At 46.6% G+C, this 72,089-nt stretch overlaps 1 protein-coding gene across 1 annotated transcript; it reads left to right on the forward strand.

The window, feature by feature from the left end:
* Nucleotides 1–7,429: 7,429 nt before the first annotated feature.
* On the forward strand, nt 7,430–59,269 carry LOC129326995 (zinc finger protein 91-like). The gene is made up of 4 exons (XM_054975358.1): nt 7,430–7,501; nt 10,622–10,751; nt 22,428–24,331; nt 57,603–59,269. Exons 2-4 carry the CDS (start codon nt 10,631–10,633, stop codon nt 59,055–59,057), a joined length of 3,480 nt encoding a protein of 1,159 aa, XP_054831333.1. The 5' UTR covers nt 7,430–7,501; nt 10,622–10,630; the 3' UTR covers nt 59,058–59,269.
* The last annotated feature ends 12,820 nt before the right edge of the window (nt 59,270–72,089 follow it).

Here is a 72,089-nt window from a genome sequence, read left to right on the forward strand (position 1 = left end):
GGAGGCTGGCTCAGCTGGGAACTGTTACTTTGTACCTCATGCTTTGCTCTTCATTGGTAACAATGCTCTTGTACCATCCTGGATCTCCTATTCAGGACAGTGGACTATAATGGGTCATTTCTACAGTAAAGTTTCCTTATTCAAACAATGGACTCTTGTTTGCTTGTAGAGGAGAACCTGTAGGAAGGATATTATTTAGCCACAGTCTGACACATGCTTCATCTGGTTGTGGGCTGGACCTGTGATTAGGGGTGTGCAATTCGGTATTCTGATTAGGTTAAAGTTACTGAATTAGGGCCATTTTGGTTTTTTTCAGTATTACTGAAACTTTTTTTGAATACCAAAAAATTTCGGTAATACTGAAAGAGAGATTGCCGAAACGATTCGGCCATTGTTTTCAATGAGAAAACCTCCCGGCTTTCCGGGCATCTGGGGCACCATTTTCTGTCCGAATCACACCAATCTTGGTGAGACTTTCACCTAACTCTCCTCTAACTACCCCCCAAGTTTCAGAAAGATTGAACTTTGGGGGCCATGTTATGCCCCCCCAAAACAAGGTGCCCCCATCCTACATTTTCTGTGGTTCTCTATGGAGAAAAATAAGTCATCTTTCTAGGTGGCTTGGGGTGGTATTTTGCAAGCAAAATGCCCCCAACCTTCAGGGGCCCATCTCCTATCTGTTCTCCCACCCTCCACCAAGGCCCAAGGTGATCCCACTTTAGGGGGGCATTTTATGCACCCCAAAGGTGGTTCTCCTGCCACACCACTTTGTCTTTCTACTGTGGGGAAGACTTCCACACCACAGAAACACCTGGGATTGGGGCTGCCAATGGCCACAGCCACAGTCCACCTGCACCCAAACTGCCAAATACCACACACACACACACCCAAAACCTAACCTCCCCTTTCCTGTGGCCAGCCACTTCCTATTGATTCCTGTTATGGGAAAATCTCCCACAGCAGGAACCCACGGAATGTGGCATCTATGGCCACAGGCACAGTCCCCCTTTTAAATCCACCCCCCCACAACCCCACACTGACCCAAAGAAACCCTCCCCAACATTCCCACACCGGCCACTACCCCAGGAGCAGGCTGGCTAGCCATCCCCCATTGTTTCCTGTGATGGGAACTTTTAAACTCTCTTTCCCAGGGCAATTATGCACAGCCCAGGGGTGCCACAATGGTGGGCACACTCCTGAGTGCGAGCTTGTCCCTGTGAAAGAGCACCTGAACCATAGACACCCTCCCCCAAATTCCACCCCCCCGCCACCTACAGAGATGGCTGGCCAGCCAGCCCCATTGTTCCCTATGATGGGAACCAACTGCACAACAAAGAATAAAACACAAACACACACTGAATAAAGTTTAAAAAAATATTTTCTAACTTTCAAAGTACAAGTAGGCAAAGCATTGTGACACATTACACCAGCAGTCCCCCACTCAGAAAAATAACACAACTCACTTAACATCAGAAAATCACAAAAACACAATTCCTGTCAAAAACACTTTATTTCTTTAACGGCTTTAGTTTACACAGTAGGAGGGCACAACAGGGCATGAAAGCAGTCTTCTTCACAAAATAGCACAACTCATTTCACCGTTTTTGACAGCAATTGTGTTTGGGTGATTCTCTGAAGTGAGTTGTGTTATTTTCTCCCGGTAAGCTAGGAGAAGGTTTTCTCATTGAAAACAATGGCCAAATCAAGCTGAAACATGAATACCAAAACAGTTTCCTGATTCAGTTAAAACCAAATTAGGTTTACTGAAACAGGCAGGCCTTGCACACCTCTACGTGTGATGATGGAGCTGCCACAGCTGCTCCCACCCATAGACAACCTCCCAAAATGTGGCAGAATGGGCTGGGTCCCTTGCCACATGTCTGTTTCCCTTGCAGGCTGGTTGCTACTCATCAAGGAGACCAAAGAGCATGGCTGTTCCAGCCCCCAGTGATCCCCCTCAAGTGGCATTCATGTCCAGCCCAGGGAGCCATTCCCCAAGGCAGCCCACACATCAACCTTGCTGCTATGAGGACAGGATGAGGAATGGATTTTACAGCTCTAGCTGCTGTGCAACCTGCCACTGCTCCTTGTCTAGCCAACGGACATTGCGAAACAAGCACTGACAAAAAAGAGGGGAACGGGGGGAACCCACAGGAAACAAAATGCCAATATATAATTTCTCAGTATATTTCAAAGTGCAATGTGCTCAACTTTTCCTATTTTTTGCAATACAGTAATTTAAACAGAGTCATACAGATTACAGACAACAGTCTTACAATAAGGTGCAAAGATACCCAGATTCACTAACAATTCAGACTCAATAAAGAAAGGTCCTTGTTTCCTATGTCAATTTCTTTTTCCATTCGATTCCTCTGCTGGTAGACTCACACTGGTGGCATGTTCACAGTATCTCACGACATTAGATGTAAACAAAAGTCCCTTGACATGCTGTCTCCCTGCACAAGATATGAGCAGAAGCCCATCCGCACGCTGATCTGAAGCCAGCTATAGTCAGATTTCGCATCTGCTTCCTCACTAAGGTGCTCGCTATGCAAAACATGTTTTTGTTAACTAAATGCAGAGACATTTACACCTTCTCCCTATCATTATGCAATCCACATACTTACAAGAGGAACCCAATTCATTTACTCATTGATACCAGATTCTTGTGCCAATTCATTCTTTCACGCACCGAATGTGAGGGGCGTTTCTCCCGGGCGTCAATTAAATACTCTAGTTTCTGCAGGTCTTAAAGGCAAACAGTTAAACTGCTACAAGTAACAATTCAAGCATAACTTCCTCCACATAAACAGTTCTATCCAAAACAATGCCCCTGCACTTTGTGGTATATTGGTTGTACATCAAGACCTCTAAAGACACGGATATTGGAACATATTTCCCATATCCGCAATAATGTCTTAGAGGCACCCCTGTCCCAACACTTCAGGGAAAAGGACCACATAGCAAAATCCTTTAAATTCATCATTTTAGAAGTAGTGAATGTTAGGAATAGAGACTCTTTGCAGAATAGACTCCTTCAAAGGGAAGCCTCCTGGATTTATAAGTTGGAGACAGTTAAACCAAAAGGTTTAAACAATGAACTATGCTTGAATTGTTACTTGTAGCAGTTTAACTTTTCACATGATGCAAAGAGAGATGGGTGATTGGAGTTGCCATGTCCAGGGCTGGATTCTCCCCCACTCACCCCCATCCTGAGACAAGGCAGTCCCACTCCATCCCCTCAGGGCCTCCCCCCTCCTGGCCTCTCCTCAAAGATGGGGCACTCAGGACAATCTGTTTGCTTTCTTCTCTAGGTGTGGAGGGAAGTGGCTGGGGGGGGGTCACTTCCAGTCCCCCCAGAGATTAGGAGCCAAAAGGGCAGGGTCCCCTCAGGGTCAGCAGAAGGACTGGGGAGAGGATTGCCAACTTCCAGGTGGTGGCTGGAGATCTCCCAGAAATACAACTGATCTCCAGGCCTCTGAGATCAATTCCCCTAGAGAAAATGGCTGCTGTGGAAAATTTATACCTTTTTGAGGTCCCTTCCTTCCTCAGACCCAAACATATCAGGCTTCACGTCCACAATCTCCAGGAATTTCCCAACCTGGAGCTGGCAACCCTAGCAGAGACTGGAGGTAGGGTTGCCAGGTCCAAGATGGGAAATTCCTGGAGATTTGGGGGGTGGAGCCTGGAGAAGGCAGGGTTTGGGGAGGGGGAGAGGCCTCAGTGAGGTATAATGCCATAGGGTTCACCCTCAGATCTATCAGGTTCGGTTGATGTTTAAGCCTAAGAGACTCCATTTTAATCTTGTCAGTGTATTAAGTGTTTCTTTTGCAGGTGAGACGCCTGTTGCTGGAAGCTTGCTGATAGAAGAGGAATGTTATGTCTACAGTTATCTGCCTTTCCGACACTCTTGAGAAACTTTCACTTTCTCACCCTCAGGCCGTTTGTTTTGAGAACTGTGGGGGAGGATGGGGCCTGCAGGGAATAGCATATTCTGTACCTCATCCTTTGCTTGGCATTCGTAACAATTTCTTAATGCAGCTAAGATCCACGTATCTTGGAATGTGTATGCTATTGGTTGTTTATCTTTAGTAAAGCCTTTTGAAATCAAAGGACTTTTGTCTTATTGCAAGAGGCAGGCTAAGTTGCATCTTTTAGTAAGCCACAGTCTGACAAGAGCAGCCATTTTCTCCAGGGGAACTGGTCCCTGTTGCCTGGAGACCAGTTGTGATTCTGGGAGATCTACAGCTACCATCTGGAGGCTGGCAACCCTAAGGAGGGGAGGAGAGAGACCAGGCCCCGTCTGGCACGGTGGATTCCCACAAGCAGAGATAGAGGGCAGAAACTCCCTGTCTGCAGGGATGAGTTTTCCTATAATACATTGTGGGGTTGCCAAGTCCAGGGCTGGATTTCCGCCCCCCTCCGCCCCCCTGAGGCAGGCAATCTCACTCCAGCCCCTCAGGGCTTCCCCCCTCCTGGCCAAGGACGGGACAGCCCAGAGGATCTGGGAATCCCCCAGAGGGCAGGAGGAAGAGGGGTGTCTGGCAGGGCCACGGACTCCTCAGTGCCCAGGGATGGATTTCTTCAGGAGGCTGGGAGGAATCCTGGCCGGGAGGGGAGGGGGAGGGAGGGATGAAGAAGCGGGACGGGCGGGGTGGGGGAGATGTGAGGCCAAAGCCTCCAGAGCCTTCCCCATGAAACCCCAGATCCTGAATTGCTGCCTGTGCCAAAAAGTGATTTTCCTCCATCTTTCTTTCTCTCCCTCCCAGGCGGACAGAAAACACCACTGATGCTGTTACACAGAACTGTGAACTTTTGCACCGAACCAATTTGAAACGAAACAATGAGACTGAACAAGGGCTGGAAAAGTTGATTTATATATTGCAGTATAGAGAACACGACCTCCATGTTTTCACATACCCTTGACCACCATACACACTGATTGGTTTTGTTCACTTTACACAATTATTCTTGTGAGATTTCTGCAAGCATTGTGTAGCCTATCATATTGCTAAATTGCATCTTTTGCCTTGTTTGGTTTAACACCAACCCCTTTTCCAACACCATGGCCGAATCCACATGCACTCACCATCCGCTTACCTTGCGCAGTCATGGCAGTTGGGTCCATTCCGCTACCATGCTGTGCATCATCACATTCACCCTCCCAGTGCGTCTTCGTGGCGCAATCAGTTCTCCACACGCCACTGAGTAAAGCGTTATAGTGGGCGGTTCCCTCTTCCGTCATCAGGGTTGACGGCTCATGTTGCTTCCCTTTTTTGAAAAAGAAAAAGTTAATTTTGCGCTATACCGATATTCTGACTTTTAAGAAATGACAAGGAGCCCTCCCCCTCAACTTTGATTGTCCCATTTTTTGCTCGTCACAGACCACTTTCTAACAACTGGCTGGTTGTTATGGCGGGCAAATTTGAAAACAATTTTTCACATTAAAACATTCTCCAGAAACCCTTGTGATTAGAAATTGTTATTACACATTACTTTAAACAAACCAACTCATTTGTGTTATACTGTATATAAATTGCCTTTATCAAACTGATTAGAAATTGTTGTTATCACATATTACTTTAAACAAACCAACTCATTTGTGTTATACTGTATATAAATTGCCTTTATCAAACTGATTAGAAATTGTTGTTATTACATATTACTTTAAACAAACCAACTTATTTGTGTTATACTGTATATAAATTGCCTTCATCAAACTTATATAAATTGCCTTTATGTTAAACTGTATTGGGTCCCCATTTTTTTCATATGCATCATAATTGTTGATTTATAGATTGTATATATTTTGATTGCCAATTTATTACATTTCTGATTGAGTAGTATACTTTTTAAACTGTGTTGCTACCTTCCCTGTTTGTTCTGTTTGTACCTTAAGTGGGAAGGGGAGCCCCTTGCTTTCCTTTTCCTCTTCAAGCATACAAATCAGGACAGACCCCAGAGGGGGACAGACTCTCAAAGGAGGGGAGATTGTAAAGTCTGTACAGTTGGAAGACGCCTGCTTAGCCCTTATTTCTTGGGCTTTTTGGTACACAAGCCACAAAGGATGAGGGACTCTCTCTTAACCAAGTAGCAATGGGTATTTCGAGAGTCTCAAAAGTTTATATGAATACTTGTCTGGATTGGAGTTTGGATGAATACTTGTTAGAGATGCTTTAGGCTGATCCGGCACTGGCCAGGGGGTTGGACTACATGGTCAGTATGGCCCCTTCCAACTCTGTGATTCTATATCCTGAATATCTTTAAGGTGCCACTGAACTTAAATCTAGCTAGCCTATTCTAGTTAAATATCATTCAGGCTAACTACAGAGCTTAGAGGAGTGCGTGTTTTCACCTTTTGTTTGTACCCTTGCTCAGCCTGATGCTGGAACAGACCACCTTTAGTTATTTTTGTTGATAGTCTTCCTTATCCGTTGAAGGCTGTAAGCCAGACCACACCTATTCGTCTTGCTGTATCAAGAGTGGCTGCCCTGTTCTGTCCCCTTCTATACAGCAAGACTTCTACCCTCCACAGCCCCCCCCTTTGCTCACCTACCCATCCTCTCCCAAGGTGCTGTCTCAGGGAGTCCCTCTGATAGTCTCGTGCTCAGGGCCCCATAAACATGGACTGCCCCCCACCCACCTGAGGGAAGCTGCACCCAAAGCCATCTGGACCAGGCAAGAATGCCAGTCAGCCGATGGCCTCAGTCTGCAGAATAAAAGTGGGAAGGAGAGCGAGGGAGGGCAATTGTAAGACCTTGGAGGGAAGCCAGACCGGGCCAGATGAAACGGGCCTGGGTCCGGGGGAAGTTCTCCATCCCCAAACCCCACTGGAGCTGATGGGGCAGCACAAGAGGCCCCTCCAGCCAGGCCACAGCTGGGCACTGTGGGGACCCATCAACTCTCTCCGGGGCCAAAGGAAGCTTTTCATTCATGGCTGATTGCAATGCCACCCTTTAAATCTACTGTACTGCCCGATGTATGTCTGGCGGGGGGCGGGGGGGGGTCCTGACAGCTCCCACAGGTGGATGATCCAAACAGTGTTTCTCAGTATGCTTCTTCAGGGGATCTAACAGGGTAAAATTAAAATGAATAAAGTACATTACTAGAAATAACACCGAAGCATTCAAATCAGTAAAGCAGCATTGCTGTTTTAAAGATTATTTAAGGTCAGTGTACAGACAGACATTCACATCATTTCCCAAGCCCAATTCTGAGCAGGGCACAGAAGACCCTCCACAATGCAGACGTCCCGCCCAGCGAGCCGGGAAACCTCCCTTTCCCACCCCCTTGGGCTTCTTTGTCTCATTTGGGCTCCGCCTGCGCAGGAACTACAACGCCCAGAAGGCCACGCGCGCACAGAGAGGCCAGCCTGCCTTTCTCCGGCGTCGAGGGGGCGGCGGATGCGCTTTGGGGGGAAATGGAGGGCCAGGGCGGCTGGCTTCTTTCTCAGCTTACCCGGGCGGTGGGAGACTTCGGCTTCTGCGCGTCTGCGGAGGAGGTGAGCTCAGGGAGGCATGCACGGATCTGGGGCAAGGAGAGGGAAAACACGTGTGAACGGGATGGAGGAGGAAGAGGGGCTGTGGGGGCTGAGCCCTGGCTGCAGTTCTAGGAGGGAAGCAGGGGGGGGGTGATGCAGGTCAGTAAATGAGGCACCCTCGAGGCTGGGGAAGCAATGAGGAAATTGCTTTGGAAAGGAAACATTCCAGGTATGGGATGCACTATAAGGAATGTCCGGATTGCCTGTTGGAAATAATGGGAGAGGCTTAAAGGCCCGTTGGAGATAATGAGAGCAGTGACTGCCAGTTTTCCCGCATAGAAAAGAAACAAGGTCCCAGGAATGAAAATCAAGTCACTTAAAAGCACCAGTACTAGGTATAGAACCAAAACAAGATGTAGTTTTTTCTAATCAGTAATCTTCATATTTACAATCAAAATGAAATACAACAAATGTAACAACATGAAATACAGTCAATATTTCCAACAATCTATATCACAAGTGGTCTATTAATTTTTGAAAGAAAAAATGACTCCTCCAATGAAAGAATGGAAAGAAACTGTCCTCTCTTGTATAAAGGTGCTTTCTGATTTCTTTCTGTTTTCTTCTCTTTCAGGCTTCCGAGGGGCTCCCCTGCATTGCCCTCCTTCCACGAGTCTCAGGAGAGAGAGGCAGAAAAGTTCAAAATTAATTGTTCCAAAAATGCATTAGTGTAAAGCTGCTTTCTCTTCTCTTATAGGTAAGTTATGAAGAATATGGGAAGCTCCCAAGGGGCTCCACAAACTTGCTCTACAAGCGGCCAGCAACAAATAATCAAAAAAGTATCTCTCGTGCATAAATTCAGCGCACTCATTCCATTTGTCTATTTGACAAATTGAATTTATGACTTTTTTGACTATGTGCAAGTTCATTGCTCCGGTGGAGGACTTTCTGGCCCCTGAAGAAATGAGTATTGTATGAAACAAGCAGATTATTTGTTGCTGGCCGCTTGTAGGGCAAGTCTTTGTTGCCCCTTGGGAGCTTCCCATATTCTTCACAACCTACCTGTAAGAGAAGAAAAGAGAAAGCAGCTTTACACTAATGCATTTTTGGAACAATTAATTTTGAACTTTTCTGCCTCTCTCTCCTGAGACTCGTGGAAGGAGGGCAATGCAGGGGAGCCCCTCGGAAGCCTGAAAGAGAAGAAAACAGAAAGAAAACAGAAAGCACCTTTATACAAGAGAGGACAGTTTCTTTCCATTCTTTCATTGGAGGATTCATTTTTTCTTTCAAAAATTAATAGACCACTTGTGATATAGATTGTTGGAAATATTGACTGTATTTCATGTTGTTACATTTGTTGTATTTCATTTTGATTGTAAATATGAAGATTACTGATTAGAAAAAACTACATCTTGTTTTGGTTCTGTACCTAGTACTGGTGCTTTTAAGTGACTTGATTTTCATTCCTGGGACCTTGTCTCTTTTCTGCTGTTTCCTTCCCAAGGAATACCTCTTGTTTGTTTATAGTTTTCTTGCATAGTCTTCATTGTAATACATTTCAGTACAAAAAATGTTGAAAATAACATGATTTTCCATAAATGTCTCTAGGCCTAGATTGCCTATTCTGGGACAGGAGTGGCAGATCACAGGGTGGGGTGATGGTTCCTAGCAATAAACTCTGTGCTCTGGGGCTGGAATGAAAGCCCCCGTAGTGGAATGAGAATTTCTGGGAACAGACTCAGGGGCTGGGCAGGGTGGGTGAGTGGCTCTCTCCCTTTTGCAATGCAGGAGCCCCCTTGTCTGAGCGCCTGTCCACCTTTGGCTCTCTGCAGTTCTAAACCTTTTGCTAGAATTAATGTTAAAGAGAAAATGGCCCGGGTGGCATCTGTGTGGGAAAGGTGCGTGTTTTCGCCCTCTTCACCGTGTTCCAGGCTGCCAGCCTGGGCGGATCCTATTCTTAAGCGCTGCAGGGGCCCCTGGCCTGATCCAAGGGGGTTCCTTGTCTGTTCTCCCAGTCCCTGTGGTTCCCGGCACTTGAACAATTTTAGGGGGCTCTCTGGACCTGCATGGTGCACAAGCTGAACCAAAAGAGGTGTTTGGCCAGATTTGGTGGTAGAGAATTCTCAGTCCATTTTATGCCTTCCTTTGGAATATGGTACCAGTGAGCATTACTCTCCAGAAGACCTCTGAATTGGCACCTGGTCTGAAGGTTTGTTTTGGAAAGGAAGGGATATTTTCTACTCTGTCTTTCCCCCCCTACATCCGCCTTCCTGGCTTTTAGGGACCGCTGCAAAATAGCAGAGGGACGTTTTGGGGAGAAGGTGGGCCAGGGGGATTCCATTCCCTTGTTTTTGGCCGTGCAGCTCCCACAGGGATCCTGAAATGGGTGGCCAATTTTAACTTGCCTAGTCTTCAATTTCTTGTTATAAATGGACCCCTCCCCCAAGTTAGTAATTTTTCTTCAATATATTTATCTTCCCTTTAAACTCTTTCTTTCATTTGAGAGCCAAAATCTGTCCAAATGATTCTGTGGCTTCCTTGTTGCTCAGTTGTCAAACATTCCATAATGCACAAAAGGTCTCAGATTTCTGCAGCAGGTTTGTGCATAGCTGTCGGTGCCCTGGATCTCTCACCTGCCGAGTCCCAAAAATCACGGCTGGGGTCAGGCCATGGGTGTGTTGAGTGGGTGGGAATGAAAGAAAAGATATAATGACCTTAATTAGGCTAGTTTATGTTGACAGAATTGGATGCAAGCTTTTAAGTAACACAGTAAACCTCTACAAACAGAAATACATCAAGTAGATACAGTCTGTGCAAATACATTTTCCATGTATTTCTGGGACAAAATGTGCAAGAAAGTTCAGTAGATAGTTGCACAATCAGTTCAGTTTTTTAAATATTTAATTGGATTCAATCAACAGAAGCCCAGTTCTGGGCAACGTCCTGTGGTTGTATTTCTTGGAGGCTTTCAGTATCTTACATCTCAGAGGCTGAAAAACAGGATAATGCCATTTTTCTTGCCACCTGTTTGATGTCTGGTATTCATTGGCTCAAAGGGCTGGCTGGTGGGATTCTGCTTTCTTTCTTGAACATTCGGGAATGGGAATCGATGATCAAGGGGGCAACATTTTCCTCTTTTAGAGCTCCCAGATGTCCTTTGAGGAGGTGGCCGTGTTCTTCACGGAGGAGGAATGGGCTCTCCTGGATCCAGGCCAAAGAAAACTCTACTGGGAAGTGATGCAGGAAAACTACGAGACCCTGGCGTCTCTGGGTAAGGAGCCTTTCTCTTTTATCCTAACTACAGAATAGAAGGGAGGGGAGGGGGCTGCATCCTCCTTTAGCCCTCTTTGATTTCAGGGCTCAACGTTCATTGGCCACAGAGGAAAGATTGGAACTCCCACCCCTGGGGATATTACAGTCCGTGAAAAAGAAAACATTCAATACATTCATGCTGAAATCTGTTGATGAAGAGGGCTCTGATCAGGAGAGGTGGACGATATCGAATTAGGTTCATGATAGGAAATCCATGCAGCTCGTATTTCCTTCTCTGGTCTTTGTATTTTGACATGGATTGGCTCTGCGGGAGTCCTCTCCTTGTGTGATTGAAGCTGATGGGAGGAGAGAGGAACTGGTCTTCCTAAGGAGGGGCCCCTGTTCCACGGTAGAGCTCCTGCTTTGCTTGTTGAAACTCACTGGTTCGACTTATGCCAATTGGAAAGGGGTTTAGAGAGAAGGGCCTTTGGCTGCACGGCTGGGAAAGGCCCTTGGCTCAGGCCCTCCGCAGGCACCCCCCCCCCTTGGTTGGAGTGGAATCTGTGAGTCTTCTGTTGCATCATAAAGTTGAGGAGCAAGGAAATGGGTGCCGGGCAACATATGCTGCCACCAGGTTCCAAGTGATGAACGGGAATTTTTGAGTCAGAACTGCTTCCCCTTGTAACGTTTCTCCTGTTCCTTATCCAGCTGAGAGCAGGGGGTGCCAAGCCAACCTTGGGCCAGCCCCATATTCACAGTATTTCAACTGCAGATTGATGAAACACACCCAAATACATTGGAAACCTCAGAATATAACAGCAAAGGAGCCAGTTTGGTGTAGCGGTTAAGAGTGCAGGACTCTAATCTGGAGAACCGGGTTGGATTCCCCACGGCTCCACTTGAAGCCAGATGGGTGACCTTGGGCCAGTCACAGCTCTTTCAGAGCTCTCTCAGCCTCACCCACCCCACAGGGTGTGGATAATAATAACATGCTTTGTAAACCGCTCTGAGTGGGTGTTCAGTCATCCTGGATATAAATCGAAGGTAGTGATGATGATGCTGGTGCAGTCTGACATGGCTACCCATTGGCTCGCTGTGCTCCTGTGTTTTCTTTTGAGTTCTGCTTGCCAAAGATGAGCAACTGTCCCTTCCATGCAGGGTGTACTTCGTTTCTGCCCCCTCCGCCTCCCCACCGGGGACCCAAAGCAGCTGGCGTGGCTCTCTTCTCCATTTTATCCTCGCGTCTCCTCTGAGAGGTATGCTGGGCTGAGAGATGGTGGCTGGTCCGAGGTCACCCAGGGAGCATCCATGGAAGCGTCCCAGGGATACAAAGCAGGTCTCTGAGGTAATACTTAGACGTTCTAATCGCTGCCCTGCCCTGGCTCTGAGAGCTCCGGGAAGGGGCGGTTGAATCCCCTTTGTCTTATTTTCAAGCCTCCGTGTCTGGGCTTCCTTCTCACAGGCCATCTCCAGGAACCCCCTCCCCATTTCTTCCTCTTTCCCACTTACTATAGAGGGGCGCCATCTCACCTCTCGCTTTGCTTGCCAGCTCCAGTAGCCATATTATTTTGGTCGGGGTATGCTCATTTGAGACATTTAACAGTATTTTGAATACTGAGTGAGCAGTTCTGACCGAGGTTGCCATCCTCCAGGAGGGGGCTGGAGATTTCCCTAAACTAGCAGTTATCTCCATAGTAAACAGACCACTTCCCCTGGAGAAAATGGCTGCTTTAGAGGGAGGACTCTTATGGCCTTATGCCCCACCCTCTCTAGGCTCCACCCCCAAATCTCCAGGAATTTCCCAAAATGGAGTTGGCAGCCCCAGCTCTGCCTCCTGACAAAAGAGTCCCATGAATACTGGATGAAGCAAAAACCTCAGAGATCATCTTTTCCTGGCAAACTGTAGGCAAAACTAAAGATTTATATAACCCCTGTGAGGTAGGTTAGGCGGAATATACATGCCTGACCCAAGGTCAACCGTCCACTTTTAGTGGCAAATGGAGAATCGTTTGTGGACCTCCTAGATTCTGGAGAGGTCCTCTAACCACTCAACTTCACTGCCTATGTTAGCTCAGGGACATTCTTAAACCTTCTTTGTTTACCAAAGGAGGGGATAGTGTTCCGTTTTCTTTCTCTGGGCTGCCAACGGGTGTGTGTGTGTGTGAATTTTGAGACCCTTACCTTTATTTATTGACGAGTTATGCCTGCCATAGTCAACTGTAGCTTCTGCTGGAAATTCAGGGTGGGGGGAGGTGCTGGAAATTAGCTGGGCCTCAGTGGCCCAATTACCTTCGTTTGGAGCATAGCAAGTCCCATCTCCATCCTGAAGCAAGAGGCCAATTTTGAGGCCCCTCTCTTTATTTTTGGGTGAGCATTGCCTGCCCCGGACGGCCATTGCATCTGAAGCAAAAAGCCAAGGGGGCGGAGGTTTGGGGGGATTGGGTGCTCCGGGATGTTGCGATTCCTTTTGTGTTTTGCCCTGTGTTTGATCTTCAATCATCCCTGATCCAGGCTGGGTAAAGAAGGGGGGCATTGCGGCTTGCTCTGTGCTTGATCCCAGCTGGTTGAAGGGGGGAGGTCATTGCCACTTGCTCCACTCCCGATCCCAACTGGGTGATGGTGGGAGCAGGCATTGCCACTTGCTCCACTCATGATCCCAGCTGGTTGAAGTTGGAAGGGTGGACATTGCTGTCTGCTCCGCCCTGGTCCCAGCCGGGTGAAGGCGGGTGGTGAGCATGGCCACCTCCTCCACTCCTGATTCCAACTGAGTGAAGGCAAAAGGTGGGCACTGCCACCTGCTCTAGTCCAGATCCCAGGTGGGTGAAGGCAGGTTACGGGAATTCCCACCTTCTCCATGCCTGATATTTGCTGGATGAAGCGGGGAGCAGGCATTGGCTCTTGCTCTTTGCTTTATACCCAGCTGGATGTGCGGGCATTGCCACCTGCTCCTGTTCTGATCCAAACTGGGTGAAGGGGGGCTGGGCATTACCACCTACTCTGCACCTGATCTCAGTTGGGTTAAGGCAGGCTGTGGGCATTGCCACCTGCTCTGTTCCTGATCCCAGCTGGGTGAAGGAGGGGGGTGAGCATTGCCTCCTGCTCCCTTCCTGAACCTGGCCTGCACTGCCTGCTGCCCTGAGCTCTCTGGAGTTCAGGCTGCCCTGCCTGGGCCTCCCTCTGCAGCAGCGCCCTCTGGTGGGGCACCAGTATAGGAAGTGAGTTGTCTGGAACAGGCTTACTCTTTTATATAATAAGATGTTTATACACATTGCTTCTATTTATTGGGGAGGGAGGAATAATCCCCAAATTATTTTTTTCAGATTTTTTTAAAATAATGTTTTCAGATTATTTATTTGTGCAAAAAAGAAACAAAAAAGAAAGCAAAAAAGAAACAACAAGGCAAAACCAAACACCAGTCCTACCCAGTGCCAGAAAATCTATACATAAGCGTTTATAAAAGATCCCCAGATACCTAAAAATAATTCCCCATGCATTGTCTATATGTGATATTTTCAAATGTTGATAAGTCTATAAGTTCTAACACAAAATTAATATGAGTAATGACTTCCTCCCAGAAGGACCAAATAACCAGACTTGTGCAGAGCATATGATCTAGCTCACTAGATTGTTGTTTCTCCACAGTCTGGCACAGAGGGTGGCGCTTGTAGACCGGGTGTCACCACATTACCCTCTCCTATGTGGTGTCCTTCAGTAGGTGAGCCTCTCCCCTATGCTGTTTTATATCTATATGCACCCCCTCACCCAGATGGTGGTTATTACTGTTTGATCTGGTGTCTTAAATCTGCTCTATTGTATGTTTATATTGTTTATATTGGATGTTATTATTCTGTAGTTTTACATTGTGAACCCACCTGGGACTCTTTATCAGAGGGCAGGCTAAAAAACCCAAATAATTGCACCTGAGGAGCATGTGGCAATGTGGAGCATGTGGCAATGCGGAGCAAGTGGCCCCTGCATTCACCCAGCTGGTATCAGGACCAGAGCAGGTGGCAGTGCCCACCCCGCTTCAACCAGCTTTGATCAAGAATGGAGCAGGTGGCAACACCCACCTCCTACCTTCACCCGGGCAGAATCAGGCACAGGGGAGGAGGCAATGACCTCTCCCCGCTACACCCAGCTGGGATCAGGTATGGAGAAGGTCACAGTGCCCACCCTCCTTAACCCAGCTGGGATCAGGCTCAAAAGAAGCAGAAACGCCCACAACATTCACCAGGCCAAAATCAGGCATGGAGCAGGAGGCAATGCCTGCCACCCCTCACCTGGCCGGGATCAGGCTTGGAGCAGGTAGCAATGCTTACCCCATGCATTCAGCTGCCTGGGATAAGGTGCAGAGCAGGAGGCAATGCCCACCTTCTCTTTTCATGGCTGCAAACAGGTGCGGAGCAGGTGAAAATACCTGCCCCTCGTCACCCATTTGGGATCGGTCACAGAGCAGGAGAAAATGCCCACTGCCACTTCACCCAGCCAGGATCAAGAGCAGAGTAGGTGGCCATGCCCACCCCCCATCACCCAGTCAGGATCAGGAGAGGAGCAGCTGGCAAGGTTTGCCCCCCTTCTCCCAGCCATGATCAGGTGCGGATTAGGAGGTAATGCCGGCCCCTCCTTCACCCAGCTGGAATCAGGAATGGAGCAGATGGCAATGCCCACTCCCAGTTACACCCAGCTATGTTCAGCTATGTTCAGGTGCAGAGCAGTCGGCAGTTCCTGTCCCTTCACCCACCCTGGATCAGAAGTGGAGCAGGTGGCAATGCCATGTCCCCCCACCCTGGAGGATCAGGCAAGCAGCCCATTGTATTTTTTCCCACAACCAGCTTTGTTGCTAGTCCTACTACATAATTGAGTAAGCGTATTTCAGACAACTCACTTTATACCCTGGTGCACTGCTGTGGAGGAAAGCCCTGGCGAGGCACAATGTCCCTCCAGAAAATGTGCTGTGACAGGAAGGCCAGGCAAGGATCAGAATGGGAACAGGTGGCAATACCAGCTGCCCGCTTTCACCCAGCTGGTATTAGCAGCGGAACAGGTGGCAATGCTCACGCCCACCTTAACCCAGCGAATATTAGGAGTATAGCAGGTGGCAATGTCCACCCCTGCCTTAATCCAGCTGATATTAGGAGCGGAGCACGTGCCAATGCCCGTCCAATGCCTTAACTCAGCTGGTATTAGGAGCGGGGCAGGTAGCAATACCTGCTTCCCTTCAGCCATCTGGGATCAGGAGCAGAACAGATGGCAATGCCTGCCCCTCCATCTTCACCCAGCTGGTATTAGGAGAAGAGCAGGTGGCAATGCCCACCCCACTTCAGCCAGGTGGGATCAGGAGCAGAGGGGGTGGCAATGCCCGCCCCTGCCTTATCCAGCTGGTATTAGGAGCGAGGTAGGTGGCAATGTTCTCCCCCTTCAACCATCTGGAATCAGGAGCAGAGCAGGAGGCAATGTCCATGCCCCCACCTTACTCAGCTGGTATTAGAAGTGGAGCAGGTGGCAATACCCACCCCCAGCAATTCCTATCCCCTGCCTTAATCTAGCTATTATTAGGAGCAGAGCAGGTGGCAATGCCCACCCCTGCCTTAACCCACCTGGTGTTAGGAGTGGGGTAGGTGGCAATGCCCACTGCCCTTTCAGCCAGCTGGGATCAGAAGTGGCAATGCTTGCCCCCACCTTATCCTACTGGTATTAGAACTTGAGGATGTGGCAATGCCCACCCCCGGCAATTCCCACCCCCACCTTAACCCAACTGGTATTAGGAGTGGGGCAGATGGCAATACTCACCTCTCTTCAGCCAGCTGGGATCAATAACAGAGCAGGTGGCAATGCCCACCCCCACCTTATCTAGCTCACATTAGAAGTGGAGCAAGTGGCAGTGCCCACCCCCGGCAATTCCCACCCCCACCTTAACCCAACTGATATTAGGAGTGGGGCAGATGGCAATACTCACCTCTCTTCAGCCAGCTGGGATCAATAACAGAGCAGGTGGCAATGCCCACCCCCACCTTATCTAGCTCACATTAGAAGTGGAGCAAGTGGCAGTGCCCACCCCCGGCAATTCCCACCCCCACCTAACCCAGCTGGTATTAGGAGAGGAGCAGATGGGAATGCCCAACCCCCTTTTAACCCAGCTGGTATTAGGAGTGGAGCAGGTGGCAATGCCCTTCCCTGCCATAATGCAGCTGGTATTAGGAACAGAGAAGGTGGCAAAGCCCACCCCACCTTCATCCAGCTGAGATCAGGAACAGCAGATGGCAATGCCTGCTCCACTTCACCTGTCTGGAATCAGGAGGGGAGCAGGTGGCAATGCCCACTCCCACCATCACGCAGTTGGGATCAGGAGTGGAGCACGTGGCAATGCTCACTCCTTGCCTGCATTTGGCTGGGATCAGGTCAGAGCATGAGGCAGTGCCCTTCTTCCCTTCACCCAGCCAGGATAAGGAGCGAGCGGACTTATGAGAATAAGTCACTGAGCAGGCGGCAATGCCCATCCCATTTTGACCCTGCCGGAATCAGGCACCAAGTCGGCCGCAATGTCCATCCCTCTTCAACCTGCCAGTATCAGGAGCAGAGCAAGTGGCAATGCCCGCACCCCCTTCACCCATCGGGTATTAGGACCGGAGTAGGTGTCAATAACTACCCCTCGCCTTAACACAGGTGGAATTTGGAGCGAAAAGTAGAACGAGTGAATAACACACAAGTAGGAAATAAGGCTTAATCACTAAAAGTTATCACAACAATATAATAGAGTAAAAAACTCACCAGTACCAATCAAGGAATCAAATGTATCATCATCAAAATGTCATGCACCAACAAATAATTCCATGCAGCTAGAAGTGTCCACATGGGGAACAATACAACAACCAATAAAGGAAGATATTCAACAGGTCGTTATCTTTAAAGTCAATAAATAACATCAATAGAGACAGTAATTAGTATTCTTCTTTTCAGAGGAAGTGTTCACGGTGAGTTGCAACACTCAGTTACAATAAGATATTCAACAGGCGAGAACAGCATTTGAGATTCATTGTGATTGTACTGACTTTGACTATTTGGATGGACTTGAGCACAGACGTACTGAATGATTATTGTTGGGGTGGATATACTTTTCCCCTGAGGAGGTTATGAATATGAAACTGCGGTACTAAGCCGGCACTGCACATCAGGCATCGTGGATCTATACAGCTGCAACCCACCGTCAACACTTCATCTGAAAAGAGAAGAACATTTATTACTGAGATATTTATTGACTTTTCTCATACTTACCTGTTGAATATCTTTAAACATTTGGATCCATTCCAAATTTCACAATCAAAAGCTCCAATGCAAAATAGTCTGGAGAAGGCACGGCGTTCAGCCAGGTGTTTATGTCCTTCTTGGAGTTTTGATCCAAAAGCAAAGCCCAAATCCAAATGTCAGTATTCCAGTGGCTCTGTGTGGGGCGCTTGCCAACAATTCCTGCTCAACAAACTGCTAGCTCGGGTTTGTTTCGCATGAGAGAGCTTCCTCAGGAGCAAAGGCTGAAACAATACATAAACATCTATAGTGCTGCGTTTCCCCAATGTACTCTCATTTCCATCTCCATAGAACATGTGTTACTTACAATTTTAAATTATTTTTGACATTCTTACAAATCTTGTAGGTCTCTTTTCTACCAGTTTCTCCCATCAAATATCGGGCACCTCAATCGCAGGCAGGTGGAGTCAAGAGACAGCGTTCAAAGATCAATTTAAAGGCACTACTCGTCCTGCTGTCCTTTGTTTTTTAAAGTGACATCCCACCGTGTGGTATTCTTTGCAGCTCACTATCCAAATCGTTTCCACTGCGACTATGCTAATCATCCCCTTGCCACTTTAAATCACAACGCGGTGCCAAAGGTTACAACTATTCCACATTCAATTACATATTACTTATGCACTCAAATTGTTGTCTACTTAGTACAAATAAATACAGTGGCTTATACCAATGAATATGGACATCACGTTCTCAGAACTTCTAACTGATCACGGAGAAGAGTTCATTAAACATTCTATTGTCCTGTTGAAACAATAAACGAAGTACATTCCAATCCTAACCTATTCCTCCAAAAAACATGATAAATCCCAATCCTGATCAAGTCCCTCCAGCGCTAACAATTGTAACTTGTAAATCCACCGGGCTTCCCGTCTCCAAAGATGATGATGTTGTATTCTGCCGTCTTTGTCCCTAACCACCTCTATTACTGTGTATCTTAGATCTCTTTCTGTATGGTTCTTACGAACAAAATGGGAAGTGAGGGGAGCTTCCTCTACCCTCTGTCTAATTTTGGATTGATGTTCCTGTGTCCTAATCCTCACTGCACGGGTGGTACTGCCAATGTATATTTTACCACACGGGCATTCTATAAGACATACCACACCTGGAATGCTGCAGGTGGAAAACGTCTTCAACTGAAGATGTCCATTGGATTGCTTAAGTATCACCACATTACCTGTGATTGCCAACCTGCAAACACTGCAGTGGCCGCAGTTGTGATGACCTCTGGGGAGTTCTCTCTCCTGGTTCTGTGGCTGCATGTCTGAATGTACCAGTTTATCACGAAGGCTATACATGTGTCTATAACCTACCCTGGGTGGGTTGTGACAACATGGTAAATGGGCAACTAAGTGCCCATGCTGTTTAATAATCCATTTAATGATTTTGGCACTCTCGCTGATTTTTGCTTCTTCCAGTTAGGGTTTTAGGAGCAGAGCAGGTGGCAATGCACACTGCCCCTTCAGCCAGCTGGGATCAGGAGTGGAGCAGGTGGCAATGCCCACCCTCACCTTAACCAAGCTGGTATTGGGAGCGGAGCAGCTGGCAATGCCCACCCCCACCTTAACCCAGCTGATATTAGAAGTGGAGATGGTGGCAATTCGCACCCCCTGCTATAACCCAGTTGGTATTAGGAGCAGAGCAGGTGGCAACACCTACCAGCTGAGATCAGGTGCAGAGCAGGTGGCAATGCCCCCCTTCACCCAGCTGGTATTCAAAGCAAAGCAGGTGGCAATTCCCACCTTCACCTTAACCCAACTGGTATAAGAAGCAGAGCAAGTGGCAATGCCTGCCTCCCCTTCATCCAGCTGGGATCACGAGAAGATGGAGATGCCCACCCCTGCTTTAACCCAGCTGGGATAGGAGTGCAGGACGTGGAAATGCCCGCATCCACCTGAACTCAGCTCGTATTAGCAGTGGAGCAGGTGGCAATTCCCTCCCTGACCATAACCCAGGTGGTATTAGGAGTGGAGCAAGTGAAAATGCCTGATCCAATCACCCAGATTGGATCAGGAGCAGAGCAGATGGTAGTGCCTGCCCCCTTCACCTTTCTGGAATCAGGAGCAGATCGGGTGGCAGTGCCCACCCCGGCCATCACCCAGTTGGAATCAGGAGTGGCAAAAACACCCAACTACCACAAGGAGGCAGTATAATTATCTAAAAATACTTACATAAATTTTTATGTATATTTCAGGCTTTTAGAAATTTTTAGAAATTTTAAAGTGCAAAGTGCAGCATATGAATCATACAAAATCTACAAGGTCATAAACCACAATACATATTCAGTCAATTCAGTCAATGGACAAGAACAAGTCATTCAAATTATAAACACTCCGACTGCTGAGAGACACTTATTGTTTTCCATATGTCTTTCTCAGAGAGTAGACCATTCTCCAGATGGGAAAGGAGCTGTGATCAATCTTCAGCAACAGCCTACGGGTCTTACACCAGCTGATTTTCAATTCCCGTTTCACACAACAAGCTTCTTCACGGGCATGATAGTACAAACTATAATAAAGATACAATACAAATATGTAATGGTTGGAAATTATTAATATAAATGTAACAACACCGTGTCCTATCCATTTACTCACTGGTCTCTCACAAGCCTTAATCATAACACCCAGTTGGTAAGATCTGACGGAGCAATGCCGTGTGACTCACCAAACACTAAACTCTTATATAACCAGCCAATTAAAGGGACAGTGAACTCTTGTGTATCCAGCCAATTAAAGGGACAGTAACCACAAATAAATCATAGCGAATGCAGCTACAATCTAATTACAAAGTCTGTCATTTGTAAGTTATCCAATATTTAAGTACACCATCTTATCAGGAAATAATATATCCGGACCATATACAAATGACAAAAAGGTACTTAAAAGGAGCAAGTTATTTACAGAATACAAATTGATTTTACAAAAAACAAGAAAATTCCATTTCATGATTCAACCCATAGGGGAGCAGGCAGCTAAATTCATAAATACATTCTGTTTCCAACTGTAATAATTTACGTGAACAATCCTGTTGGGGTTTCAATTCCAAAGAGTACAGGACAGATACTTTGATATCTCTAGCCCCATGCTGATGTTCCAAAAAATGGGCTACAAGTGGTGCCTCTGTTACTGCATTTCTGATGCGCGAAATGTGTTCCTGCACTCTGATTTTCAAAGGTCTTTTGGTGCTGCCTATGCACACTAAAGGGCATCCACATTGGATAATATACACCACATTAGGTGTCCTACAGGTGGAAAATTTGTCAGCAAATTTCTTATGTATCCTAGGCGCCCCAGTTGTGTTAGCATTGGGATCAGGAGTGGAGCAGCTGGCAATGCCCACCTGGCTGGGTAGGAGGCAATGCCCTTCTTCCCTTCTCCCAGCCAGGATAAGGCACGGAGCAAGTGGCGATGCCCACCTCTTTCAATCTTTCAGAATAAGTCACTGTGGAGACAGCCATGCACACCACCGCCTTAAGCCAGCTGGTATTAGGAGTGGAGGAGGTGGCCATGCCCACCCCCCACCTTAACATAGCTGGTATTAGGAGCGGACCAGATGGCAATGCCCACCCCCACTTCCACCAGCTGGGATCAGGAGCAGAGCAGGTGGCAATGCCTGCTGCTGTAACCCAGCTGGGATCAGGAGTGAAGCAGGGGGTAATGCCCTCCCCACACCTTCACCTGGCTGGGTTCAGGTGCAGACCAGGAGGCAATGCTCTTCTCTTCACTCAGCCGGGAGAAGGAGCAGAGCAGGTTGCAATGCTCACTCCCTTCAACCTACCAAAATAAGGCACTGAGCTGATGGCCAAACCCACCCCCTTCACCCATCTGTAATCAGGCATGGAGCAGAAGGCAATGCCTGTTTCCCCTTCACCCGCCTGCAGTCAGGAGCAGACCAGTTGGCAATGCCCACCCCCCTTTACCCGGCCTGTCTCAGGCATGGAGCAAATAGCAAAGCCCATCACCCTCTCACGTGACCGAGATCAGGCATGGCGCGGGAAGCAATGCCCATTTCCACTTCACCCAGGTGGGGTCAGAAGCTGAGCAGGTGGCAATGCCCGCCCCCCCTTTTCCTGGCCTGTATTAGACATGCAGCAGGTAGGAACCCCCCCTTCAAGTAAAAGAAATCACGCGTGAAGCAGGAACCCCCCCCCCTTTCACCAGCCAAGATCAGTGATGGAGGAGGAAGGAATGCCTGCCTATCTGCCCTCCCATTTCTAGAGCCCGTTGTATTTTTCCCCACAATGTGCTTTGTTGCTAGTGATTACATGTTCCTGTAATTATTTCAGGCCCCCAGTTCTCAGTGTAAAAAGTACTATACACATTTTACTTGCTAAAAGATATTTTTACCTTTTTTATGTCCTGCTTTTAAAAATTTGATTTCTGTCTCTGTTTTGCAGTTGCAGATGTGAGGGAGATGGCAAGTGAGAAGGAACGAGGAAAGGCAGTTGTGGAACAAAATGAAGATCTGGAGGGAGAAGCAAAACCGGGGGATCAAGTGGTACTAAAGAAGCAGCAGAGAAGCAAAAAGGAATCAGAACAGAAGCAGAGGAAGAAATTGCTTGCCCATTGCTTGAGCAGGAAGACAGCTGAGATCCCAGGCCATGATGAAATGCAGAAGAGAAAGAAAAGTCATAAAGGTCCCAGGAAAGCCAAAACATTGAGATGCAAACTCAGACTTAAAATATGTCAGAACATTTCAACATGCTGGAAAACATATAAACACTTGGAATGTGGAAAGACTTTTTTTCAGAATAGTAAGCTGACTAAAATTCAGAGGATGCCCTCAAGCGAGAAGCGATACAAATGTTTGGAGTGTGGGAAGAGCTTTTCTTCCAAGAGCCTCCTAACTAGACACCAAAAGGTTCACACAGGGGAGAAGCCATATAAATGCTTGGATTGTGGGAAGAGCTTCTCTCAAACTGGCCACCTAACTAAACATAGAAAGGTTCACACAGAGGAGAAGCCATATAAATGCTTGGAGTGTGGGCAGCGCTTCTCTCGGAATACCTACCTGACTAGCCATCAAAAGGTTCACACAGGAGGGAAGCCATATAAATGCTTGGAGTGTGGGAAGAGCTTCTCTTTCAATAGCCTCCTAACTAGACACCAAAAGGTTCACACAGGGGAGAAGCCATATAAATGCTTGGAGTGTGGGAAGGGCTTCTCTAGGAATTATGACCTCAGTAGCCATCAAAAGGTTCACACAGGGGAGAAGCCATATAAATGCTTGGACTGTGGGAAGAGTTTCTCTCGGAATTACATCCTAACTATCCATCAAAACGTTCACACAGGGGAGAAGCCATATAAATGCTTGGAGTGTGGGAAGGGCTTCTCTGAGAAAGGTACCCTAAACAGCCATCAAAAAGTTCACACAGGGGAGAAGCCGTATAAGTGTTTGGAGTGTAGAAAGAGCTTCTCTGAGAAGAGCAGCCTAACTAGACATCAAAAGTTTCACAGCGGGGAGAAGCCATATAAATGTTTGGAGTGTGGGCAGCTCTTCTCTCAGAATTGCCACCTGACTAGCCATCAAAAGGTTCATACAGGGGGGAAGCCATATAAATGCTTGGAGTGTGGGAAGAGCTTCTCTTTCAATAGCCGCTTAACTAGGCACCAAATGAATCACACAGGGGAGAAGCCATATAAATGTTTGGAGTGTGGGAAGGGCTTCTCTGAGAAAGGTACTCTAATGAGCCATCAAAAGGTTCACACAGGGGAGAAGCCATATGAATGCTTGGAATGTGGGAAGTGTTTCTCTCAGAAAGGTTCCCTAACTGTCCATCAAAAGGTTCACACAGGGGAGAAGCCATATAAATGCTTGGAGTGTGGGAAGAGCTTCTCTCAGAAAGGCTCCCTAACTAGCCATCAAAACATTCACATGGAGGAGAAGCCATATAAATGCTGGGAGTGTGGAAAGAGCTTCTCTCAGAAAGGCTCCCTAACTAGCCATGAAAAACTTCACACAGGGGAGAAGCCATATAAATGTTTGGAGTGTGGAAAGAGCTTCTCTATCAATAGCTCCCTAACTACCCATCAAAAGCTTCACACGGGGGAGAAGCCATATAAATGCTTGGAGTGTGGGAAGAGCTTCTCTCAGAAAGCTTCCCTAACTAGCCATCATAAGGTTCACACAGGCGAGAAACCATATAAATGCTTGGAGTGTGGGAAGAGCTTCTCACGTAGTGGTGACCTCACTAAACATTATGTGATTCACACAGGGGAGAAGTCATATAAATGCTTGGAATGTGGGAAGAGCTTCTCTCATAGTAGTGGCCTCGCTAAACATCACAGGATTCACACAGTAGTAGCCATATAAATGCTTGGAGTGTGGGAAGAACTTCTCTTAGACTAACCACCTAACTAGGCATGAAAAGGTTCACACAGGGGAGAACCCATATAAATACTTAGAACATGGGAAGAGCTTCAATGATAGTAGAAACCTTACCATACAACTCAATAAGCACACTGGGGAATAACCATCCCATCATCATTTAGTTTTGCCTTGTCTGTTCAATGAAGTATTTGATGGTAGCTTTCCCTGACAAGGATCATATATCTTTCTAATTCCCTCCTTATTCTCCCCTCCATCCTTTCTCTTAACTTCAAACAAACTTACATACTACCCCCGGTGAGCAAAACATGCATATTTTTCTCTCTCCTCCCTTAAGGCACCTCATGTTCAGTCTCCCCATAGTATGTGTAGTTTTACAACCCCACACCATAAACAGTCCCCTTAGTTTGTTCTAATCTAAAACTCCATTGCGGGCTAATTTCTTCCCATCTTCACCGCTTGAAACAAGTCAATTCCTTCATGTTGTTCTATGTTCCAAATTTCAATTCCCAAAGCAATATGTCACAAGCAAAAAATGAAAGGACATCTCTTGCAATCGGCAAAAAGATTATTTCAACCGCAGCTTGATTGAAGGTGTATCTCCTTCAGTACACAAAGTGTTCACACGAGGGTTGACAGATGGCCAGTTCTGAATCAGTTTGGCATTTGTGCTTGCTGTTTGTGAATAAATTGAGCAAAGGCTGACAATATAGAAGTTCAGTATTATTATTAATTGAGAAGAGAATACTTCTATTTATGTGCACAGAGAACAATAATCAACTTGGGGTTATTTTCCTGAACTAAGGATCTCTGATTGCCAAACCTGACCTCATATCCTGGATGGAGAAAGGTGAAGAGCTGTTCATTGTGTTGTGTAAAGAAGAGGAGGGACCGAAAGATATTTTTCAGCCATTTCACCACGGCTGTCGGGCGGTGATCTACGATTTCTACTGCATCCTGCGGGTACTTGGATAGTGAGATATAGAGTTGGGTATCGTCTGCATATCAATAACATCCAACTCCATAGCTGTGCATGAGTTCCTCTAAATGTTTTACGTAGAGGTTGAATAACATGGGAGATAGGATTGCGCCTTGCGGGAACCCCACAAGATAGTTCCCGTTCTGGAGATAGCTGATCTCCGACAGCAACCCTTTGAGTCAGTTCCATGAGAAACGATTTAAACCAGGCCAGAGCACATCCTTTGATGCCCACTTCTGTTTCTAAACCCCTTAACAGGATGGCATGATCTACTGTGTCAAAGGCTGCAGATTGATCCAGGAGGAGCAATATTCAGACAGAGATCATCCACTAATGCTACTAGTGCTGTCTCTGTCCCATGCCCTGGTCTGAAACCTGACTGGAAAGGGTCCAGAGTGCTAGAATTATCCAAGAAGGTCTGGAGAGACGATGAAACCGCAAGCGACTAACAGACTAACAGTATCTGGACGATAGAGAGGGGAAAATCAGAGAAGGGAGAATGGCAGCGCAAGGGAAGGACACATTGCCAGCTGTGTTAGTTGATAGCACATAATCCAGTGCACAAAGCAGAAAGTGGGCTAAGCTTCCAGGGAGAACCTGCCAGCCTGTCTTTGTAGCTGGAAGGGCAACATTATAAGAAGCGACAGAAAAGGAAATCAAGACTCAATCAAAGAAGCAACATCCTCCAGTTTGCAAGATCTTAGTAAATCAGTTAACAATAGGCTGTTTGGAAGTCTTTCATTCATAGGGTTGACACAGGTTGGAGACAACATGAGGGCACATGACACATACACAGAAGGACTGTAAAGAGGGACATCCAGCACTGAAATTATTTAAGCGCAAGGTAGTCTCTCACCTCCTATATGGAGCTGAAGTGTGGGGTTGGAAGGAAGATATTCTAACCAGTCTTGAGGTAATCCAAAACCAATTCTTGAGACGGATTTTGGCTTTACCCAAAGGCACTCCTGCTACTCTGATGAGGGCCGAAACAGGACTCCCCTCCCTTAGAGTCCAGGTACACCTTGCAGTTGTAAATACTGGAAAAGGATCAATTTTTCCAGTTATGACTCCTTAAGCTGCCAATCAGTAAATTACTTACTGTCCAAAGACCCCACACACCCTAGCTTTCTATCCACCATTGGCAAAAGGTATACTATCCCGGATGACCTGTTAAGGGTCTCAGCCAACAACCTCCCACTTAAGGAGTGGATCTACAAGTCAGATGCAGTGATGGATTGGCTATCAACATTAAAAACTAAGGCAGCTCCTTGGTATAAACTAATCAAATTTGACCACTTAAGATCTCCCTACCTAGCCAGTATTTCTCATTGTAACCTCAGAGTGTCTTTCACTGCTCTGCTCTTCCAGATGATGCAGACAGCTCTTTTGGCAGGGCGTTATTCTCACATCCCTATGGAACATCACACCTGCATTTGTGGGTTACCTGCAGTGGAGAACCTTTCCCACTACCTACTTTATTGTCCATTATATTGTGTATAGTCCATTATATAGTGTACCCAGAGCTAAATTATTGGCCAGAATCCTATCAGTCACAAACACATTCTGCAGTGGAGAAGATTGTTTTTGTTATCTGATATTGATAATCTTGTGTCTTATACTCAGTTTGCACTCGCAGCCAAAAAGATAAGATCTAAGGTGGTACTGAATGAGGCTGTTTCGTGATTCCTGGGATAGTTTGGCATACTGTAATGTTTTAATTCATTTTAATTAACCACTACAAACTGTGATAATGGATTTAACTGTTTATTAGTCGATGTTTGGTAAATTGTGACGGCCTATGGCTATAAACTCTTTGGAACTTTGGTAAAGAGGAACACTTCCAAGAAATTGAGCCTTATGCTGGACTTCATCACTTCAGGCCTGTGTGGTGCCACCTGGGAGTGGATTAAACTCAGCAGAATTGACTTCTAAATAAATTTGCTTCGGGTTGGGCAGTAAATCACAAATGTTTTCATGACCACATGCTATTGTAGTGAAGAAATTCAGAACAATTTTAAAAGGGGGGTTTAGACAAAAAATTAGAGGAATAGGGAAGCATTCTCATCCCTTTTATCTCTGTGCTAATAAAACACAAAACTGAATGCGATCTTTGCACTAAGAGCGGGCCCTTTGAAAGGCTCTATACAGGCTTCATTGTTCAGTCTTTAGAACAGGGGGAGGGAACCCTGGACACGTGCCTAAGAGCAGCACACCAGAGCATTTGGCCTATGTCAGCTGGCTGTCTGGGCTTTTTTGCACACTCACCTTGTTCCTGACTTGCTTAGCACTCGATCCACAAACAGTGGAAGATCGCCATGCACCAGTCTTTGCCCCCTCCTGGGATGCAATATTAGCACCTTGTCCGGAAATGTGGTTGTGTTATTCTGAGAGCACATTTTATCCACCCACAACAGCACCAGGGCTCATTTCGAGGGGGACCGTACAGGAACGCAATTCTGGCAGTTCCCTGAAGAGGTCACATGACAGGTGGCCCCGCCCATCTGACCCTCAGCCATCTTGAGCCCGTTTTGGCCTGGATTGGGGCCGAAACAGCCCGGATCAGGCCTTTGACGGGTAGTGGATCACTCTCCAGAACAGCAGCAGCCCGATCCTGACCATTTTGGGCCCCTTTTCAGCCCCTTTTTGCCATTTTGGGCCCAATTTCGCATCTGAATGGCCAGGATTGGGTTCCTAAACAGCCAGGATAGGTGATGTCAGGGGTGTGTGTGGCATATACAAATCAGTCGTGCTACTGACACACTTCTGGTGATGTCAGAGGGCATGGCATATGCTAATGAGTTATGCTAATGAGTTCCTCCAGCTCCTTTTCTATGAAATGACCACCTGAACAGCACTAATTATAAAATGATCACATGATTATAAAGAAGTACCTTTTTCTGTAGTTGTTCATTTTTCTGAACATTTCAGCTTCTAAATCTGTGACTTCCTTTTTAGTAAGCAATATTTTGCCCTGATTTGTTGCTGAGTTTTGCTGATCGTGATAAAACAATACTGAATTATTGATGTTACATCAGCGCTATAGGACAGGCTAATTTTTCAACCGGTGCATGTTTTAGAGTTCTTCTCAGTAACCTAAAAATTAAAGACATTTTACTCAATGGGGCTTACTCCCAGGAAAGTGTTCTTAATATTGCATTCCACCAAGCTGGACAATAACATATTTGACTGTTGAAATCTGAATTAAGTACAAACAAGAACAATTTTTAATAGAGGAATACAAGAAAGAGGTCCAGGAGTCCTCACAGGAGAAGGGAGTTTCCTTCCTCTCTCCACCTCTTGCTGTCTCCTCTGCTCCGGATCTCTTTGCCGGATCTCCCACATCACCCCCTTCTGATTTTCCGTACTTTCACCTTTTCCAGCCCTTTCCTGTCAGAAACCCTTTTCAAATGCCCTGGATTGAACTACAGACTTTTGACAGGCAAAACAGGAGCTCTGCCACTGGCCAAGGGCCTCTCCTTGGCTCTTCTCTTATCCCCAGTCCTGCCTCTGCTCTCCTCCCATCCACATTAGTCACACAAGCCAAACACTGCGGGAGAGGCACTGCATATCAGAATAGAAAAGCTGAAGAATACGGGAGCAGCTGCAGAGTTCTTTTCTCTATAATTTTTCTGTAATTCTTCTGCTTGTAAAAGGAGGGGGGTGACTTTCCTTGCTGGGGGCAAATATTTGGGGGGGATCTCTTGAGAACATCTAGACTGATCCGCTGAGTACCCTTCCAGCTTGGTCCTACCAACATTAGAAAGTAACAGGTCCAAAACCCTGGAAAATTCCTTATAGCAAATTCTGCAGTACTCAGGCAACCTGGCACATTGGACCAATAAGAAGAAAATGGAGCAAGGGGCATTAGAGTCGCTTATTTGATCTCATGTTTCAGAGTATGCTTTGTCAGGGGATATAAGAGGATAAAATTAAAATGAATCAAATGTATTAATTCAAATAACTCACAATGCATTCAAATTATTAAGGGGACATTGCTGTTTCAAAGATTATTTAAGGTCAGTTTACGGTCAGACATTCAAAACACTCTTCAAGCCCAATTCTGAGCATGGCATAGAAGACCCCACACAGGGCAATTGCCCACCCCGCCCTCCAGCAGCGCAAGGCGGCGACCCCAGGGGTTGAGATCTTAAGCTCTCTCAGCCACTTTAATTCGGGGCCGCAAGGGCACCTGGGAAATGTAGTTCCCGGGGGGAGGACCAAAAGAAGGACAAGACCAGGAGAGTCGGACAGAAAAACCCTCCCCCCCCCCGCCTGCCCTCCTTTCCCAAGCTGGTCTCTCCTGCATGGAGCCCTCCTAGGAGGCTTCTCGACCCACCGAGGCAGGAGAGCCGGGAAACCTCCCCTTCCCTCCCCATTGGGCTTCTTTATGGCGTTTGGGCTCTGGGAGAAACTACAACGCCCAGAAGGCCCCGCGCGCACAGAGAGGCCCGCCCGCCTTTCCCAGGCCTCGAGGAGGGCTGCAGAGGAGCTTTGGCGGCAATGGAGGTTCAACGCGGCTGGCTTCTCTCTCGGCCTCTCCAGGCGGAGGGAGACTTCGGCTTCTTCGTGCCTGCAGGGGAGGTGGGTTCAGGGCGGCGTGCACGGATCTGGGGCGAGGGGCGGGGGGAAAGCACGTGTGAACGGGATGGAGGGGGAAGAGGAGAGGGGGCTGAACCCTGGCTGCAGTTGCCCCTCTCCTAAATGGCCTTTACCACGAGGGAAGGCTTAACCAGGTCAGTAAGTGAGGCAGACTCGGGTCCGGGGAAGCAAGAATGAAATTGCCTTGGAAAGGAAACGTCCCAGGTATTACAGATTTCCAGGGCACAAATGAACGTCGGCCCAACAAGTGGGGGGGGGGAGGGGGGAGGCGGCGGGTGCTGCCCCTCTTGGCAATGCAGGAGCCTCTTGACTGACCCCCCCCCTCTGCCTTTGGCTCTCTGCAATTTTAAACTTTTAACAGAATGAACAAGTTAAAGAGGAAACGGCCCAGGTGGCATCTGTGTGAGGAGGGGTGTGTGTGTTTTTGCACACGTGGGTGTGTTCCATGCTTGCGACCTGGGTGGATTTTGTCCTTAACAGCTCCATGGGCCCCTGGTCTGATCCAAAGGGGGCCCTTGTCTGTTCTCCCCGCACATTTTAAGGGGCTCCCTTGGCCTGCACCGTGCACAAGCGAAACCAAAAGAGGTGTTTGGCCAGATTTGGCGGTAAGAATTTTCAGCACGTTCCGTGCCTTCCTCTGGAGTGTGATTCCCATGAGCGTTGCCGTTGGTCCGCAATATATTTAACTGGACTCAACCAACAGAAGCCCAGTTCTGGGCAACATTCTGAGTTTGTATTTCTTGGAGACTTTCACTGTCTCAGTATATGCCAGAGGCTGAAAAAAAAAGAATAATTCCATTTTTCTTGCCATCTGTTTGATGTTTGGTATTCACTAGGGGTGTGCAAGGAAAAAACTTTCGGCTTTCTTGTTTCGGGATTACCCGAAACAAGATTCTCTACCGGCATTAGCCGAAAGCCGAAACAAGAATCTCTTTCGGGATTCGGGATTCGGCATTATTTCGGCATTCTTTCGGGATTCTTTCGGGTTTTTTTGCTGGGAAAATGCCTCCGTCTTTCAGGACGCCTGGAGGAGGCATTTTCCCACCAAATAAGCCCAAAATTGGTGGGGACCTTCCTCTAACCCTTCTCTAACAACTACCCAAGTTTCAGACAGATTGGACTTTGGGGGGCCATGTTATGGCCCCCCAAAGCAGGTCCCCCCATCCTCCCCATAAGAAAGCAAAGGAGCAGCATATTGTTAGCATGCTGCTGCTGATCTCTCTTCATTATTTCCTATGGGGAAAAAATGAAGAGGCAGGCTTCCTTTGCCAGGGGTGGCATTTTGCATGCAAAATGCCCCCCAGCCCTCAGGGGCCCTTCTCCCACCCCTCCTCCCACCCCCCACCAAGGCTCAGCCTGCTCCCACTTGGGGGGGCCATTTCATGGCCTCCCCAAGTAGGTGCTCTCAGCCCCTAAAGTCCACCCCTCACAGCCCCACACAAACCCAGTTCCCCCACCCCAGCTGCCACACACAGACCCAAATCCCCCCAGTAGCCCCTCACAGACCCAAATCCACCCCCACCTGCCCCACACCCACCATAACCCCAGGAACAGGCTGGCCTGCCCTCCCCTTTTGGGAACCCCTAAACTCTCTTTCCCAGGGCAGTTCTGCACAGACAAGGGGTGCCACAATGGTGGCAGTGCCAAATCGTCCCTGGGAAAGAGCACCTGCCCTGGCACACAGACAACCACCCCCCTGACCCCCCCACCACCCGCAGAGAAGGCTGGCCAGCCTGCCCCATTGTTCCCTATGCTGGGAACCAACCTCCCATCAAAGAAGGGAACACAGACACACAATCATTAAGTTTAAAAAACCTTTATTTTCTCATTTTCAAATTACAAGTGGTCAACAAATCACAACATATTACACTTATTGTCCCTCATAGCACAACACAACACAATTAACTACACATCAGAGAATCTTAAACACAATTTTTTTTTTGAAATGGACAAACAGTAAAGTTTTGAACATTACAACAGGTCACATAGTGAGCGGGCACAACAGGGCATGGAAACAGAAGATGATCATAATAACTACCAGCCTAATACAACTCTCCCTCCATAACATGACTTAATGGGGGGGAACCACAGCAACAAAATCCCCCCCCCAACCCTCTGGGGCCCTTCTCCCACCCTTCCTCCCATCCCCCCACCAAGGCTCAGCCTGCTCCCACTTGGGGGGGCCATTTCATGGCCTCCCCAAGTGGGTGCTCTGCTCTCATCTCTACCACCGACAGCTGGGAGAGGCTTGTCTTGCCAGGGGTGGCATTTTGCATGCCAAATGCCACCCTCACCCTCAGGTGCCCTTCTCCCACCCTTCCCCCCTACCCCCCACCACATGCATTCCTTGACAATCAAGAAATCTGGAGTTAAATATAATGTGCATGTAAGTCCCTCAAAGACAGAAGCAATATGGAGGTAATGACCCATTTGATTTCCACAACCTCAGACACAATTAGGGATCCGTTTCCCCTTGGTGGGGGATCCCCCACTCTCACCTATCACCCCGAAGGGGGAAAGTCAGTGAATGAGCCTTCAAGGTACGCTCCAGGGGCTGCTGCCGTGATGTCACTGATGTCATCTGGCTGCCCTGAGAGTATGCCTGTGCTTTGCAGTGGGCTGATTTGGGCCCTACAGGCCAAAGCAGGATCCCTTGTGGCCCAAATCTGCCTGCTGTGAATTGTGCGTGCTCCCCAGCCTTGTGTGATGATCACATCACCTCCTAGAACAAACATCATCATGCCAGAGCATTGCCATTAAATGATCATGCGTGTGTGAACAGACCCTAAGTATCCTGTAGGCTTCAGTGATGGTATAGTAATGTTTTCACTCACATTATAGAGAGAGAGAGAGACAGAGAAGGGGGGGAGGCACTGAAGCTAGATTATTTCTTCTATTTTACTGTCCCCTTCCAAAGCCAGGGTGGCATTGGCACAATGCCCCCCTCCCCCCGGCCAGAGCCTTAGTACCAGTATGCATTGACAGGCCCATGCATCATAGTCCTTTTTGAGACCCAGCCAAGTTGTGCCTTTTGGAGAAAAATGTTCAAGTTGCTGGTGGGGGTATGAACAGTTTTTAGATATCCACTGTAGTGCAATGGCTAGAGAGTTGGTCTAGAATCTGGCAGACTCTGATTCTGTGCCTTGTAGGCTTGATGGATGTTCTTGGCTCAGCCTAAGTAAACAATTGTGTTGTGTTTTCCAGAGGCAGTCTACGTGATTTTGGGGCCCTGGACAAATGTTCTGGACGGGGCCCCAGAACCAGTGCCGCCCCACCACTGGCTCCTTGCCAAGGCCAAGCAATTTGGTCACCTAGGCCCCAGATAGAGTGGGCAGGAGTGCGTTGTTTCCTTCCTCCCCCCCCTCCACCCCCTCCAACAACTAAGAAGGCCATCGGTGGAGTCACTCCAATGTGAGGCATGGAGCAGCTGTCTATTGTTAGCCTGGTTGTGATGAGGGTGAAACAAATCAAGGGAGAACAGCAATGTGTAAACCACTCTAGGTTCCCATGGGGGAGAAAACCGGGGCATAAGATAAACCTTTAATTTGGTGGGGAGGGGGTATATACATTTTATGTGTATGTGTCTGTATGTTTTATGCATTCAAATCACTTGTGGTGTACTTTAGAATTATATTGAGCTCCACAGTATCCCAAAAACCTTGTCCATGTATTGCAAACCGCAGTCAATCTACCACATCTAGGGTATTCTTCTTTTCCCTACTGCCTTCAATTTTTCTTAGCATTATTGTCTTTTCTAGTGAACCTTGTCTTCTCATGATGTGACATAAGCACTATCATCAATTGATATCTTCAAGGGAGAAAGCAGGCCTGATTTGGTCTGGATCCCACTTACATGTCTTTTTCGGAGTCCATGGTACATGTAAATTGAAACTTTCTTCCCACTTCACAGTGTGAATGCTTTTTCCTCCTATGAGCTTAGTCTAAATTTTACTGTACTGATACTGCTCATTTGGCCAAAAGGCCTGCCCTTGATCAATGCCACATTAAATACTTCATAATAAAAAAATGTTTTTAGAACCATTTAAAAGTGTCCTTAAGTGCCATACGCTGATTTAAAAAAACATAAGCTAAATGTTTGGGAACACAACCAGATATGTGAATGACTGAAATGCAGCCCAATCCCACTGCTACTTAAAATCCATTTTTGATGGAGGTCTGGATTGTCTTACATTGGTGTCATTGGGCTTGGAATCAGGAACCTGGAAGCGTTCCATGGGGGCTACAACTTTCATGCCAAGGCTAAGAGGGTGGGAACGGGATCTCTCTGGGGTGGCAAACTCTGGCCTTGGAAGTTACTGGCAATTTGGGGGTGGGACTTGTGGAAAGGAAAATCTGAGTAGGGATCTCCCCCAGAATCCATGGTCCGCATTTGCCCTCTAAAGAGATTGCCCTTGGAAGCAGCCAGTTTCTCTGTAGGGAACTACTCTCTCTAACCTGAACTCAAGCCCAACCAGGAGTTTGGCAGCCCTAGGAAAATTTCAGAAAAAGATGGCAAAGGAGGGCCAGCAACTGATGGAGGCATGGAAGCCCACACCAGGACAGTAGCAGGGGCCTACTTGGGCACAAGGGACAACCAGTGCTCTCATCCCCCATAGTCCACTCCTTACAGCCCCACACAAACCCAGTTCCCCCACCCCAGCTGCCACACACAGACCCAAATCCTCCACTCAGCCCGTCTCAGAACCAAAACCACCCTCAGCTGCCCCACACCCAGTACCCCAGGAACAGGCTGGCCAGCCTGCCCCATTGTTCCCTATGCTGGGAACCAACCTCCCATCAAAGAAGGGAACACAGACACACAATCATTAAGTTTAAAAAACCTTTATTTTCTCATTTTCAAATTACAAGTGGTCAACAAATCACAACATATTACACTTATTGTCCCTCATAGCACAACACAACACAATTAACTACACATCAGAGAATCTTAAACACAATTTTTCTTTTGAAATGGACAAACAGTAAAGTTTTGAACATTACAGCAGGTTACATAGTGAGCGGGCACAACAGGGCATGGAAACAGAAGATGATCATAACTACCAGCCTAATACAACTCTCCCTCCATAACATGACTAAATGGGGGGGGAACCACTGCAACAGGGTCCAGCAGAACCTATGTCATTTCCTGTGGCTGTGCTTTCAGTTCAGACACACAAAGCTGAACTGGGCACTTCCAAGGCACTGGACAATGGTATTTCTGGAGCAGTTCTGCAGAGGTCTCCCCCCACCCCCACACCAGCCTCAGAATTTACCTGGGAACATCTGTGAGAGATCATCATTGGCCGGTGCCCATCCACCACTCTACCCGCATCCCCCAACCATGCAAACCCAACATTAACATCAAATTTTTTTTTTTTTAAACATGAACATTCAATCAACTTTTAAAAAACATAATCACAACATTTTTTTTTGGTTTTTTTTCCTTTTTTTTACATGAACGGAACATCAACTTTTAAAAAACATAATCACAACATTTTTTTGGGTTTTTTTTTTTTTATGAACATTCAATCAACTTTTAAAAAACATAATCACAACATTTTTTTTTGGTTTTTTTTCCTTTTTTTTACATGAACGGAACATCAACTTGCAAAAAACAGTACAACAATTCTTCTACAATTTTTTTTTACAAGGAGTTCATCTGATAAAAACACCTAAGCAATCCCTATCTAACCTGTTTCTCCCTCCAGTAGCAATCCATGTTTCTGGGGCATTATTTCTCATAATAAATTTGGTCCCACAGGGTATGTCTCAGTGATGGGAGATGTTTTGAATACCCTGGGGGGGGGGGCTTTCAAATTGCTGGGTGTTTTCCCTTTGCCACTGGTTCCTAACCACCCTCCCTCTACTGGCCGGTTTTAACTGTATATACAGGGTTTTATACAGGGGAGAGCGCGATTCCAAAGGATTGGACTCATAGAGGATGCAGGCCACAAGTTGGGCTCACCTCAGTCACTCTGGAAGTCCAGTCCTGAGAAATCGAAGAGGCGAGAGTTGACCTTCAGGAAGGTCAACTGCTCGACTCTCCATGGGAGAAGGCGAGTGCGATGTGGGCCGACAATGTCGCCCGCATGTGAAAAGACGCGCTCGCTCTCCACGCTCGTCGGAGGGCATGAGAGCAGCCGCTGCGCCTCGAGGGAGAGGTCCGGCCAGACCGACTCCTTCCTGGCCCAGTAGCTGAGCGGATCGGTGGAGAGCGACTCGCAGGGCTCCGCGAGGTAGTCCCTGACCATCGCCTCCGCCGGATCCTCTCTCACGGTCCTCACGACCCCAGAGGGGACGAGGGCCCACCGGAGCATCTCCATCTCCATCGGCACTCCGGTGGTGGCCTCGGGGGGGGCCTGCGCAGAGGGGGCGTCAGAGGGACCCGCACGGCAGGGCCCCTCTTGCGTCCCCCCTGTCGACAGGCGTCCCCTCTTGGCCTGCCTGCGCCTCACCCAAGAGCAGAGCCCGTCTCTGGCTTGGGTGAGGTTCCCGTCCCGCTCGGCGAAAGTGCCCTTTATGCGCGGGTCACACATGGTCGCCAACATGTATGACTCTTCCTTAGTGAGAGGAGTTAGCCTGGCAGCTATGCCCTGCTGCAGCCTTCTCACTAATGCGCGCACCGCTGGAACAAGGTCAGCACGGGGCGCGACCCGGTCTGCAAGGGTGGCCAGATTCCTCTGGAGCGTGTGCACCAGGGGAATGACCAGACCGAGGGTCGCCGTGTCTGACGAGACCGCCACAGTGAAGTCCTTGAAGGGCTTCAGGACCTCCACTGTCTGGGTGATGGTGAGCCAATCCTCCCGGTTGAACTCACCCACCTGACTCGCACCGCGGTGCTCGGAGAGCCACGCGTGGAGTGCGGCCTGCTGCTCCACCAAGCGCTCAAGCATGGCGCAGGTGGAGTTCCAGCGAGTGCTGACGTCAGTGATCAGAGCGTGCTCTGGCACACCTGTCCTGACCTGTGTCTGGCGCAGTTCGTGCGTGGCCTTCACGCTGCGCGAGAAGTGACCCGTGAGCCTCCGACATTTCTGGACAAGTAACTGGAGTTCACGGGTCCGGGTATCCACGGGTTCCTTCGAGGAGCCCAACCCCAGCGCATCTCTCACCACTAGGTGAAGCTTGTGAGCGGCACAGTAGACGCTCTCTCGGCTCACTAGATGCGCCGCTGCCCTCATGTTCTTGCCACCGTCCGTCACCATGCATCCCACGGTGGCGGGTCCCTGGCCTATCCACTCGTCCAACTGTCTCCTTAAGGTGGCAGCGATGTTCTCCGCCGTGTGGGACACGTCGAGCACCTCGGCGTGAAGCAAGGCCTTGCAGTAGCCGGCCTGGCGGTCTCGCATCCTTCCCTGTCTAGCTGTGCTAGGCACCTCCCCCCGGCCCCCACCCAGAACCGACTCGGGTTCCCACCAGTGAGCAGTAAGCGAGAGGTACGCTTGCTGCACACTTGGGCAGGTCCAGATGTCCGATGTGAAGTGCACAGTTCTCCCGGCAACCCGGGACAGCTGTGCCTTCACATGATCCCTGGCAGCCCTGTAAAACGAGGGCACCACCGATCTGCTCAACGACGTGCGAGCAGGGACGGCGTACCAGGGAAAGCAATCTTGGAGCAGCCCTGAGAAGCCGAAGTCTTCAACTACGGAATACGGTTGCCCATCCACTGCTATCATGTTGACGATGTGGCGCGTGATGCGCCTGCTCGCCCTCCGGATCCCCTCTCTGGGCACACTAGCGCCCTGCATACCAAGCATCTCCGGGAGAGAGGCTTGGCGTCCCTTTCCTGCAGGTACCCTTGGGGGGAGAGCACCAGAGGAGCCTGCCTCCTTCTGGCTAGCTGGCGGCCGTGCGGCGCCACTCGAACCCTCCTCCCGAAGAAGCACCGCCTGGTGGTGCCTCTTCATATGGTACCTCATCCCAGACGTGGAGAGATGCCACACATCTTTGCCACGGCTGACGCGCTGCCTACAATGCAGGCACAGGGCTGCTCGGGGATCCTCCGTTGTCTGGAAGTGCTTCCAGATTTCGGAGGAAAAGGGCATCCCACGCTTCCCAGGAGAAGCGCGTTCGGGACCACCCTGCGGCACCTCCTGTGAGGTGCTCTGGCCGGACACACCGTGTCCCACTCTCGGCCGGGCAGGTGGGGATGGACGAGGCTGAAGGGGCAGAGATGTGGGCTCTTCCACCACAGTCTCTGCCTCTTCCTCCCGCGTCCTCTCCTCCTGCACAGCCGCGAGAGGCCTGCTGCTGGCCTCAGAGGAAACTGGGGTGGACCGCCCCAGGGGGGGTCTCACGGGCAGTTCCTCCAACATCCTCCGGGTTCCTGGGGTGAGCGGGAGCGCAGGGAAAGTCATGTGCTCCGCGCCCATCCCAGGAGACACCACATGCTGCCCCTCCTCCAGCAGCTGGCTCGCAACCACTGGAGGAGGAGGAGCCTCAGCAGCAGGCCCCTGCCCAGTGCCAGCCCCTGCCTCACGCACCCGGGTTGGGGGTGGCCCTCCAGCAGCTGCCTCAGGAAAGAGAGTCTTGCGAACCCTCTTCCTGTCACCAGAAGCCAGGCTGGTGAACGGCAGCAGCGCAGGGGAGGGCCTCCTCCGCTCAGATGGAGGGGCTGCCGCAGCAGTCCCCCTCCCCCTCCCCTCCTCCCCTCTAGATTTCTCCCTAGCCTTTCCCCCGGGTCCCCTCTCTGCTTTCCTCTCTGACATACTTTCCCCTCCCAAATTCAACCCTAACTAATCAGAAAAGATTTAGAAAACAAAGGTCAACTTTGTTTTCAAGACCTAACTAACCTGCTATAAATCTGTGTTTCTAGTGGCTCTGTGACTTGGAGATGAACAATCAAGTGCCTTTTTAAGCAACCCTATTTATGTCAGGGAACCTGAGCCTGCCAATCAGCTGAATTCCTCTGGAATTGAGCTGGCCCTAAACCCCAATAACAGGTGACAAAGCCTTAAACACTCACACACTAGTATGCCCGGGCCGGCCTGGCACCACCACGGGTGCCAGAGATGGGCAGTGGAACCCTAGTTATGGGGGCACTAATGGGAAGCCTATTGACAGCTATTACAAATTTTTATATATATATATATATATATATATAGAATTCAAACCTAACACTCACTCACTAATGCTTTCCCTGCTGAGTCCCTATTTAGTTTTTTAAAAAAAACTAGGCTCGGTTTCCCTAATAATTATGTTGAGGGCAATTATCCACTGATCACCTACCAACTGGCCTACCTACCTAAGAGACACTATTTAGCGGGACCGATGTTTCTGTGGTATGTCGGTGTGGGGTGTGGATGTGGTGTTTTGAAGATGAGCCTCCCCCCTCCCAAGCTAGCAAGAACCCACCCCCAAGGCCACCCAAATGTGAACCCGGACTCGCTCACAGTAACACCAGTCCTGCAGTCCAGCGATGTTCAGGCGGTCTTGCAGCTGGTCCTCCTCTCCTCCACGATGCTGTCAAGAAAATTGGAAATGTTAGCAGAGTCAACACCACACGCCGCACACGCAACCCCAAAATTCAAGGCCCCGTTGCACAAGCCAAGTCAGCCCCCCCCCCTTAAAGGCTAGGGCCAACCAGCAGCAAAACAAAACACATCCACCCAGCAGAGCTTCTGGCCTGTGCAGGCCAGAAGCTGGCACACTCATTTTTTAGTCCTGTGAAACAGCAGTTCATGCCCACCCCACACTCAAACTTGAAAAATGAAACATGAAAGAAAGCAGGCACTGCGATCAATGCTGGCCCCCCTAACCCCCAAACAATATCCTCTTGCCCAACCAGAAAATGCCCCCCCCCCCGGCCCAAGCCATAAAGACAGAGCCAAAGCATATGCTTGCAGGTAGGCACAGCAGCAGACATAAGCTCAAAAACCAAATTTAACAACAACCCTACCAGTCCACCAGTGCAGATGTCCAGCAATGTTGATCCTCCACACAGAGATCTGCAGGCCGATGTCAACCAAGTGCAGTCCAGTCCAGAAGAGGTCCACCAACGATAAACAACCTGAATGTGAAGCAAAACAGTGAGTGCCAGGCCAGCAAACGGGAAGGGTTACCAAAGCCGGAGCAGCAGGCCTGTGTGTGGGCCGAAGGCTGGCACAGTTGATCAGGACGGAGCCTGTTGGGAATCCTTGCAAGCAGGGGACCAGACACAGAAACGCAAGCCACACCATTCCAGATTGTGGAGCACAACTGTGAGTGCCAGGCCAGCAACCAAAAAGGGTTACCTTGGCCAAAGCAGCATACCTGTGTGTGGCCCACAGGCTGGCACAGTTGATCAGGACGGAGCCTGTTGGGAATCCTTGCAAGCAGGGGACCAGACACAGAAACGCAAGCCACACCATTCCAGATTGTGGAGCACAACTGTGAGTGCCAGGCCAGCAACCAAAAAGGGTTACCTTGGCCAAAGCAGCATACCTGTGTGTGGCCCACAGGCTGGCACAGTTGATCAGGACGGAGCCTGTTGGGAATCCTTGCTAGCAGGGGACCAGACACAGAAAAGCAAGCCACACCATTCCAGATTGTGAAGCACAACTGTGAGAGCCAGCCAGAAGAAAGGCTTCTGGCCTGTGTAGGCCCGAAGCTGGCACACTCTTGTTTTAATCTTAAAACAGTGGATCAAGCTTAAAGAAGGCAAGCACAACAACCAATGCTGAAACCCCCCCCCCCACCATCAAACATTGTCTGCCCAACCTGTCCCCCAGGCCATACCTGTGTGTGGCCCACAGGCTGGCACAGTTGATCAGGACAGAGCCTGTTGGGAATCCTTGCAAGCAGGGGACCAGACACAGAAAAGCAAGCCACACCATTCCAGATTGTGGAGCACAACTGTGAGAGCCAGCCAGAAGAAAGGCTTCTGGCCTGTGTAGGCCCAAAGCTGGCACACTCTTGTTTTAATCTTAAAACAGTGGATCAAGCTTAAAGAAGGCAAGCACAACAACCAATGCTGAACCCCCCCCCCCCACCATCAAACATTGTCTGCCCAACCTGTCCCCCAGGCCATACCTGTGTGTGGCCCACAGGCTGGCACAGTTGATCAGGACGGAGCCTGTTGGGAATCCTTGCAAGCAGGGGACCAGACACAGAAAGGCAAGCCACACCATTCCAGATTGTGAAGCACAACTGTGAGAGCCAGCCAGAAGAAAGGCTTCTGGCCTGTGTAGGCCCAAAGCTGGCACACTCTTGTTTTAATCTTAAAACAGTGGATCAAGCTTAAAGAAGGCAAGCACAACAGCCAATGCTGAACCCCCCCCCCCACCATCAAACATTGTCTGCCCAACCTGTCCCCCAGGCCATACCTGTGTGTGGCCCACAGGCTGGCACAGTTGATCAGGACGGAGCCTGTTGGGAATCCTTGCAAGCAGGGGACCAGACACAGAAAAGCAAGCCACACCATTCCAGATTGTGAAGCACAACTGTGAGAGCCAGCCAGAAGAAAGGCTTCTGGCCTGTGTAGGCCCAAAGCTGGCACACTCTGGTTTTAATCTTAAAACAGTGGATCAAGCTTAAAGAAGGCAAGCACAACAACCAATGCTGAACCCCCCCCCCACCATCAAACATTGTCTGCCCAACCTGTCCCCCAGGCCATACCTGTGTGTGGCCCACAGGCTGGCACAGTTGATCAGGACAGAGCCTGTTGGGAATCCTTGCAAGCAGGGGACCAGACACAGAAAAGCAAGCCACACCATTCCAGATTGTGGAGCACAACTGTGAGAGCCAGCCAGAAGAAAGGCTTCTGGCCTGTGTAGGCCCAAAGCTGGCACACTCTTGTTTTAATCTTAAAACAGTGGATCAAGCTTTAAGAAGGCAAGCACAACAACCAATGCTGAAACCCCCACCCCACCATCAAACATTGTCTGCCCAACCTGTCCCCCAGGCCATGCCAAGAATAAACTGCAACACCTTTTTGCAGAGGCAGGCCACAGCAGCACATTGCCCAGCATCAAAAAATTTTTCAAAAATTTTAAAAAGGCCTACCAGGTGTCCTCTCAGGATGTCCAGCAGCACAGTTGATCCTCCAGGCAGATGTCCTCCAGGCTCCAGGTGCAGTGCAGTCTCTCTTCTTCTCCTCTCTCGGTCAGCAGCAGCAGCATCAGAGGTGCTCCAGACAGTCTAGCTCCAAATTTAAACCCCCTGCTGCAGCCTCAGCCAAAGATTTAAATCTATTGGCTGGCATGAAAATACAGCAGAGGGATTGGTGACTCCTAAAGTCCCCCCTCCCCTGCCTTTCCCCACCCACACTCCAAGAGCCACCCTCCTCCTGCTCCCCCTCCCCTACCTGTTAGTTTTGGCGGGAATCTCTGCTGCTTTGCAAATGCAAAGTGCAATGCAATGCTTGCACCTTGCATTTGCAAGGCAAAGCAGGATTCCCTATCCTCCTTTGCAAGAGGGGTGGGGGGTGACAGAAGGAGTGAGTGATTCACTCCTTCTCCCCCCCTCCCCTCTTCTAAGAGCCTGCAGGAAGCCTTTGCTTCCAGCAGGATTTTGCTAGCCGCTTGCTAAGGCAAACGGCTAGCAAAATCAAAATGGCGATTCTCGAATGCCGAAAGAATGCCGAAAGAATCCCGAAACGTTTCGGGTTTTTCTTTCGGCAATCCCGAAACGTTTCGGCATTCCCCGAAACGTTTCGGGATTCTTGAAGAATGCCGAAACACTTTTGTTTCGGCATTCTTTCGGCATTCTGAATGCCGAAACGCACATCCCTAGTATTCACTTGATCAAATGGCTGGCTGGTGGGATTCTGCTTTCTTTCTTGAATGCTCAGGAATAGGAATCGATGATCAAGGGGGCAACATTTTCCTCTTTCAGAGCTCCCAGATGTCCTTGGAGGAGGTGGCTGTGTTCTTCACGGAGGAGGAATGGGCTCTCCTGGATCCGGGCCAAAGAAAACTCTACTGGGAAGTGATGCAGCAAAACTACGAGACCCTGGTGTCTCTGGGTAAGGAGCCTCTCCCTTTTATCCCAACTACAGAAGGGGAAAGAGGGGAGGAGGGGCTGCATTTTTCTTTGACCCAACTTTCACTGGCCACTGAGAAAAGATTGGAACTCTTGCTCGTGGGGATATTACAGTCCCTGAAAAAGAAAACATTCAATACATTCAGGCTGCAGAGAAATCTGTTGATGAAGAGGGCTCTGGTCAGGAGAGATGGATGATGTCAAATTAGGTTCATGGTAGTAAATCCCTGCAGTTCATATTTCAACGGCCAACCACAGCCCTCCTGCGTTGCTCTATGGGACCTCTGCTTATAAAAAGCACTGGGCTCCCAGGCTGGCTTTCACTTTCGGTAAGCAGTGGAGTGGGACAGAGCTGTTGCTTGCTACTTGCTAGCTTTTGGGAGAGAGACAGAGTATAACTGAGCTTGGATTTTTGGGATAGGGATCTCTCTCTTCTGGTTCCAGGGCTGCTGTCTGGCCCTGGGGCCAAGTTCAGTGGGCAATTCGGTTGAGGGCACACCCATTATTATTAGTGCCTGATCTGGTCAGGTCTGTGGGAGTGGTGGGCTAGGGCTCTAGTCCCTCCCTCCCTCCCTCTGGTTCCAGGGCTGCTGCCAGGCCCTGGGGCCAAGCTCAGTGAGCACCTTGGCTGAGGGCCCTTCTGACTGAGCCCCTGTGGTGCAGTGCTGTGTGTGTGAGGGCCTGGTGTGCAGGGGCAATGACCCGAAGCCCCTGTCATCGACGGCCCTGAGTAGGCACCTGAAGAGGCACCATCCAAGCCTGTGTTCTCCGTCCTCTGCCTGTGAAACATCCATCGGGAGGAGTCAGAGGGCCACCAGCTCGTCTGATCCGGGATTGGTGGGAGATTCACCAGAATGCACCCCAAGCAAGAAGCCTTGCCCCGAGGGAGCTGCGGGTGGGAGCAGAAGGGTCAGGCAGGCCGCCCTTGGAGAAGTTGTTCTACCGGGGTCGGGGGTGGTGCTTGCAAAAAGGATGAGGGTCTGGGGCTCAGAAGGCGGGCGTTTGTATGGTGGTGCAGATGATTGCCCTGCAAGGCTTCTCCCTATCGGGCGTGGAGGGTGTGGGCTTCTAACTGGTGCTCCAGCACTTTGCCCCATGGTTCTCCATGCCGTCATGGCACACCCTTGGGCGTCGAGTCGTGCCTGCCCTGTATGAGTCAGTGCGAGACATGGTGCGCAGAGAGCTGTCAGCCAAACAGTACACTTCATGGCTGACCTGTGGAGCGGCTGCCATCCCGGCTACTTTGCCATCACCACCCACTGGTGGCAACGGGAGGACCTCCGCGGTCTCCGGCCAAGATCTGGCTGCCGAAGAAAGGTGCTCAAATTGAGCTTTTTTCATCCTTTACATTGCCATCATGCACAATGACTGCTTTCCGGCCCAGGGATGTATGTCTCTTTGATCCAACACACACCTTCAGACTGTGTGTCTGAGCCACACACACACTCTTGCCACAAAGCACAGATCGTCTCTGTGCTGATTTCCTACAAATGCTCCCTTTATTTTACGTTGATAACTATCACCGTCCTTGTAAGTGCTTTCCAATTCATTCACTGTTTTCTACCCAGTTCTCTTAGTGTGTGCTGTGTGTATTCTGTGAAATTGCTCGTTATTACTCACTTTAATAAAAAACCCTCCTGTTGAACATCCACCTGTTTATTAAAGCGTTCATAGAGGAATGATCCTGGTGAAGATCCAGCAGTTACCTTTCTCTTGCTGCCTCTCCTTGTAGCTAAGTCCCTCAACTCACGAGGAGACCATCTATTTGGGAAGCAGTTGAAGGAATTAGCAACAAGGACAGGCAGCGAGAGGAGGGTAACTAGGATCTTTTCTCCAGTGTATATTAGAATCGTTCGTCTAGAGAACTCTTTAAAAAGCAGGCAGATTTTTAACAGGAATAGTTTTTATCAAAAATTGTTAGGAGGGCAAGGAGACAGAAAATACATACAGCATACACACAGAGCTAACCAGAAAACATAGGAGAGGCGAGGAAGCAATTCAAGAGAAGGGTGGTAGTATGCCCGGCCATTTTGCTAACCTCGAATCAAAGACTATTGGTGTAGCTTCGGGCCAAGGGGCTGAAAATGTCCCTCTCCCTGCTGCTGTGCAGCAGGAGGGAGAGGGACATTTAAACCACCGATCAGCTGTTTGTTGGTGTTTCCAGCAAGTTGTGGAATACAGCCTGCCGGGGTTTAAATCTCCGTCTTCCTGCCGCTGCACAGGCAGGAAGAGGGACACTTAAGTCCCCAACTCAGCCAATTGTTAGGGGTTTCCCTGACAAGCGGCAGAGTGCAGCCTGCCAGGGAGCGGGAGGGGGACTTTGAAGGGAGGGGGCTTCCTTCTCTTCAAAGTCTTCCCCTTTCCAGCCAGATGGGGGTGAGACTTTGAAGCAAAGTAGGTTCCCAGTCTCAATTAAGGCTCTCTCTCTAATCTCTAATGCTCTTAGTTTTTCTAAGACCTATCAACGGTAGGGCAGTGCACCCGGGTCGAATTGTAACACATGCCAATTCCGTTTGACAATTTTGACAATGTCCTGGGCCAATGGAGAAAATTCCAAAGACCAGGTGATGCTCTCACTATGTGGTTTTACAACTGAAGTCAGTAACTGGTTCCTAGGAACCAAGTGGGATCTAAGTTTAGCATTTCTAACCACCTCTATAGGATACCCCCTGTCCACAAATGCCCTCTCCAGTCTATTAGCCTCTCTGTTGTAGTCCTCAAAATGGGTAGAATTACGTTTAAGTCGTAAGAACTGACTAAAAGGGACGTTCCTTTTCAAACTTGAGCTGTGGTGAGAAGAGAAATGAAGGTAGGCGTGGCGATCTGCGGGCTTTCTATAGGGTTTGAGGAAGCAAATAGCGCGAAACGGGATTAAAGCCTCAGCCGGCCAGCCCGTTGCCAACTCTAGCCAGGAGCTTTATTTGTATTGACTCACTGGCTTTTTATTTGTACACGGTGCCTTTAACGTGGGTTCTGAAGGTATAGAACCAATAAAGTCGTATCATTGTGTTTGTGTCTTCTCGGACTTCCTTGTTTGTGCTATCTCCAAAGCCACCCCCTCCCATTTTTTTCTTGCCTGAGTTGGGAAACATGGATGGCACCGAAATGTTTGCTTACACAGAAGAAGAGCGTGCTAGAATTTTAGCCATCACCAAGGATGTGCCGCCAGATTCTTCCTCAGCCCCAAATGAGGACTGGGATGTTTTGGAGCTGAAGCTCACCAAAAAAGCTAGATTCTACTCACATGCCGTTTCCCTCACGGAATACAGTAAATGCAACGTGATTCCTTGGGGCCTGAGAATAAACAAGCCCCCCAATGACAATGACAAGCCCCCAATCCGTGACAATGATGCTGTCAAGAAGCGTTGGGCTTCAGTATTAAACCGTTGTGCATTTGATTTAATGCCGTTATTAATTGAGACTGAAGTAGGCAAGTTGCAAACTGAAGTAGCCCCTTTAAGTGAGACAATCAAGGGATCACTTTCTAACGATGAGCATGATCTTAGATTAGCAAATACCAACCGTCTAGTCAAGGAGTGCGAACAGAAACTTAAGGACATTAAAAACAAGAAACTGAGCAGGGACCGTCATGACTATTGCCAGCGGCCATATTTACTTCTGGGAAGACAGGGACGTTACACAGAGGAAGAAGAAACGAGTCACCTGGGGACCAGTCCGAGAGGCCGGATCTGACTTTGAGACTACGGACCCTTCAGACACCGACTTTTCGGGAGATGAGCAACCGGCAATGCGTAACTTGAGAAACAGAAATGTGCCCTATGGAGACCAACGCTTGAGTCGTTTTTTAGGGAGAGGCAGACCCTGGAGGGGCAGGCTCCGAGTCTAGTCTTCAATTGATCAAGTAAGGTCCTGTCCCCTCCAGAAATTTCAGTTTTGAACAAAGGGTTAGGCTTTTATAATGCATTTCAGACGAGGGTGGACCTATACAAACTTATTAGATTGATTAAGTTACGCCGATTATTTGGTGCCCAGCGACAGACAGGCAAAAGGGGAGGGGGGCGACACAGATCTACCTTTGTTCCCCATGTAGATGACCATACAATTAACATCTTTGAGAAATTGATTAAGAGGGAAGTTGAGGTATTAGAACAGAAACCTCGGCGCAGTTGGTTTAATTTGTCTACTTTAGAATGTCAGGCTCCCAATGAACTGGACGAGGATAGGTCCATCACCTTGAAACCCGCTGACGAAGGAGGGGTGGTGGTTATTATGCATACCATGGACTACCTCAGGGAGGTAGATTCACAGCTAAGTAATCGAAATAATTATTTACCACTTGATAAAGACCCCCTCCCCGACATACAGAGAATCATCAGCACAGTACTGAGTGAGGCATTAGCTATTGGAGACATCAGTCAGGATCTGTACTCAGATTTAATCAACCCGGCTCCCCGCACCCCAGTATTTTACATCCTTCCTAAGGTGCATAAAAACAGGACACCTCCTCCTGGTCGCCCAATTGTGTCAGGTTCAAATTCTGTTCTTGAACCTTTATCCTTTTTTGTGGATCAAATTTTGCAGCCTCTGGTTCAAACCACCAGGTCCTATATCAGGGACACCACATCCTTTATTAACCAGGTTGAGCAACTTACCATCCCACAAGAAGCTGTCCTCATGACTATGGATGTAGAATCCCTATACACATCCATCCCCCATGAGGGGGCTAGAGCAGTTGTTGAGAATGCACTCCAGTTTAGAGGAGTTGAAACTCCACCCCCCACCCCTTTTGTCCTCCAATTAGTCGATATTATTCTTGAAAAGAATTACTTTCGTTTCAGGGATTGTTTCTACTTTCAATGCAAGGGAGTCGCGGTGGATTGCCCCGCGGCTCCCAGTATCGCTAACCTGTATATGGCTGAGCTGGAGGAAAAGTTTTTTTTTTAATCCAGCTCAAAATCTGTTTTACAAAGAAATCTTATACTTTGGTCGCTACATTGATGACATGGCTGCTATTGTGAGCAATGAGAACCTTGTTGAGAGTTTGGACACGTGGATGAATTCCATTGATACTAATATAAAATTTTCGTGGCAGTATACCCATGAGCAGATCAACTTTTTAGATGTATATGTGTATAAGACAGATCATGGCAAGCTAGGGGTTAAAGCTTATAGAAAGCCCACAGATTGCCACGCCTACCTTCATTTCTCTTCTCACCACAGCCCAAGTTTGAAAAGGAACGTCCCTTTTAGTCAGTTCTTACGACTTAAACGTAATTCTACCCATTTTGAAGACTACAACTGAGAGGCTAATAGACTGGAGAGGGCATTTGTGGACAGGGGGTATCCTATAGAGGTGGTTAGAAATGCTAAACTTAGATCCCACTTGGTTCCTAGGAACCAGTTACTGACTTCAGTTGTAAAACCACCTAGTGAGAGCATCACCTGGTCTTTAGAATTTTCTCCATTGGCCCAGGACATTATCAAAATTGTCAAACGGAATTGGCATGTGTTACAATTAGTCCCGGGGTACACTGCCCTACCGTTGATAGGTCTTAGAAAAACTAAGAGCATTAGAGATATGATCATTCATTCTGACTTTGAATGTAGGATCCCACCCAGCAATTTGTCCATCGGGCATTTCAAATGTGGCCACTGCAACATCTGTGACCTCTCAGTCAAACTTTCTTGTATTACAAATCCCATGACCGGTAGGAACCTTTACAGTAAGTGCTTTTCTACCTGCTCTACTTCATCAGTTGTGTACATAGTCCGCTGCACATGCGGCTTATTATATAGTGGGAGTACTACCCGACCATTGAGACTACTTATACAAGAGCATCTATCTAGAATTCGTAATAAGGTCCTTGAGGCTCCTTTAAGTCAGCATTTTGTAGAGCATCACACTCAGGAACAGAAATTTGTTTTCTCTGTACTTCAGATATTGGATCACAAACAATTGCAAGACCCCCGCAGGGATTTGTTGTGCGCAGAAACACGATGGATTTTCCGCCTTCGCAGTTTGACACCTCATGGTCTCAATAACGACATAGACTTCTCTCCATTCCTGGGCTAATATATTTACTCTTTGAATGAAAGAGATCAGGGTTCCAGCATTAATCATTTGGTTTTGATCATGAATTGCTAGCGGCCCCTTTAAATCATGCATAGGAGTGGTCACTCTTATTAACAAGATGAGTTTAAATTTTGAAGGGGTTATGCATTGCTCCACCGAGAAATAAACTACCTGGAAGACATTAGAGAGTAGCAGAGAGATCCTACAGATCCAAATTCTGGGACAGGTGAGGTATTTCTCCTTTGGTTGGGGCTAGAGCATAAAAAATGGGCTTCTCAAGGGAATGTGTGCATGAATTGTAACATTGTGAAGAGAAATAAGAGATAATGTGGGGAATCAGGATTTGAGTCTCTGTGTGGCTGCTGGGGGGGAATTGGGTTTGTGTGGGGCTGTGGGGGGTGGACTTTCAGGGCTGAGAGCACCTACTTGGGGAGGCCATGAATTACCCCTCCAAGTGGCAGCAGGCTGAGCCTTGGTGGGGAGTGGGAGTAGAGGTGGGAGAAGGGCCCCAGAGGTTGGGGGGGCATTTTGCACGCAAAATGCCACCCCTGGCAAGACAAGCCTCCCCCAGGTGGAATTGGTGGAGAAAAGAGCACCTACTTGGGGAGGCCATGAAATGGCCCCCCCAAGTGGGAGCAAGCTGAGCCTTGGTGGGGGGTGGGAGTAGAGGTGGGAGAAGGGCCCCTGAGGGTTGGGGGGCATTTTGCATGCAAAATGCCACCCCTGGCAAGACAAGCCTGCCTCTTTATTTTTTCCCCATAGGAAATAATGAAGATTAGCAGCAGCAAGATAAAAAAGTTCATGTTTCCCTTTTTAAGGCGAGGATAGGGGGATCTGGTTTGAGTGATTCTCTGATGTGAAGTGAGTTGTTATTTTTGTGTAGTAGACTGCTTTTACGCCCTGTTGTGCCTTCCTACTGTGTAACCTAAAGCAGTTAAAGAATAAAGTGCTTTTGACAGCAATTTTTTGGGGTGATTCTTTAATGTGAAGTGAGTTGTGTTATTTTTGTGTAAGATACTGTTGGTGTGCCCCCCTGCTGTGTAACCTAAAGCTGTTCAAGAAATAAAGTGTTTTTGACAGGAATTGTGTTTTTGTGATTCTCTGATCTTAAGTGACTCATGTTATTTTTCTGTGTGGGGGACTGCTCTGTCATAATGCTTTGCCTACTTGTACTTTGAAAGTGAGAAATGTTTTTTAAAAAACTTTGTGTTGTTCGTTTTTTATTCTTTGTTGTCCAGTTGTCCATCATAGAGAACAATGGGGCTGGCTGGCCAGCCATCTCTGTAGGTGGTGGGGGAATTTGAGGGAGGGTGTCTGTGGTTCAGGTGCTCTTTCACAGGGACAAGCTGGCACTCAGAAGTGTGTCCACCATTGTGGCATCCCTGGGCTGTGCACATTTGCTCTGGAAAACAGAGTGTTATAGTTCACAGCATAGGAAACAAAGGGAGAAGGCTGGCCAGCCTGTTCCTGGAATTGTGTGGGGCTGCTGGGGCTGGATTTGGGCCTGTGAGGAGCTACTGTGGGGTTTGGATCTGTGTGTGGCAGCTGGGGGAGAATTGGGTATGTGTGGGGCTGTAGGGGGTGGACTTTGGGGGCTGAGAGCACCTACTTTGGGAGGCCATGAAATGCCCCCCCAAGTGGGAGCAGGCTGAGTCTTGGGGCTGAGCCTTGGTGGGGGGTGGGAGGAAAGGTAGGAGAAGGGCCCCTGAGGGTTGGGGGCATTTTGCATGCAAAATGCCCCCCCTAGAAAGACAAGCCTGCCTCTTCATTTTCCCCCCATAGGAAACATGGAGATCAGCAGCAGCATCCACAACGTAAGAGAACAGCAGCAGCAAGCAAAAACCTTTCCAATTTAGGCGAGGATAGGGGGACCTGTTTTGGGGGGGCATAACTTGGCCCCCCAAAGTCCAATCTTTCTGACACTTGGGGGGTTGTTAGAGGGGAGTTAAAGGAAGGTCCCCACCAATGTTGGCTTGATTTGGTGGGAAAAGGCCTCCCCCAGGCTTCCGGGAAGCCTGGGGGAGGCTTTTTCCCATTGAAATGCATTACTAAAACAAGCTAAAATACAGAAACGTTTCAGAAATCGCGGTTTCAGACTACCCGAAAGGTTTCGGGTTTTCTGAAACGTTTCGGGAAAACCCGAAACAGGTTGTTTTGGGTTTTTTCGGGTATCATATACCCGAATTGCACACCCCTATCGTACATGGTGCCTTTAATGTGGGTTCCGAAGGTATAGAACCAATAAAGTTGTATCATTGTGTTTGTGGCTTCTCGGACTTCCTTGTTTATGCTATCTTTGAAGCCACCCCCTCCCATTTTTTTCTTGCCCGAGTAACTTGCTTAAACAATACTTTTGGATGAAAGTGTTATTCATTGTTACTTGACACTCTGTTAGTTTCTGTTTGTGAGTCTTTGATAAATACCAGGAGTTTCATTACACAGAATATATTTTTGCATATTATCACGGTGTTATTCTTTTGTCCTTCATTTCTTCTCCGCATTTTCACCTGTGCTAGCTTGCTTATGTCGGAGAAAGTCCACCCCTTTCTCCATGAACAGGTTCAGAGCAGGCGGCAGTGCTGCTCCCTTCACCCTCCCGTGCTCAGGTGTGGAGCAGATGGCAATGGCAGCTCTCCCACACTAGGATCAGGTGTGCAGCAAGCGGCAATGCTGGCTTGCCCTTCACTCGGCCAGGGTCAGTAACAGAGGGGTGGCCATGCCTGCCCCCTGCCTCCATCCAGCCAGGATCAGTGATGGAGGAAAAGGGCCTGTCTGCCCTCCCCTTTGTAGAGCCCATTGTATTTTTTCCCACAACGGACTTTGTTGATAGTGATTACATATTCCTGCAGTTATTTCAGTCCCTCGGGTCTCAATGTAAAAAGTTCTATACGTGTTTTATTTGCTAATATATTTCCTCCTTTTTCGTATTTCATTTGTCTTTCTTTTTCAGCTGCAGATGTGAGGGAAATGGCAAGTGAGAAGGAACAAGAAAGAGCAATTGTGTGGGGAAATGAAGATCTGGAGGGAGAAGCAAAACCGAAGGATCAAGTGGCACCAGAGAAGCAGCAGAGATGCAAAAGGGAAGCAAAACAGAAGCAGGGGAAGAAATTGCTTTCCTATCAGAGAAAAAAGATAACTGAGGAGCCAGGCCATGATGAAATGCAGGAGATTAAAAAAAAGCATAAGGATTCGTGGGAGCGAGCTAAAGCAAACCCCACGATGTCGAAAAAAGAGTGGCAATCGGCAATAGAAAATTTGGACAAAAAACTTATAGACATGATGAAAGAACTTAAGGACACGAAATTGGAGCTTATTAAAGAGGTCAAAGAAGTTACACAGACAGTAAAGTCGGAGCTGTCAGAAGTGAAAAAAGGCGTGGAAACGATTAGCAGTGAATTACAAGGAACGAAGCAGAGAGTCAAAACAGTAGAAGACGCGATGGAGAATTTAATAGAAACGCAACAAACAGAGATGAGATTGGTGAAGGGGAGGATGTCAGTTGCAGAAACTAAACACATGGAGAAGCAGCTTCGTTTTCGTGGTCTGCCAGAAGCGGAAGGGAAGTCAGCGCAAGAACAGATGACCGAGGTGTTGGCTGAATACCTGGGGAAGGAGGAGGAGGAAATTGTGGCTATCCTAGATGTGGCGTACCGTGTGAACTCGAGAATTGCAACCCAGAGGAAACTACCAAGGGATGTGATCGTGCAGTTTACAACTAGAAACATGAAAGAGAGGATTGTGACAAAACAATTTCAAGATCCATTGGAGATTGATGGCAAGACGATTATCATAATGAAGGAATTGCCCAGATCAGTGTTACTGGACAGGAAAAAATATAGAGTGTTAATTCAGACTTTGAAGGACATGAACATTAGGTACAGATGGGAGTTACCGGAAGGAGTGTCCTTTGAGTTTGGAGGGGCAAAAAAGCGCATCAGATCTGAGCGGGAGATGGAGAGATTTATTAAGGACAATGAAAAAGACTTACCAACAAAACCATGAATATGGAGTGTAAAGTATTATCTTGGAATGTAAATGGACTAAACTCACCGAATAAGAGGAAAAATATTTTTCATTGGCTACTAAAACAAAAATGTGATATTGTTTGTTTGCAGGAGACCCATATTAGAAAACAGGATGTAAAATATTTAAAATCTGGAAAATTGGGCAAAGAATTTGTAGCGGCCTCCAATAAGAAAAAAAGAGGAGTGGTGATGTATATAAAAGAGGAGCTGCAGCCAAAATTTGTTATGAGAGATGTGGAAGCTAGATTTGTAGCAGTGGAATGTAATTGGAACTTAAAGAGAGTGTTGGTAGTCGGACTTTATGCACCTAACGGTGCAAAGGAAAGCTTCTTTGAGGACTTAAGGAAGCACTTAGACGATCTTGTATATGACCAGATAATTCTTGCTGGAGATTTCAATGGAGTGACAGATTTGGAACTAGACAAAAAGTCAACAACAGCACAAAAGAAAAGAGGACTATTGCCAAAGCTTTTTTTTTTTAGTTGATTCAACAAGAGACTCTCGAAGACGTATGGAGGAGAGAATATCCTAAAACCAGACAGTTTACTTTTTATTCTGCAAGGCATCTTACATTATCAAGAATTGATATGATCTGGGCCTCAAAGGACTTAGCGTTATGGACTAAGGAGGTAGAAATAATGCCGATGGTAGGCTCAGATCACAACCCAATTATGTGGAAATTTGGAAAAAGGAGAAAAAGGAAAGCCTGGAGAATAAATGAGGACTTGTTACAGGAAAGTGAGAATATGGAAACATTGAGAAGAGAGACAAAGTTTTTTATACAATACAACGTGAATAAAGAAGTACCAACCAGTAAAGTTTGGGACGCGTATAAGGTGGTTGTAAGGGGCATACTAATGGACTTAAATGGTAGAGCAAGGAAAAAGAAAGAGGAGAAAAGACAAGAGATTGAGGAGAAAATAAAGGCCAAAGAAGTACAGTTAAAAAAGAGACCAGGGAAAAAGAAAATACATCAGGAAATCAAAATTCTTCAGTTAACAGTTAACAGCAATGAGTAATAAAGAATTGGAGTGGAACCTTAAAAGACTGAATCAAAAAGCTTTTGAGGGTGCTAATAAACCTGGGAAATATTTGGCATGGCAATTAAAGAAGAAAAGGGAAAAGAAAATAATAAATAAAATTTGTGAAGAAAACAAAACGTATCTGGAGCAGACTACCATTAGTAGAGCCTTTTATAAATTCTATGCTAAGCTGTATAATAAAAAAGAAGTAACCAAAGAATCAATAGCATCATATTTGGAGAAAACCAAACTTCCAGAGATCTCGGAAGCTTGGAGAAATAAGTTGAACAGGGAAGTAACTGACGAGGAAATAAGTATGGCAATACAATCCGCAAATCTAGGAAAGGCGCCAGGGCCAGATGGACTTACGGCTAAATTTTATAAGACAATGGCCAATGAACTGGCACCATTCCTAAAAGAGGTGATGAACGGAGTTTTTAGGGATCAAAGAATTCCAGACACTTGGAGCGAAGCGAATATATCATTGATCCCAAAAGAGGGCCAAGATCTGACTAGCGTGAAAAATTACAGGCCTATATCATTACTTAACAATGATTATAAAATTTTTGCGAAGATATTGGCGGAGAGACTGAAGGGGTGGCTCTCGGAAGTTATAGAGGAAGAACAAGCAGGCTTTTTGCCGGACAGACAAATAAGAGACAATTTAAGGACAGTGATCAATGCTATTGAATATTATGACAAGCGTTGCGATAAAGAGGTTGGTTTCTTCTTTGTAGACGCTGAAAAAGCGTTTGACAATTTAAACTGGGATTTTTTGTTTGCCACTATGGAAAAGCTACAACTGGGAGAAAGATTCATCAGAGCAATTAAAGAAATATATAGAGACCAGACTGCAGCAATTGTAGTGAATGATGAACTGACCAAGAAATTGACGATTCGTAAAGGAACAAGACAAGGTTGCCCGTTATCTCCATTGTTGTTCATTTTAGTATTGGAGATTCTGATGATACAAATACGACAAGACGAGGAAATACGAGGAATAAAAATAAAGGACTATTCATACAAGGTTAGAGCATTTGCAGATGACATAATGTTAATTGTAGAAGATCCATTGGAGAACATGCCAAAAGTGATAGACAAGATTAAGGAGTTTGGTGACTTGGCAGGTTTCTTCATTAACAAAAAGAAGTCAAAGATACTATGTAAAAATATGACTAAGCAGAAACAACAATTGTTAATGGAAACAACGGACTGTGAAGTAACTAGTAAGGTGAAATATTTGGGAGTTGAGCTGACTGCAAAAAATATAGATTTGTTCAAGAATAATTATGAAAAATTATGGACTCAGATAGAGAGAGACTTGATTAAATGGAATAGACTGAATTTGTCATGGTTGGGCAGGATTGCAGCAGTTAAGATGAATGTGTTACCAAGAGTAATGTTTTTGCTACAGACAATACCAATCATCAGAGACTCTAAACAATTTGAAAAATGGCAGAGGAAAATATCAGATTTTGTTTGGGCAGGCAAGAAGCCTCGAGTGAAAGTAAAAGTTCTACAAGATGCAAAGGAAAGAGGCGGAATGCAACTGCCCAACCTGAGACTTTACCATGATGCAATCTGCCTAGTTTGGGTAAAAGAGTGGATGACATTAAAGAATAAGAAACTATTAGCCCTAGAGGGATATAAAAAATTTTTTGGATGGCACGCATACCTATGGCATGACAAAGTAAAGGTCAACTCGATGTTCCTGCATCATTTTGTAAGGAGAAGTTTATATACAATCTGGAAGAAGTACAGAACTTACCTACAAGAAGGAACCCCCTTGTGGGTGGTTCCATATGAGGTGATAGATCCGAGAGCTGTTGATAATGAACAACAATGTTTAACGTACAAAGAAATAACTAAGATTGAAGTATCTAAACTTAGAATAAAGACGCAAGAGGAACTATCACCTAACTATGATTGGTTCCAGTATAGACAGATTAGAGACTTATACAACTCGGACTCTGCAAAAGGGGGCATACGAACAGAGAACTCGGAACTAGAGCAGACCCTTCTTAAAGAAGACAAGAAAAGAATATCCAAGGTATACCAAGTACTGTTGAAATGGTATACTGAGGATGAGATAGTTAAAACACAGATGGTGAAATGGGCTATAAATTTCAATAAAGAAATAACAATGGAGGCATGGGAATACTTGTGGAAAACTACAATGAAGACAACGACATGTATTAATATTAAAGAGAACATTTTCAAAATGATCTATCGTTGGTACATGACACCAAAGAAGATTGCGCTAGGGAACTTGAATACTTCTAATAAATGCTGGAAATGTAAGAAACATGAGGGCTCCCTCTATCATATGTGGTGGTCGTGCGAGGTAGCTAGGCAGTTCTGGGGGGAAATAATAAGAGAAATGAGTGAAATTTTACAGTTTCAAATAAATAAGAACCCAGAACTCCTGCTGCTAAATTTGGGAATGGAGGGAATTCCAGCCCATCATAGGACGTTGATTTTCTATATGACTGCAGCAGCTAGACTTTTGTATGCGCAGAAATGGAAAGTACAGGAAGTGCCAACTATTGAAGATTGGATCTACAAATTGCTGTATATGGCTGAAATGGATAAGATGACAAGAAAACTGAGAGATCTGGACTCAGGGCAGTTTAACACAGACTGGGAGAAGCTGAAACAATATCTGGAGAAGAAATGGGAGGTGGGAGGAAAACTGTGGCAATTTGAGAACTACTGAAGTATAATAAAAGTATAAAAGAGAGGGGTGACTTTACCGGGGGAGGAAGAGAAATGTGAATTTATAAGCAGTTAGATTAATTGATTGAGATATATATAGATATGTATAGGTTAATTGATAGAACATTGATAGAGAATAATTAATGATAAGGTTTAAACATGAGGATTGAGTAATTAACAATATTTTCTTTCTTTGATAAGATTTATATGCACCAAACTGAATGTATAGAAGAGTTAAATTGATTGATTATGTGAGGAGTTATATAGAACTACCATAAGAAGATGAAATGAGTAATATATAGAGAACAAATCAAATTGTTTGATTTAAATGTGGGAAATTTTTATGGTTTATGATATATAGTTTTATATAGAAATATTCAAAACTGGAAAATGGGATAAATTGTTTATCTAAAGACGTATAGTTTGGGTGTATAATAAGTAAAGGAGTTAAAGATGTACTGCTTAATATAATGGAGAATGTATATCTGTTTTAGACAGAGGAATTTAATAGAAGAAAGGGAAAAGGGACAGAGGGTGGGAAAGCTGTTGGAAGTCAACAAAAGGGGGGGAAAGGGAGGGGGTTAGGAATGGAAAATTAGGGGAAAATTGATTGTAATGTAAAAATAAAAATGTTCTAACCCAATAAAAAACTTTTCAAAAAAAAAAAAAGCATAAGGGTCCGAGGAAAGCCAGAGCATTGAGATGTAAACTCAGACTTAAAGTATGTCTGAACATTTCAACATACTGGAAAACGTATAAACGCTCAGAATGTGGAAAGACCTTTTTTCAGAGTAGAAAGCTGACTAAGAATCAGAGGATGCCCACAAGGGAGAAGCCATATAAATGTCTGGAGTGTGGGAAGAGGTTCTCTTTGAATAGCCTCCTGACTAGACACCAAAAGGTTCATATAGAGGAGAAGCCATATAAATGCTTGGAATGTGGGAAGAGCTTCTCTTATAAAGGTACCCTAATTAGACACCAAAAGGTTCACATGGGGGAGAAGCCATATACATGCCTGGAGTGTGGGATGAACTTCTCTGAGAATTGCCACCTAACTAGCCATCAAAAGGTTCACACAGGGGAGAAGCCATATAAATGCTTGGAGTGTGGGAAGAGCTTCTCTCAGAGCGGCTTCCTAACTAGCCATCAAAAGCTTCACACAGGGGAGAAGCCATATAAATGCTTAGAATGTGGGAAGAGCTTCTCTTATAAAGGTAACCTAACTAGCCATCAAAAGCTTCACACAGGGGAGAAGCCATATAAATGTTTGGAATGTGGGAAGAGCTTCTCTCATAAAGGTACTCTAAATAGACATCAAAAGGTTCGCACAGGGGAGAAGCCATATAAATGCTTAGAATGTGGAAAGAGCTTCTCTTATAAAGGTACCCTAATTAGACATCAAAAGGTTCACACGGGGGAGAAGCCATATAAATGCTTGGAATGTGGGAAGAGCTTTTTGAATAGTGGTGATATCATTAAGCATCACAGGATTCACACAGGGGAGAAGCCATATAAATGCCGGGAGTGTGGGATGAATTTCTCTCAAACTAGCAATCTAACTAAACATCAAAAGCTTCACACAGGGGAGAAGTCATATAAATGCTTGGAGTGTGGGAAGAGCTTCTCTCAGAGCGACTCCCTAACTAGCCATCAAAAGCTTCACACAGGGGAGAAGCCATATAAATGTTTGGAATGTGGGAAGAGCTTCTGTTATAAAGGTACCCTAACTAGACATCAAAAGCTTCACACAGGGGAGAAGCCATATAAATGTTTGCAATGTGGGAAGAGCTTCTCTTATAAAGGTACCCTAACTAGACATCAAAAGCTTCACACAGGGGAGAAGCCATATAAATGTTTGCAATGTGGGAAGAGCTTCTCTGAATCTTACGTCCTAACTAGACATGAAAAAGTTCACACGGGGGAGAAGCCATATAAATGCTTGGAATGTGGGAAGAGCTTTTCAGATAGTGGTGGCATCATTAAGCATCACAGGATTCACACAGGGGAGAAGCCATATACATGCCTGGAGTGTGGGAAGACATTTTCATTAAGTGGTGACCTCACTAATCATCACAGGATTCACACAGGGGTGAAGCCATATACATGCCTGGAGTGTGGGAAGAGCTTTTCATTTAGTGGTGGCCTCAGTAAACATCGCAGGATTCACACAGGGGAGAAGCCATATACATGCCTGGAGTGTGGAAAGAGATTTTCGCTTAGTGGTGGCCTCAGTAAGCATCACAGGATTCACATAGGGGGGAAGCCATATACATGCTTGGAGTGTGGGAAGAGCTTCTCTGTGAATGATCACCTAACTAGCCATCAAAAGGTGCACACAAAGGAGAAGCCATATATGTGCTTGAAATGAGGGAAGAGCTCTTGGAATGACAACCTAACTAGACATCAAAAGGTTCAGATGGGGGAAAAGCCATAGAAATGTTTGGAGTCTGGGAAGAGTTTCTTTTTGAATAGCCACCTAACTAGCCATTGAAAGGTTCACATGGGGAAGAAACCATTGAAATGCTTAGGACTTTGGGAAGAGCTTCTCGCATAGTGGTGTCCTCACTAAACATTACAGGATTCAGATGGGAGAACCCATATAAATGCTTGGAGTGTGGGCAGCTCTTCTCTCCGAAAGGCTCCTTAACTATCAAAAGTTCACACAGGGGAGAAGCCATATAAATGCTTGGAGTATGGGAAGAGCTGCTCTCAGTCTGACAGCCTAAACATGAAAATGTTCACACAGGGCAGGACCCATATAAATACTTAGGACATGGGAAGAACTTCAATGATAGCAGCCACCTTACCATACAACTCGACAAGCACACTGGCGAATAGCCATTCCACCATCATTTAATTTTGCCTTCTATGTTCCATGAAGTGTGTGGTGGTAGTTTTCCTTGACAAGGATCATCTCTGGACTTTCGCTTTGGGACCATGGCAGTCTAATATTATTCGGGGAGCCGGATCTTCCACCGTGCTGTTTCTGGCCAGCGGGGTGCTCAGATCGCCCGCGGCCCCCTGATTTCAGGGAGACGGGGGTTCTGAATTTCAGGCGGAGGGGGGTTCTGAATAAAGGATTCTCCCCCTGCCTTGAGATCTCCTTGTAGAAAGGTGGCTAATATCTCTGCAGCAGCTGTTGGAGTCAAATTGAGTGGCATAGGACCATCGTACTCAAGCTTCAGGGGAAAATATTGAACTATATTTGACAATTGAAACAGTGAGTACAGCCCTAATAGATTGGAGGGGTAGAGATCGCTATCTCCCCGATGAGGATAACAGCGTACAAAGACCGAGATTTTAAAATTGTTGAAGGCAACATGGCGGAGGGAAATATGAAGTGATGACGAGTGGAAAAACGGACTTTAAACTACAAGAGAAGTTAAATAAAGGGAAGAGAAAATTTTGTTTTGAATACCTGTGGTCAGTGTGAGTCCGAAGGGGAGGAGGAAGTGTGGGAACCGCTTGAAAGATCGCGAGAGTCAGTTTTTTTGTAGTACCATCGAGGCAACATTTAGTACACAGGAGGAGGAAGTGAGAGTCGGCTGAATGATCGCAAGAGACAGTGTGATTTTAATGCCATCGAGAAGGGACGGGAAACACGCTCAGGGGAAGACGGAAGATAAACGGCGAGGGACTGATACATCAGGAGGAGGTCAGGGAGAGGAAGTTCACCATTTTGATTAAGGGCAAAGACAATAGTGAGTAAAGGAATTTGACTGAAAGGAAGTGTCGCGCACAGGGCTGGGCACAGCAGGCAGGAGGCTCACTGGTACTGCAGGGCTGAACACAGCAGGCAGGAGTTCAGTATTGCAAGACAGCGAACCAGGGTCCAGGAGTCAGGCCAGGTGCCAGGGTCAGGCTATCAGTCAGGGAGTGAGAGAGCGGCAGGCAGAAGAGTAGTCAATAGGCAGGCCAAGGTCAAGTCCAAACAAGCAGTAGAGCAAGGTACACGAACGTCCAGGTAGCAGGGAGTGGCGAGCTGAGTTGCTTCCACGCTTGGTCTTCTCAGCGTCTTCCTTTATTGCTGTTCTAATGAGGGCCAGCTGTTGCCTCTCCCTCGAACAGCTCCGCCTGGCGTTGTGCTAGTAGCCGGCTACTCCTCCGCCTTTCCAGAAACGCTGCCTTATCTCTAAGTTTCCTCCTTTCAGCTGGCCCCAGAGGCTCGGACTTCGCTCTAGCCCTGGGGGAGTCTTTGTCTCTTACAGCCTCTGTGGAGGTTTCTGGCTGTTCCTCGTCCCTGACAGTCTCTGCAGAAGCTCCAGGCTGTTCCTGCTGAATTCCCTCTGGAGCAGCAGCAGTAGTTTCTGACTGCTCCTCCTCTCCCATAGCTTCTGCAGGGGCTTCCGACTCCAGAGGAGATTCTGCTGGCCCTTCCTGCTCATCTTCTGAGGAGGACTCTGAGGCAGTAGGTAAGTTGGCCAGTCGGGGCTGGGGCTGACTCATGACAGGAAGTAGAAATTGCCAGTTTGGAGAAGGGAAGAACGGAAGGAAGAAGGCAAAAAGAGACCATAGACTGTACCATAGAGAAAAGACGGCCGACATTTTGTGAAGAATTTTTTTAAAAAAATTTTACTTTGCTTTTTTTTTTGGTGAGAGCAAGCTAAAATTAATTAACAAGAAAGTTAAAATCGATAGACAAAAAGACGGAGTTGAGAAAGAGCGGATTCGTGGGGGGCAAAAGCAAGCCCAGCAGTGGCGAAAAAGGACAAAGATAAAGATTGGCAGACAGCAGTTGAAAATCTGGATAAGAAAGTGTCAGAGGGAAATAAAGAGATAAATGAAACAATTCAAAAGATGATGCAAAAATCACAAAAACAAATACAAGAATCACAACAGAAATTGTTGACGGATATTAAAGAAGCTATAAAGACAGGTTGCAGAAATGAAGAAAAGTATTGATGAGGTAAAAAAGGAGCTTGAAACAACACAGAAAAGAGTGCAAGAAGTGGAGACGACAGCAGATAGCTTGAAAGTAACAACCTCTACTTTAAGTGACAAGATAGTTGTGATGGATTGTAAAGCAATGGAGAAGTAACTTCGTTTTAGGAGGATCCCTAAAACGTTGGCATACTCTGAATTAAAACAAATTACTGAAATAATTGTGGATTTTTTAGATAAAGAAAAAGATGGAGTTCCAGCCAATCTTGATGTGGGTACAGAATAAATTCAAAATATGCAGAAGGAAAAAAAACATTCCAAGAGATCTTATTGCTCAGTTCACCACAAAGAGAATGAAAGAGAAGATTATTAAAAAACATTTTGAATCCCCATTGGTAGTGGATGGATCACGGATCAGGATTATGAAAGAGCTGCCCAGACGTGTGATACAGGAGCGGAGAAAATAGAGATCTAACACAGAAATTGAAAACTATGAACATAAGATATAGATGGGAAATACCAGAAGGTTTGATCTTTGAGTTTAATTATGTGAGACAAGTGATTAAATAGAGACATGCAATGGAGGTGTTCATGTTGGAAAATGAAAAGGACTTACCTAAAACAAAGCCTTAATATGGATTACAAATTAATATCTTGGAACGTTAACGGACTTAACTCACCCTCAAAACGGAAAGCAATTTTTCATTGGCTTGCTAAGCAAAAGTGTAATTTGATTTGTTTACAAGAAACGCACATAAGGGAACAAGATAGTAAATATTTGCAAAATAAAAAATTGGGAAAACAGTTTATTGGTGCATCAAAGCAAAAGAAGAGGGGAATTGTAATATATGTTAAAGAAGAGTTGCAACCCAAATTGATTTTTAAAGATAAGGATGGAAGATTTGTGGCCATGGAATTTGAATGTAATTTTAAGAAAACATTAATGTTGGGGATCTATGCACCAAATGGATCTAAAGAGGAATTTTTCAAAGAAATATTGAACCAATTGGCCCAAGTTACGTATAATCAAGTAATTGTTGTAGGAGATTTTAATGGAGTTGTGGACTTACAATTAGACAAGACAAATGTTGTTAAAAATAAAACGGGAAAGTTGCCAAAGACTTTTTTTGAAATTCAAAAGCAGGAAGATTTGAAGGAAATATAATTCTAAAGGTAGACAATATACTTTCTTTTTGTCAAGACATCAATCTTTCTCCAGAATAGATATGATTTGGGCGTCTAAAGAATTAACAACTATAACTAAAGGGACTGAAATTTTACCAAAAATTAGTTCAGACCACAACCCTGTGTTATGGAGGTTTGGAGCAAAAAAGAAAAAATGGAGATGGAGAATCAATGAAGACCTCTTGGGGGATCAAGTTAATTTAGAGGCCCTTAAGAAAGAGACTAAATATTTTATTCGGCATAATACGGATCAAGGTGTTTCAATACATAAAGTATGGGATGCGTACAAGGCAGTAATTCGTGGGGTGCTAATGGATTTGAATGCTAAAGATAAAAGAAATAAAGAACTGAAGCTGAAAGAAATTCAAGAAAAAATTGTTTAGAAGGAACAACAATTAATTAAACGACCAGGAAAAAAGATACTTCAATGTGAGATTAAAATGCTGCAAGAGCAAATTAGAATAATGGAGAATAAAGAATTGGAGTGGGAATTGAAAAAGTTACGACAAAAAACATTTGAAGGTGCAAATAAACCGGGAAGATATTTGGCTTGGCAGTTAAAGAAAAAAAAGAGAAGAAAATAATAAGTAAGTTGGTGGAGGAAGGAAAGGAATTGTTTGACCAAAATTCTATTGAGAGGGCATTTTATAAATACTATGCAAAATTATACCAGAAGAAAAATGTGGACAAGAAGTTAATAGATGAATATTTTTGTGGAATAAACTTGCCAGTAGTATCAGATAATTTGAGAGAAAGGATGAATGCTAAAATTACAGACCGGGAAATCCAAGAAGCAATACAGGCTATGAACGTGGGTAAGGCACCAGGACCAGATGGTTTGACAGTGAAGTTTTATAAAGTAATGGTGGAAGATTTGAAGCAACTGATGCAAAAAACAATGAATGCAATATTGGAAGAACAAGAATTACCTGTTTCGTGGAATGAAGCAAACATTGCATTAAATACCAAAAGAAGCACAGGATTTGACGAATGTGAAGAATTATAGACCGATTTCACTGACAAATAATGACTATAAGATATTTGCAAGAATATTGGCAGACAGGCTAAAGCTCTGGCTTGTGGACTTTATAGCAGAGGAACAAGCAGGATTTTTACCGGATAGACAAATAAAGGACAACTAGAGAGTTGTTTTAAATGCTGTGGAATATAATGACAAGAATCCAGGAAAACCAGTTGGGTTTTTTTTTGTCGATGCTGAGAAAGCGTTTGACAATTTAAATTGGGACTTTCTGATTGCTACAATGGAGAAAATGCAAATGGGAAAGACGTTTATTGTAGGCCTGAAGTTGGCAAACCACACAGCCTGCATTAGCTACATTCCTAGTTCCTGGTCAGTTGGCAAACCACACAGGAATTTAGGGAGAAGTTTCACTGTGTCACTAAGTCTCTCATCCTTCATAGAGCACAATAAGTCTCTCATCCCCATACACTCTTAAGTAATATTCTCACACGCCTAAGAGCTCCCTTTGTCCTTTTCGCTATGCCTGATAGATAACACAAACATGATCACAGCATACTTGCCCATCTGCCTAAAAGTGGTTTAGAATGCATTACTGTTGTAACTGTTGCTATAGACATATTTGGGCATTGCTCGTTTCTGGGACTTCGTGAAAATTTGTCAATAAAACCCTCACCTCCAAATGGGAGGGACAGACGTTGCATCTGAATCCTAGTCTCGTGTCTTTACTACATCTGGCGCCCGGACAGCCAGGGACCCAGGACCCCTCCCCCATCCACCAGCGCCTGGAACACGCCCCTCTACGAGTGCACTCCGTCGTTCTGCGACCTCTTACCACTGGTGAGTATGGGCAATACCTTAACGCAACCTCAACAGAAACATTTGAGGGAATTGTATTTTTAGTGAAGAAGTCTGGAGGGTCTAGCGCTTCTGCAGAGATTGCACGTCTCTTGCGCCACCTAGCCACCCATTGTCCGGCTTACCCAGAAGCTGGGTCTTTAAAACTCAAAGATTGGGAAAAGGTGGGCAAATTTTTACACAGAACCTAGGGCACCTGTTCAGCTGCTGCACACTTGGCACCAATGTCACCATGCTGTGGAACGTTTTGGCCCGCTTTCCTCTAAGCCTCCAGGGGCTTCTCTTCTTACTTTTCCTCCTCAATATTTTCCTGTCCATATCTTGCTTCCTTCTGCATCTGCTCCTTCAGTACCTAATACTGAGGACTCTAAATCTGAAACACCTGGTTCTGATTCTCTAAGCAGGGAGCCCCCAGAGAAACCAGCTCAGGTTCAACCTGAGGGAGGGTTTCTCCGAGAACAGCTGCAGTCAGCTTTGACTGAAGCCTCAGAGGAACATACTTTGGAACTCACAGAAATGTTGGCCGTCTGCCCGGTGCACTTTACTGGTGAAGGGGACAATGCTGGAAGACAAATTATAGAGTACCGACCAGTTCCATATAAAGTCCTTTTCCAGTTAAAAAATGCTATTCAAGATACAGGGTTAAATTCTCCTTTTACCCATGGATTCATAGAAGCCATGATTCGGAACAGTCGCATGATTTCAGAGAACTGGAAGCATCTTTTCCGGATGCTTTTGACTTCTGCACAATTTGTAGTCTGGGAAAGTGAGTTCAGGCAGGAGTGTGCCACCCGCGGGGCTAATTCAGGTGGGGCATACACTGCAGAGCAACTCTACAGATGTGCAGATTTTGCCCAACCAGATGCTCAAATAGTTTTGCCTGCAGGGATGCTGGAACAGTCAGCCCTTTCTGCGTTTCATGCTATGAGGCGAGTTCCAACACCAGGAAAGCCTCATCCTTCTTTCTCCACGGTTAGACAACATCCAAATGAATCTTACCCCGACTTTAATGATTGACTCCAAGAGTCAATCAAACGACAACTTAAAAATGAAGGGGCACAATCTGAACTCATGCTTCAATTTGCTAAGGAAAATGCTCTTCCTGAGTGTAGGCGTGCAATTCAGGGTTTGGGACACAGTCCTGAACTATCTGATACGATTCGAGCTTGTCAGGATATTGGCTCTGCTTCTCATAATGCGACTCTGCTTGCAGCAGCACTTCGTCAAGCTAATAAACCAACAGGGAAGTGCTATAATTGTGGAAAACCAGGTCATTTTAAAGCAGGGTGCAGAGCTAAAGGAGGGGGAGCTACTCAGTCCCATCCTCTTGGAAGTGGTCGTTTTCAATCTGATCAGTCCGCTCAGCGGCCAAAAACCAAATGCTGAAAATGTGGAAAAGGTTTTCACTGGACCAGTGACTGCCGCTCTGTCCCACAGTCGGGAAACTCCAGAGCGGGCCCTTGGTCTCTGGCCCCGGTACAAACGGAGACAGCACTGGATCAGGCAGTGCAAGATCTAACTCTAGGCTAATTCCATCTCGCCTTTCTGCAACAAAATCAGCAACCCAGGGGAGTGCAGGCTTAGATCTTTTTCTACAGAGCGCTGTAATTTTTAAGTTCCCGGGAGAAGTGTTAATTGCTCCTTCTCAGTTAAAAGGACCTCTTCAATCAGTGACTGTGGGTCTAGTTCTTCCTAGGTCTTCTAGTTCTAAAAGGGGTATGTTTGTGGTCCCTGGAGTTATTGATAGTGACTATCAAGGAGTGATTCAAATTCAACTGTGGACTAATTTGCCACAGTCTTTAGCAGCTGGTGACTCTGTAGCACAGCTGATTCTCCTTCCCTATTTTCTCCACGCAGGGGGACAAGATCATGATCGCAGGGAGGGAGGCTTTGGGTCCACCGACTTGAATCAAGCAACACTGGCGGGTCTTACTGCTTCCATTTCCACAGCTCGCCCACAACAACGTTTCTTCCTTAACGCTCGCTCTTTCACAGGTATACTTGACACTGGGGCAGATGTTTCTGTAATTTGCGCACAACAGTGGCCCCCAGAGTGGCCTTTAGAGGACTGTCCAACTGTTTGGGGGGTTGGGGGACAGCAGAAAGCACGGCAGAGTATTAACTTCATGCAAGCTTCACTGCAAGTTTCACTGCAAGTTTCACACAGTGCCCCTCCGACCATTTGTTCTTCCAGTTCATGTGAACTTGTGGGGCAGGGATTTGCTATCCCAACTACAAGCTTCTCTCTCTTTTGCTGAATAGGGTTATATGGCCCTTCCTCTCACTTAGTTAACTGATGAACCTGTTTGGGTTGATCAATGGCATAAACTTAATGCACTGCATAATTTAGTTCAAGAACAGCTGCAATCTCAGCATGTGGAGCCCTCCACTAGCCCATGGAATACTCCAGTCTTTGTTATTAAGAAAAAGAGTGGCAAATGGCGAATGCTTCATGATTTGAGAGCAGTAAATGCTTGCATTCAGCCTATGGGTGCTTTACAATGTGGCACCCGGAATCCAAATTTAATTCCAAGAGATTATCAACTTTTTGTGGTAGATTTAAAAGATTTTTTCTTTTCCATTCCTCTTTGTGCTAAGGATAGGCAACGGTTTGCGTTCACCCTTCCTGTCCTGAATCACCAAGTGCCTACTCAGAGCAGAACCACAAGTGACAAAAGGCACAGATTGGACACTTGTTTGCTTCCCTCAAGTTTTGGTGGGAAATGTAGGCAGCTTTGGCGGAACGCTGGACAAGTGACAGTTGAAAAGTCCATTGGACAGCAGTCAGAGAGCCAAGCTGCAAGACTAGGATGCCTACTTTTCCCATCAAAACTTGAGGGAAGCTGACAAGTGTCCAATCTGTGCCTTTTGTCACTTGTGGTTCTGCTCTCTGAGATTTCAATGGAGAGTACTCCCACAAGGAATGCTCAATAGCCCAACCTTGTGTCAGGTTTTTGTGGACAAAGCCCTTCAAGGGTTCCGCAAACAGCACCCCAATGCTTTAGTCTATCATTTTATGGATGTCATTTTGGTGGCAGCCCCTGAAATTCTCCCTACATGGGTTGGGGAACTAACTCAAAGTTTAAAATGTTCTGGACTCACTGTAGCTCCAGAGAAAATTCAACCTCACCATCCTTATACTTACTTGGGACATCGAATGCTGCTTACACATGCAGCCCCTGTTGTTCTTTCTCTGTGTTTTCCTCAGCCATGTACGTTAGTAGCCCTTCAGCAACTTCTGGGCACTCTTAATTGGGCTCGTCCTTTTGCGTCACTACCCACGCATCTTCTAAGTCCTCTCTTTCAAATGCTCACTCTAGGAAAATCCCCAGCTGACGTTATTCATCCGCCGCTTGAGCTGTCCTACAGCAAGTTAACAGTTTGCTGGCAGCACAGTGTGTGGATCACTTGCCTGAAGTGTTCCCTCCGCTGCAATTGTTTATTATTCCAACACCCATGACCCCAACAGGAGTCTTGGGTGGCTTGAAAGGCTCTAAGCTTTATTTGTGTGAATGGCTCTATCTTTCGCATGGCAGTCACAAAAATATTCTCCCTTATCCCGAGGCGGTGGCTGAATTGTGTGCCATGGCCCAGGAGCGAGCATTACTTCGTACAGGTTATGATTTGTCTGAGATCATAAGCCCTTTTCCAAAGCAAGAGTTTGATTTTCTTTATCAGACAGCTGCTTTCTTTCAATTAGCTCTAGCTGACTTTGTAGGAAAAATTTCTTATCATCCCCCTCAAGATAAGCGCCTCTTTGTTTCGTACAGTTCCTTTCAGACTTCTTAATCTTAATTGTTCTCAACCTCTGGTGGAGGCTCCCACAGTCTTTAGTGATGGGGGTCGCTCCCAGGGCGCTATTGTTTATCAACTTACTTTTGACAGCCCTTGGATTACTAAGTACACACTGCCACAAGCTTCTCCACAGCGGTCTGAGCCCGCTGCAGCAATCCTTGCATTTCTAATTTTTGACTCAGTTCCTTTTAATTTAATAACTGACTCTCACTATATTTCTCGTATTATTGCCTCTCTACCTGGAGCTTATTTGGCACCACATATAGACTCTAACCTCATGGCTTTGTTCATTACCTTACAGCAGTGCATTTCTCAGCGCTGCCATCCTTTTTATGTAGCACACATACGCAGCCATTCCTCCTTGCCCGGACCTCTGACCAAAGGAAATGCTTTGGCTGATCAAGCAGTTCATTTTTTATTTAGTGACTCATTTTTAAGCCATCAATTTTTTCATCAGAACGCGAAAGGTCTAGCTGCTCAATTTCACCTTCCTCTGTCTCAAGCACAAAGTATTGTCTCTGCTTGCCCACACTGTGCTGGCTTTTCTTCCCTCCCAGAGCGGAAAGCTAAACAGTTCTGGAATAATATAGTAAATACTATGTCAGATATTCTACAGAAAAATGTTGTTAAAAGCCCAGAACTAATGTTACTAAGTATGAACCTAGAGGAGTTTGATAAAATGGATAAAATAATGATTTTTATATGACTACTGCAGCTAGAATGTTATATGCGCAGATGTGGAAATTACAAGAGATACCATCGGTAGAATAATGGATCTTGAAAACATTTAACATGGCAGAAATGGACAAACTTACAAGAAGATTAAAAGAACAAGAAACAGAAGAATATATGAGATGCTGGGACAAATTTAAGAAATATGTAGAAAAGAAATGGGATCTGAAGGGTAATTCGTGGTCTTTGGACTGATGCTAGCGGGGAGGTTAGGGCTCTACTATATTATTAATAGAATGATGATATTGAAATAACATACAATGGTGATAGTGGATAGTATTAATGTGTATTGGATTCATATAAAATGACAGTTTAGTTTGTATGTAGATATGTTATTGTAGATAAGGATAGGTTATTTTTGAATAATTATTTTTTAAATGATGAAGGGGTAGTGAAGACTAAAAAGGGAATGGAAAACTGTTAAGTCACTCATAAGGGGGAGGGAAAGGGTGGGATGGGATAGAGAAAGGAAAGTATTAATGTTTTATTAGAGTGTTAACTATGTTTGTATGAACCATCCAATAAAAATCTTTTTTTTAAAAAAAGACAAGGATCATCTCTCTCCTACTTCCTTTTTCTCCGTTTCTTCTCTATTCTTCCTTTTCACATCAAACAAACTTATATACAACCCCCGGTGAGCAAAACATGCGTATTTTTCTCTCTCTTAAGGCACCTCATGCTAATGGACTATTCACCCAGAGGGTGAGATTGATGAATGCTTTATAATTCTTCTTCCAAAATTATGAGGGCTGAAATTGTTTAATGAGATTAGTGACCTGTGCTATCTAATAAGAAATCTAAGATCTTTCATATGTGACAATATAAAAATATGATTGGTCTTAGATTTAGCTGATGCTTCAGTTTTTCGGTCGTGACTTTCCACGAAGCAGAGAGTGATGCGATGTTGCAGTTGCAAGATAAGCTTCATCAATTTTTAGAATTTGAGAAAAGGAGAAGTCAGCAGGTTATGAAGAGCTAGTTCTAGCCAATAAAGGATCATGTATCTACCCCGTCCATTGCTTTCAATCAGTTGTCAAAAGATAAAAGGAACATCTGAATTTTTATATAACCAGTTCTCAAACTACATTAAAGTTCATACACAGTTCACTGGAATACCCATATAGAATATAAGGTACTCTATTATTATTGGGTATATTGGTTCATAGGCTACATTACAGGAAGAGAGATGCTAACCACTTCTTGTACATTTTGTGTGATGCTGTACAAATAAAGGACCAATGTTGAATTGTGTGAGCTGATTGGTGTGATTTTTGGTGAGGTGGGGGGGATACAAAAAATGGAAAATTATTCTCTCCCCAGCCTCCCCAGTTCACTGTTGCTCCATGTGGCTCAGAAGACACCTGGTCCTGTTACACGCACACACACCTTTTTGTGAGAAAACCAACGTGTGTTCACTTTAAAAGAAACAGAGAGCCAGAACACTGCTCTGGATCTCTTTGCCGGATCTCCCTTCCACATCACCCCCTTCTGATTTTCTGTACTTTCACCTTTTCCAGCCCTTTCCTGTCAAACCCTTTTCAAACTCCCCAGATTGAACTACAGACTTTTGACAGGCAAAACAGGAGCTCTGCCACTGGGCAAGGGCCTCTCCTTGGCTCTTCTCTTATTCCCAGTCCTGCCTCTGCTCTCCTCCCATCCATGTTAGTCACACAAGCCAAACACTGCGGGAGAGGCACTGCATATCAGAACAGAAAAGCTGAAGAATATGGGAGCAGCTGCAGAGTTCTTTTCTCTATAATTTTTCTGTTAATTCTTCTGCTTGTAAAAGGAAGGGGGTGACGGCATAAAAGACCCCGCACAGGGCAATTGCCCACCCCTCCCTCCAGCAGCGAAAGACGGAGTCCCCATTGGCTGAGCTTTCACGCCCTCTCAGCCCCTTTAAATTCGGGGCCGCAAGGGCACCTGGGAAATGTAGTTCCCAGGGGGAGGACCAAGAGAGGGACAAGACCAGGAGAGTAGGACAGAAAAACCCTCCTTTCCCAAGCTGGTCTCTCCTGCATGGAGCCCTCCTAGGACGCTTCTCGACCCACCGAGGCAGGAGAGCTGTGAAACCTCCCCTTCCCACCCCCTTGAGCTTCCTTATGGCGCTTGGGCTCTGGGTGCGCAGAAACTACAATGCCCAGAAGGCCCCGCGCGCACAGAGAGGCCCGCCTGCCTTTCCCAGGCCTCGACAGGGCTGCAGAGGAGCTTTGGGCGGGATTCGGTTTCGTTTTCGCGGCCATGTCAGACGCTACTCTCGGCAGGTCCGAGAAGAAGCGGCCGAGCACCCTGACCGCGCGGCTGATCTGCAAAGGTTAGCCCCCAGGGCTCCCAGGGAGGGAGTCTGGGTCCGGGACGCGACGGGAAGAGCCCTCTGGCAGATCGAGGCAGGGGGTTAAATGCCCGTTTGTCCCTATGGAGGCCGGCAGACGTGTGCGGCACCTCGTGTGCTGCCAGGCCATGGAAAACGGCAAAGAACAGGACTAGGCGGAAGTCTGAAAAGTAAGCGAATCCCTTCTGTTATTACAAGCGCATGTGAAGGAGTGGTGGGATCTGAAGCTTAGAAAATTCGGATTTTTCCCCCCTCGCAGAGTCTCGGAAGATTGGCGGTCCCCCCCCTAAAATGGCAGCAAAAAAGCAGAGTCCTGCTCTGGGCAAGTCAGTTTCGGCTGCCCTGCAGGGAAGAGGCGAGTCGCTGGAGGAACTGGTGAAAAGATCGGTTACCGAAGCCATAAAACCCTTTGTTGACAAGCTGAATGAAACAGATCAAAGGGTGGGCTTAATTGAGAGCGATGTGAAAGCCATCAAGGAAGTAGCGGGGGGGCAGAGAAGTCTGCTCGGGAAAACGCGTCACTTATAAGAGCAACAAACAAGGAGCTAAAGTTGGTGGAAAACCAGCTGATTGGGCTGCAAGTGGAGCGAACACAGACCATTTTGCGTCTCCAGAATGTTAAAGAGGAGGAAAACGAG

Source organism: Eublepharis macularius, chromosome 4 (genome assembly GCF_028583425.1).
Source record: "Eublepharis macularius isolate TG4126 chromosome 4, MPM_Emac_v1.0, whole genome shotgun sequence".
NCBI lineage: Eukaryota > Metazoa > Chordata > Lepidosauria > Squamata > Eublepharidae > Eublepharis > Eublepharis macularius.

Bases quoted from the DNA above. Each gene is read 5' to 3' on its own strand.
- LOC129326995 (XM_054975358.1), top strand. From the start codon at position 10,631: ATGTCCTTTGAGGAGGTGGCCGTGTTCTTCACGGAGGAGGAATGGGCT. The intron at 10,752-22,427 runs GTAAGGAGCCTT...TCTGTTTTGCAG, and splicing joins CGAGACCCTGGCGTCTCTGG to TTGCAGATGTGAGGGAGATG. The intron at 24,332-57,602 runs GTAGCCATATAA...GTTCATATAGAG, and splicing joins ATCACAGGATTCACACAGTA to GAGAAGCCATATAAATGCTT.